This window comes from Dipodomys merriami, unplaced genomic scaffold, assembly GCF_024711535.1.
Source record: "Dipodomys merriami isolate MVZ:Mamm:240054 unplaced genomic scaffold, mDipMer1.0.p SCAF_278, whole genome shotgun sequence".
Taxonomy (NCBI): Eukaryota; Metazoa; Chordata; class Mammalia; order Rodentia; family Heteromyidae; genus Dipodomys; species Dipodomys merriami.
The window spans coordinates 1,388,725-1,460,813 of record NW_027204248.1 but is presented as its reverse complement, the minus strand read 5'-3'; positions in this window follow the sequence as shown (position 1 = coordinate 1,460,813).

The window sequence follows — 72,089 nt, the reverse complement described above, 5'->3', positions numbered from 1 at the left end:
TTTTGTGTTTGTTCATCTATGAAAGCCTTCTTTCTTCTATTGATGATGGCTTTTACTTTCCAGTATACATATCTCCTATATATTTTGTCAAATATTTTCAGCCCAAAGTAGACTTTTTATAATATTGGAGTCAAAATTTCCTTCCATATTTGCTCAACGCAAATGAATGCAATGAAAATGTATACAGATTTGAACTCATTATTGGAAGAGAGTCCCACTTAACACTGTAAGTATTGTGGTATTTGTCCCAATTTACAGAATAGCTTTCTAGGATATCTGATCTGCTATGTCCTAGACCTTTTGTAGCCACCTTATCACCCCATACAGGCATGGCCTGGCTTCCTAGTCACTCTTTTTGCATTTAACAGCTCCCATTATATCCAGTAGGCTCTCTTCTACAGCCCCCTGTCACTCTGCTTCCCCCGCTCCAGAACAGATGTGCACGATTCTTCAGTTTGCAGGTTTAAAAAGAAATATATTTAGGATTCATGAATTCTAGAATATGTCAAAAACATTGTCATTTTAATAAAGTTAGAAAAATAAATAGAATGAACCTTTTACAAAAATCAGAAAAAAAAGAAAAATAAGGATTTTCTTAGGAAGGGGAGAAGGAATCTCAAAATCTAGATTGGCCTCTAAGTTGCCTTCAGGCAGAAATTCTGCCTCAGAGTCTTCAAAGGGATCTACTTCCTCATTAAAGACAGGATTTTCTTCCTGAGTCCAGGGAGGGACAGATTCTAATTTATCAACTGGAAATTGGATCCCTTGCAAGAGGAGAGATTGGTCTTGGTATTCTGTGAGGAAAGATTCCCTTTCCTCAAATGAATCTAGATTTTGGACCTCACTAATTGGTTTTCCTAAACATAGACTGGGGTCATTTTCCATTAGCACACATTTAACCATCATATCAAGAAGTGTTTTTATTTTTTGACTGATTTAGAGCTGATCTAGCTGGATTGTGAACATCAATGGAAGACATTTTGTATCGTCTTCTTCCTTGGTGGTATGTGTAGACACACCTGCATCACATGTGGGGTTCAGAATCAGTGGGATGTCCACAGGACTCAAAACCTACTTGGGCCTTTCTACAAATTGAAAAATACCCTCTACCTTCACAGGATTTCTGGAGATCAGCGATGGCTTGCAATCTCCATCAGTCACCATAGACGACATCACTGATGGGTTCTTTATCTGGAGTTCTGCAGAAGCTTCTCTACGGTGATGCAAACCTGAGAATGAAAATAGGTACAGGAGTCTTTGAGTAGACCCTCGTAGTTAAGGTGTCACTAAACTTCCAAGAGGATCCAATGGGAGAAGCAGTAGGATTTGAGTTGGGACTGAACACTGATGAGGAGGTAGGCTTTTTCTAATGAGTGTCTACTTCCAAGTTCTTTCAAAAGGAGAACAGACATTACCTGGCAAAGAATATCCATAAAAGGAAATTTTGCCAAGCTGGGGAGTACTAAGGGCTCTTGGCCAATCAGGCACATCCCTAGAGACTCAGGTTCCATCCCTACTCACAAGCTCTGAGGCATCTAAACAAGGACTTCTTCCTCTTTTTCTTTGTCTCATGGGTTTCTCCAGCTGGTCCAGAAAAATATGTAAGCGGAAGAGCAGGTCTGAAGAGGCCATGTTGAGCTTGACATTCTGTGTAAGTTCTTTCAGGGTGTCATTGTTCTTGGGCTCATAGAAATCATCAGGGTAGAAGTCTATCCACATAGGGAAGATGAAACAAACAAGACTGTGTGCAAATTGATTTTTGGGAAGTGGAAAGAGACTCCTGCAAGCAGGATGCTCCTCACAACCCACTTCTAGTAATTTCTCAAATATAATCCTCTAAAATTCTCCCTGTAATAGGAAGAGAAATTTGTTTCCCCACTGGATCTGACTTGCTACACACAGCCCTCCCTGTCATCCATGAGATTCCAAAAGCACAACCACAACCACAACTGTGTAATCTGCTATCCACTGAAGTGCCAAGCCTCAACCCCCTGGTGAAAATCACAACTGGTGTGCAAAGAAGAAAGTTGAGTTTGATTCAGAAACCTCAAAGATACCAAATTTTCAAGGATAGAATTCTTTGTGCCAGCGTCCACTTACTTCTTCACTTGTTCATCTTCTTCCCAGTTATGGTAGAAGGATCTGTACCAATGGGAGGAGAGAAGGAAGTTAACTCTATGCTTCTCCTTTTCTGAACTAACAGGACACACATAGGACTCGCTAAGTCCCACATGGTAATGTAAACATGACAGACAAAATTGTTGATATGTCTATACAACATCATGGTAATTCTGTGAAGATGCTTATGTGCATCTGTCCAAATAAATGCACAATGGCTCATGCCTCTAATCCTACTAATCCGGAGGGTGAGATATGTGAATCACAGTTTGAACCCAGTCTGGTTTGTAAAAATCTAAATATACTTATCTTCAATTAACCAGCCAAAGGCCAGAATTGGACCTGGGGCTAAATTGGTAGTGTGTTAGAAATGGGACAGCACTCAAGCCCCCAATTAAAGTAAAAGTTGCCTCCTTACTTCTGTCTATATTCCTTCAAAGGTCTCAAAGATAGTGATTTCCTAGGTGAGCGTGGACGTTGGGTGCCACTTGCTCCTTCCTTAAATCCTAGTCTCTCAGCAAGCAAATTACTAAGGCTCCACTAGCATATGAGGCACATGAAATATTCTGGCAGCCCAGTCCTAAGGAATTAGACAAGGACTGCACTTCTTTGTCTCAAGCCAATCTCCTTTGAGAAGACCCCAGTGAAACTGTCTCAGAGATATACCTAGTATTCCATTATTCTGCCAGGGGGTCTCATCAGCCCTGGGTTTGAAGGAGGAACACTAACTTTTTTTTGTTTGTCATGGGGCTTGAATTCTGGGCTTGGGTGCTATCCATCAGCCCTTCAGCTCAAAGGGAGCACTCTACTGCTTGAGCCACAGCACCACTTCTGGTTTTCTAGTGTTTTTTGGAGAGGAGTATCATGGACTTTCCTGCCAGGGCTGACCTTGAACCGTGAACCACAGATCTCTGTCTCCTGAGTATCTAGGATTACAGGTGTGAGTTACTGGTGCCTGGCTTAGGAACACTCACTTTTTTTGTTTGTCAGGGCTTGAACTCTGGGCCTGGGCCCTGTCCCTCAGCTCTTCAGCTCAATGCTAGCACTCTACCACTTGAGCCACAGCACCACTTCTGGCTTGTTTTCTGCTTATGTGGTGGTCAGGAATCGAACCCAGGTCCTCATGCATACAAGGCAAGCTCTCTATCACTGAGCCACCTTCCCAGCCCAAGAACACTCACTTTCAGAATATCCAGCAACTGCTCCATTGTCCTACACTCTGTGTAGTGGTGGAGGAAGTTTCCCACATAGAAGGGATCAGCTTTCTGGTAGGCAGGGACAAGGTCCATTACCAGAATTTCCAGAAAGCCTGAGTCCAGGCTCCATATATTATAAGGCACATTCAGGGTTTGGATGGACTCATTGTCACACTGAGGTGGTAAAAAAGAATGGATCTATGAAACATGGAAATGAGAGTAGACTTCAAACTGAGTAATTGTAGTAGAGTGGATTGAAAAGTGCACAGCAAATATTTTCTGTCTACACATATAAAAGCACATAAGAAGTTTCTAGTGTGGGCTAGGATGAGATTAAATAGGTTTTCTGTCATAATTATACCTGGCCTGAATTTCCTTGTAATTTCCTTGGTTTCTTCTTATAAAAAGTCCTGAGACATTGGATTCGTGGTTGGGCACTGATCGAATGTCTGCAGCATAGAGTGAGGCACTCACACCTCCCATGCTTGAGACCTGAGTCTCTTGACTTTGAAAACAGTACAGGAACATCTTTCTTGTTCCTGAGCCACAGGCCAAGTGAGCTGGCTTGAGCTAACTGTAGGTTACAGTTGCGTGGCTCTCAGAGTTCTATATTCTATTCCATTGTGAGTGAGGTAGTGTCATCTCTCAGAGCCCAATGATCTAAGCTGCTTGCTCACATAAGACCATCCCAAAGACAAACTGGAGGCTGAAATCTCCCCTCCCACATCACTTTATACACATGTGGACATTGTCAAATCCCAATAGTCTCAGCTAGGCCTAGATACAGGCATGTCTCAGGCTCAAAGAACCCTTCCTAGGTCAGATCCAGGCCTTATTTGTCACTATTCCTCTCATCCTGCACAAATCATTTTGCCTCTCAGGGTCCCCTCGGCCTGCCATGTGCTTCTTGCATCTATTTTTGAAATCAACTTCCTAAGACATTATTAGGTTTTTGTTTCCTAATCTTGCTTGCCTTTGAAGCCCCAGTGTGCTTTCATCTGGAAAAAAAGGCAAGTTCTTAGCGGTGGGAAAATCAAACAAGTATTGGAAAACACATGTATTATTACACATATAGACAGACATTATTACAGGTGTACATTCTTGTAAGATAAAGGAGTATTTTTGAATCTTTTGTCATATTTTATGACAGAGGGGAAGGGGAGAAGGGAAGAGGTGCATTGTCTCATAATTCAATAATTTTTTTTTAAATAGTATAGTTGAAGGAATGTAAGATTTAAAGATAAAAACCGTGCTCCTGTTCTTTTTATAAGCTAGTCATTTATAAAGTATTCCTCACTAAAGTTTTGTCGTCTGTGTCCCATGAACTATCTTCCTCCATCAAAATAATCAAGGAAAAACCTTCACAAATAAGTAGACTGTTGTCCAATGTCTGGATAAGTATTTATGGTACAAATTTGCCTGGTAATTTGTGCGTGTACAAGTGTGTGGGAGTATGTGTGTGTGTGTGTGTGTGTGTGTGTGTGTGTGTGTGTGTGTGTGTGTGTGTGTGTATGAATGTGTGTCTGTGCATATTTGTGTCTTAGGGCTTGAACTCGGGAGCTATATGACAATCCCACGCTTCTTTCCCTTGACCATGTTGCTCTACCAATTGTACTACAGTTCAGCTGCAAGCTTTTTTTTAGTGAACTAGAGAGGAGAGACTCATAAAATTTCCTGCTCAGGCTAAATGTCAAGTATCAACCTCCTGATTAGCTGGAGTTATAATTATGAGCCTCCATAACCTGGTGATAAAGCATTGTTAATGGAGGCAGTGGGATTGCAAGTTTCAGTCCGGCTTCAAGACACTATATCATAAAACAGCAACAGCAAAATCCTATATCAAAATACAATAATAAGATGTAATTACAATACAATTTAGTCATATAGTCTGCTAGCATAACTTTCAGGAAACCTTGGTTTTAATCATTTAGCAACACAAAACCAAACAAAATGAGCTAATTTTAGGAGACTCTACGATTTTTTAAATTCCATCTTAATAATTTCAAGAAACAAGAAAAAATGCATACTTATGAGAATGTAAAAAGATTAAAAGATGGCAGATTATGAAATGAAAATTTCTACACTGCAGGAAAATTATTGTCATGGTGAATATATGGTGGTATTGTTATGGTGAACATATGATAATGTTCTTCAGAGCAGCAAGAGATAAATATATATTTACTACACATAGTCTAACTTGTCTATATCTATCAACATCCAATCTTCTAGTGCACATTATTAATGTATTCATGTTTATGGTATATTCGAAAAAGTGACTAGCAGAGTCAGGAAGTTACCAAAATACATTATCTGCAATGTTTTAGGAGATAAACTTGCTAATTATATTGACTATTCTATATATTAAACATGTAATGTGTTACCATTCTATCTCTAAGTATGTACAAACACTACTTTAAAGTGAAACGGATTACAACAAGGTTTTGAAGGCATATGCCTGTAAAGCCAGCTAGTGGGGACATCATTTCAAGACCAATGAAGTTTTACCTGCAATGATCCCCAACCCCTGGCTGTGCATGATGGAATACTTCTATCACCCTGGTCCATGGGGAGGTGAAAGCAGGAGGATTTCAGTTACATGCCATACAAGGCAAGAACTTCCACATGGCTCCCTCTCAACCAAAGAAGGTTCAACACTGGCTAGCACCTATCTTCCCCACCTAGGTAAAAATAAAAATAAGAGCATTGTAGTATAAGAAACAAACAATATTAAATCATGCCAATGCAAAGCATCATGAACAACACACACTCAGTGTTTGTTTCTCATACCTTTATTCCTAACTATAGCTTGGATTATATATGTGAGCCAGAGACACTAAGCAGTTCATCATTATAAAATGACTGAGTGTCTGCTTTGACTCCAAGGTCTTTGATCCATTTGGAGTTGATTGTGGTTCAGGGTGATATATAAGGGTCTAGCTTTATTTTTCTACAAGTAGTAACCTAATTTTGGCAGCACCATTTACTAAAGAGGCTGTCTTTCTTCCATTCTTTTTTAAGCTACCTTATCGAAGTTTAAATGGCTATATGTCTGTAGGTTCATTTCGGGGATTTCAGTTCTATTCCATTGGTCCTGCGGTCTGTTCTTTTGCCAGTACCAAGCTGTTTGGATTACTATGGATTTGTAGTAGAGTTTGAAATTTGGTATTGATATTCCTCCAGCACTGTTCTTTCCATTAAGGATAATTTTTGCTATTTGAGGTCTTTTATGTTCCATATGAATTTTTGGATTACTTCATCTATTTCCCTGAAGAATGAGGTTGGAATATTGATTGGTACCGCTTTGAAGTTATAGATAGTCGTGGGAAGTATTGCCATTTTCATGATGTTGATCCTTCCAATTCAGGAGAATGGGAGGTTTTTCCATTTTTACATTGTTTTGATTTCCATTAACAGGTTTTTAAAGTTTTCAACATAGAGGTCCTTTACATCTTTGGTTAACTTAATTCCCAGGTATTTTTTGTGGTGCTATTACAAATGGAGTTGCTATCCTAATTTCAGCTACGCTTTTCTCATTGTTGGAATACAGAAAAGCCATTGATTTTTGAGGGTTAATTTTATACCCTGCTGCTTTGCCAAAGGTTTGAATCACCGTGAGTAGTTTAGGAGTGGAGTCCGTGAATAAGAGACTACCTAGGTCTCCTTGGCACACGCCGAAACTTTCTTAAGACACCCAGAAACACAATGAATCAAAGAAAGGTTAGACAAATAGGATTGCATGAAATTGCAGAGCTTCTGCATGGCAAAGGACATAGCTAGCAAGATCAATAGATCAACCACAGATTAGGAGAATATCTTCACTAACCACACAACGGACAAGGGTCTCATATCTAAAATATGCCTGGAACTCAAAAAATTAAAACCCCCAACAACAAACCCTCAAGGAAACAACTGCCCAATAAATAAGTGGGCTAAAGTCTTAAAGACATACTTCTCTGAAGAGGAAAGAAGGATGGCCAATAAACATATGAAGAAATTCTCAACCTCCCTGGCCATGAAAGAAATGCAAATCAAAACAACATTGAGGTACCACCTCACCCCAGATAGAATGGCTATAATCAAGAACTCTAATAACAACAGATGCTGGAGGGGATATGGACAGAAGGGAATCCTACTGCATTGTTGGTGGGTCTGTAAACTTGTATTACGGATGTTCATCAAAAGACAACACATAGAGCTCCCCTATGATCCAGCAATCCCAGTTTTGGGGTTTTACCCAAATGATCACAAGACCATACCAAAGCTACCAGCACAACTATGTTTATTACAACATTATTTACCATAGCTAAATGTGGAACCAACCCAGATGCCCCTTAGTAGATGAAAGAATAAGGGAAAATGTGGTCTATATACACAATGGAATTCTATGCCTCTATCAGAAAGAATGACATTGCCCCATTTGTTAGGAAATGGAAAGACTTGGAAAAAATTATATTAAGTGAAGTAATCCAGGCCCAAAGAAACATAAGTCCCTTGTTTTCCCTTATTTGCAATAACTAGTATATTTCCGAGACATGCAGAAAAGGTCAGATAAGTTGATGTTGGATGAGATATACCCCAAGTGAAAGATTCAAATATTTTTTTTCTTGCGATTGTTTCAAAGATATTCATAAGATGATTTCTTTGTTGTTTTGTATGTCCCTTCCCCACAGTACATCATCCACAGCTTTCACTGTATTTGATGTTGGTATAATTTGTGGAGGGGAAGGAAAAAACATATTTTTAAAAAAGGATACAGTTGGACCCATTGCAGCAATGAAATGTACAAGCCAATATTTTGAAAAACGAACTTTACAACTTTGGCCAGGAGGGGTGAGAAGTGGGGGTGGGCTGAGGAGGTGTGTGGTGGAGATAAGAAGGTATGGGAAGGGGAAACAAAGGACAGGGCACAATGCTTGATAAGAAATTTATTCAATAACGTGTCCATTTAATTGTAACTTCTCTGTATGTTATTTTCACAATAAAAAAAAAGTCTATGTGAAGCCAGGTGCCAGTGGCTCATGCGTGTAATCCCGGCTACTCATGAGCCTGAGACCTGAGTATAGCGTTCAAAGCCAGCCCAGGAAGAAAAGTTCCCATAAGACTCTTATCTACAATTAACAACTCAAAAGCTTGAAGTGGCTCCATGGCTCAATTGACCCAGTGCTAACTAACTTGAGCACAGAGTCTCAGAGTCAGTGCCCAGGCTAGGAATTCAAGCGCCACAACTGACAAAAAAAAAAAAAACAAACAAACATATAAATGTCTGAATTTCTTATGAATTAAAATGACAGCTCTGGTATACAATTCTACAGTCTACTACAGATTTCATTATATTAATGGTTAGAAAAAGTAGCAGCACTTGAATAAAGGACATTTTTTCATAAACTAGGGCAGATTGGTCTCTAATTAGAGGAAATTGCTGGGCTCATACATAAAACTTTTGGTTGGTTTTTGTTTTGTTTTTAGGACAGGATGAGAAATCTTATTTCTACCAATGGCTATTTGGATATGTATGACATCATTCACAGGCCATGCAGAATTAATAGTAAAGACAGGACACAGTAAACTTTCAGTAAACTTATTTGTCTTTATGCAATATTCTGAATGATTTGTTTAGCTTATATTTCCCTATGGCCTATAGTTTCCTATTCCTGCCTTCCTCAAATACAAGCATGTTCCACCAATTCAGATTTGAGCCAGGCAATATGTAGTATTAGTGCCAAGAGGTAAGGAAAATTGTAACACAACCAGGAAAGCATGAAACCAACTCTATATTAGCTGGACACTGGGGACTCAGGCCTAATCCTAGCTACTCAGGAGGCTGATGATCACTGTTCAAAGCCAACTGGAGTGAGAAAATCTGTGAGACTCTTCTTTCCAATTAACAACCAACAACCATAAATGGAGCTGGGGCTCCAGAGGTAGAGTAGCCTTGCTTACAAAAAGTCAGAGGCAGGGGCTGGGAAGATGGCTCAGTGGTAGAGTGCTTGCCATGCATGCATGATGCCCTTTGTTCAATTCCTCAGCACGTCATAAGCAAAAAGAAAAAAACATAAGTGGTGCTGTGACTCAAGTGATAGAGCACTAGCTTTGAGCTGAAGAGCGAGGGACAGTGCCCACGCACAGAGTTCAGGACCCATGAACAGACCCCCCCCCAAAAAAAAAATCAGAGGCAGCACCCAATCTTGAGTTCAAGCAGAAGGTCAGGCACAAAAACAAAAACATTCAACACACAAAAAAAACCCAGAAACTGGAGAAAGCTCAGGAAAGGATGGCCTTGTCTACAAGACAAATGTAAACATTACATGAATTGTGAAATGGTAACCTCACTGTACAATTAGTAACAATTACATTTTTAAAAAATCTGAGAAATCCTGTAGCCATTGGCCTTTATGATGTGCATCTACTTTCTAGGATTTCAAAGTACCATCATCTGAGCTGGCAGCACACAGGTTGTAGCCCGGGGTGATTAGAAAATATGAAACCAGAGATCCTTTCATATTGTCCCGACAACTCTTATTATTTTAAGCAAAAAAAAAAAAAAAAAGGAAAGTAAAGAAAATAGATGTTATGGTTAATTAAGCTGTTATTAAAGATTCCTGGCAGAATTATAATGTTAAATGATGAGTTAATGCATGTGTTTTCTAGATACTGAACTCACATGTGTCACTGAAATATCCATGGATTCAGAACAAGAAATTCTGAAGTGTAAAGCATACTAATTAGTTGAATTTCATTAGGTAACCAATGAAGAGAACACAACACGGTATTAAGCCAGGTAAAGTTGTTTATTTACTGAACTGCTGCCCATGCCATACATGGTGGAAAGGCATGTACAAAAAATAGGGCGACCCAACCTCGGGCCTGGATGTATCTAGGCAAAGGATCGGATGAGGTGTGGCCAGGTAGGTGGAAAGACTAGCAATACTGGATCTGCATGTGACTTCAGGGCCTGGGATTCACCTCCAGTCAGATGGAAAGTGTGATCAGAGGCTGACCAGGTCGTGACTTAGTGGGAGGAGGAGGTGGCTGCCTCCAGGTGTGCCAGATACTTAGATAACACATAAAGGGTGGAAACTTAGCCAAGAAGTGAAAAGGCATCTGCATAGGGTCTGCATGGCCTGGGGCAGACCTAATATAAAATACACGTAGTACTGCCATGTGACTCCAGACTCTAAAAAATTCATTCTCAAACATTTTCTTTCTCTCTTTCTTTTTCTTTCTTTTTTCTTTTTTCTTTCTTCCTTCCTTCTTCCCTTCCTTCCTTCCTTCCTTCTTCCTTCCTTCCCTCCTTCCTTCCCTCTCTGTCTCTCTGTCTCTCTGTCTCTCTGTCTCTCTGTCTCTCTGTCTCTCTGTCTCTCTGTCTCTCTATCTCTCTGTCTCTCTGTCTCTCTGTCTCTCTATCTCTCTGTCTCTCTGTCTCTCTGTCTCTGTCTCTCTCTGTCTCTCTGTCTCTCTCTGTCTCTCTCTGTCTCTCTCTCTCTCTCTCTCTCTCTCTCTCTCTCTCTCTCTCCTTTCTTTCACTCACCCTCTCTCTCTCCTACTTCAGTATTCTCAACTCTCAAATAATGAACACTTGCTGAGTTGAACTCACAGGCTGGGAAGAGTAGCTCAGTTAGTGAATGTGAACTTTAATTTAATGTTCCCTTATACCTCTACCACAGATCACTGGAATCAAATCATGAACACTCAGCAGCATGGCATATTAAGGCATTTAGGGGAGTAAAGCAAGCAAGCTCACTGCATTCTGTGAGGTCCAACCTAGGAAAGTGTGGCAGACTCCTCCCTCCTCTTGAACAATCTCAGCCCAGTTTCTGCATCAGGAGAGTTGACTGGCTCCATGTGAGCCAGTTACCTAAGTGGCACAGGTACTTGGCAGAGACTTAATCTCTTGTTGAGCTTAAATTAATGTCATGTTTCAACATGATCCACTAATTTGTTGAGATTGGGACTTCCTAATTTTTTGGTTAGCCTATGTTCAAATGATGATCTATTTATTTCTGATTTCTAACCACGATTATAGATGTGAACTAACACATCAGACCACTCAAAGTCCTTTATCACACATGGAAGACATGAAGTTGATTTTCCAAAATGACATACAAGTTGACAGACAGCAAAAGTAAGTCCTTAATTTTGGTCGAGATGTGTTTTTAATGTGAAACAAAATTACTTAGCAAAATATCTGACTACTGTGATTATACTTGCAAACTTACCCTACATTTTTATATCAAATCACCTATATTAATCAATGATTAACTCAAATTACCTGTAATCATTTATTTCTGTCATATCTTTTAGAAGTAGGCAGAACTGGAGCTCACATCATAAAATAAAGTGGTAGAATTTGAGAGGATCACAGTTCTGAATCAGTCAAGGAAGGAAAAGAAACCCTCATATCAACCTACTAGGTAGGGATATTGGAATGCAATCATAATCCCTGCTTTGTGGGATGGGTGCAAAAATTGCTACTCTAGGAATAAAGTAACTTAAATGAGAAAGGATTGATGGAGTGGCTCCAGTGGTGGAGTACCTGTCTGGCAAACAGAACATTAAAACTCAAATCAACTTCCTAAAGATAAAATAAGAAAAGGAAAGAAAAAACAATACTGACCATGTGTTCAATGTAAAGATTTACACTAAATTATCATAGTAATAAATGTCATCATTTATTTCTAGGGCCAAACATACTTTCTGTTAAGCCTACATGAAAAAATAGCACACTATATATAAAGCTTTGGTAAAACACAGGTCTAGCTTACAATGATGAACACTTAAGTTTGCATGTGCAGTGGTGTTGCAGGGTTGTTAAGGTTTATGGAAGTCCATCCTTTTGATGAACTTGACATGATGAAATTACCTAACCATACATAACCAGACAGTTTACTGGACAGATACTGCTGATACACACACACACACACACACACGCACACACGCGCACACACACACACACACACACACACACACACACACACACACACACTTGTATGTATTTATATATTAACATGTAAATAAAAATAAAAAATTTGTAATGAATAAATTAATTGAACAGATACCTTTCTCAAAGAATTATTTTATCTGAACCAATTCATGTCTTCAAGTCTCCAATGCTATATCCCATTTACATGGTTGCTGATCGCTTTCAGCTTTTTTAGGATATTGTTTTTTCTTTGTTTTTCAGATGAAAAAAGCCTGCCAATAAACATACTTGTATGACATTCCTTTCTTTAGAAAATGAAAAGCACGTTGTGTTATGTGGCTCTTTATGTCAAAATATTTTTTTATAATTTCAAGTACATATTGTCTTAGACTTAAATCTCATTCATTCTCTTCCAATAGTATTTATGGGAATGAGAAAATGAAAGATCACACTGTTACTTTGGGAGCTTCGGTTATTAATCACTGGAATAAATATTATGAAAATGAAAAAAATTATTTACAGAGATGACTTGAAAGTTATCTTTCTACACACTCATGCTACTCCCTCAACTATATCATAGAACTTAAAATAAGTACCATTTTAGCTGTGTGCCATTGGCTCATTCTTGTAATCCTAGCTACTCAGGAGCTGAAATTTGAGGATGGTAGTTCAAAGCTATCCCTGGCAGGAAATCTATGACACTCTTACGTGCAATTAACCACCAGAAAACCGGAAGTGGCACTGAGCCCAGGGACAACGCCCAGACCCAGAATTCAAGCCCTATGACCAAGAAAAGTTAAAAAAAGGAAAAAAGGAGGAAAAAGTAACATTTTTACAATTAATGTGGACATATAACATATACACAAAAAATTTCTAGAAATAAAACTATAACAGTCCCTGGACTGGCAAAGAAAAAGATATTCAAGTGAAATTGCCTTTAATCATTCATTTAGACAATCTATACTGAGGGCAGGCTACTGGAACTCACATCACTAATTGAAGAGTTAAAACTTGAGAGCATCACAGTTCAGAACCTGTGTGCAAGGAAAGTAATAGTCTCATATCATCCTAAATGCTGGCATGTTGGAATGAATTTGTAATCCCAGCTACTTGGCAGACAGAAATGAGGAACTTAGCCTCTGTTTGGCCCTCAGCATTATTGATAACCTATGAGCAAAGTAACTAAATCAAAAAAGAATATTCTAATGGTAGAATACTTGTTCAGCAAACACAATATCAAAATTCATACTCATTTCCTAAAAGAGGAAAGAAAAATGAAGAAAGAAAGAAAGGAATAAATAAAAGAAAGAAGGAGGAAGAAAGAAAGGGAAAAAGAGAAGTATAAACAAAAACCTCACCATGCATTAGATGTTAATAATGACTTTAAGTAATTTTAGCTATAATTGTCATCATTTAATCCTGGGCAGAGACATTTTGTATCAAGCCTGGATAAGCCATAGCATGCCACATACAAAGCTTTGGTAAAATACTGGTCTGGCTTACACTGTTGGACCAATAGGAATGTAAGTCTAGTGGGTGGGGTCTTCATAATAATTGTGTTATGATCTCAAAATGTGTCTTTATTTCTGGCATTTTACCTGAGTAATCTCACTTCAGTCTTTTCCAAAGGGCACTTTAGTGGAAGGAGGAAAATCATTGATTCTGGTAGACAATTTCTGTTACTAAAAACTCCAGTATATAGTAAGGGAAGCAACTCCAAAATTATTCATTAGAGAGATGAGTTGAAAGTCATCTTTATATACACTAACTCTTTCCTCAACAAAGCCAGATGATTTAAAATAACTAATATTTTTTAAGTTAATGGGCACAAATGTGCATGAATTTTCCAGAAATAAAATGATCACTCATGAAACCTTACTAATACTTCAAAGGATGTTTTCCAATTAGAGGAATCATCTTCATACATTTTCACAAAATGTGTATCTGCTTGATAACAGAACCTCCAACCAGACTAAGGCTTCTAATAAAATTTATGAGATGGTGTAGGGTTACTGTCTGATTCAAAGGAAGAGTTAGTATTGGCACAGTCCCTGTGGTGGAGCAGGGCAGGGCTTTGAGGATGAAGGCCAGTCTGTGTAGGACTTTGAGATAGTAGGGAGGGGACAGGAAGGACTAGACTTGTGGAATAGGTGGGGCTTTAGGATGGAGGCTGGGAGGTAGACGGGTTTTCAGTGGATGAAGACTGGGTCACTGGGGAGGAAGCTGTTTGGGGAAGAGCTTTGAGAAGGAAGAACAAGGCTACAAAGGAGGAGGTTACTTACAGGAAGGGTTCTGGTGGAGCACTGTGAGCTCTAGTAGGATATGTAGGGTGAGGTTTCCCATAAGGCAGGGAATGGAATGGAGGCAAGAGGCTGACAGAAGGTGTGGTTTCTGGTGCAGGAATATGGATCTATGAGGGAGAGGCTTTTCAGGGTCTGGCTTTAAGAGGGCAGGGCAGTGCTAGGAAGAAGTGGGTTAGTAAGAGGCATGGTTTCTGGTGGAGAATGGCAGGGCTTTGGGAAGTGTGTTAGGGAGGAGGTGGGGTTTCTAGCAGAGCAGGATGTATTCACAATGTATAGAGAAGCTTTTCAGGACCAGGGCTTTGTTAAAGCAGGGATAGGATCCAATGGACTAGATTAGTTAAGATGGCTTTCTGGTGTAGCCAGTCACCACTTCAAAAAGAGGAGTAAGGTTGGGTGGGGATTACAGTGTTACAAGGCAGGACAAGGACTTTGGACAGGGTTTCCAGTAGTGCAAGGCAACCTTCAAAAAGAGACTACCGAGGGACAGGGATTTACAGTTGAGCATGGTGAGGCTTCCAGAAGGGGGCCAACTGGTGCAATGGTTTCCAGTTAAGCAATGTGAGTGTCGAGAGATGGGATAGTGTGGTGGGAGATTTTTAGTGGGGGTCTTGTAGAGCAGGTCAGGGCTTTGAGCCATGGGGCTAATTGGAGGAGGGGCTTTGAGAAAGAGTGGAAAGTCTACAAAGGTGTAGTATAATTATGGGTAGGGTATCTGTTGGAGTAGAGTGTGGATCTGAGGGAGCATCCAATAGGGTTGGATTTACCTGGGGAGCAATCCAAGGCATTGAGAGAGTAGGTATGGGAGGTGGAGAGACTTGTTTTGAAGCAGAGCTGGCTTTCCAAGCAGGAGATGGGCTATGTGAGAAGCTTCTGGCCAACCAAAGCTGGGCTTCAAGGGCAGTTATACGGACGGGGAGGGTTTTTGTGTAGCATGATTGGCTTTGTGGGAAGAGGTAGGTTCGGGGCTGTGTTTGACAAGTTAGGCCACTTAGAAGCAGACAGAGAGGGACAGAGTTTCTGATGAAACCAGAAGGGACTGGAGGGAGAAGTCTGGTTGTGGGGTGGGTATGAAAGAGAAGGGAGGAGCTTGGAGGTACTAAGATATGGGATTAATGGGTTTATGAGGAAATAGTGTAGTTAGGCGCTGGGTATCTGGTGGATGAAGTGAGGATTCGAGGGAGAAGCCCGATGTAGGCTGGGTTCTTGGTGAAGCAAGGAGAGACATAGAAGGAGGAGATATGGATATGGCCTGGTTTCTGGTGGTACAGAGCAAGGATTCCAGGAAAGGGTGGAGTTGAAGAAGGCTTTCCCTGTAACAGAGGAGGGCTTTCAGGAAGTAGTCTGGTTGCAGTCAGGCTTTGAAAGTTTACAGCAGGACTACAAGTGGGTAGGTTAGTTAAGGTTGGACTTTTGAATGAGGAGGCTGACTGGAAGTGTGTTTCCAGTGGATCCAGTCATGTTTTATGGGAAGGGGGATAGGAAAGTGGCAAGACTTAGTGAAGAGTTGGGTGACAAAAAATATACAGTTACTCCAAATAGGAACACCATTTTCTGTCAGTATAGAATTGTATTACTTTTATGTATGCGAGAGATATTGAAGAAAGAAACCAAGTAATAATTCCTTTCTAGTGAAAATTTTCTTTATTCCAGTTGAGTGAAAATAAAACCACTGGTCACATCAGGCTCAGAGGCACACAGTAGACTAAGACACATGAAGCACTGGATTTGATTCCCCAGCACAACTTTTAAGAACCACAAATAAAATTTTTTAAATGTCTCACTTAGTAATAATGGACACTCTATTGTCTTAAAATTGTGAATGAATGAAACCTTTACTCTGACCATTTTAGAAATCCTAAAACTATGTAAGCAGTAATAATGTTTTAACTTTTTATAATATTGGAAGGTATACTAAAATTAATTAGGAAAATATAAAATGTACACAGATTGTTCATTCTCCAGCATCAACTTTAATCTAAAAGGATTTAAAACAATAAAATTGCCATATAGTGGGATTGCAGCATGGTTTTTTTTCCAGTCATCAAAATGGTGACTTAAACAATGTGTATTTATCTTTGGATGCATCGCTGTTAAAATGTATCTAAGAATGTAAAGCACTTCTATAGAGACCATGAAGAGACTCAGAAGGATCTGTGAAATGATGTTGGAATAAAATTAATGACTAATTACAGTAGGAATTGATTTTCTCTAGGCCCACAAATAATGTCCAGAAGAAAAGGCTGCATTGAAAAATAAACAAAACAAGGAAAAGGAGGCAGGCAGGCAGACCTTGAAGTAAACATTATCCAATGAACAATATCTATTGAGGCATGATTGCAATCTTCTTTTATTTAAATTACAATTACTGACCTATGTTCTTCCCTAATGCCAAATAATAAAGCCATGAAAACGCAATAATCATTTTCAAGGCCTTATATTTACAAAAAAATATTCGATGAATGTATTGCTAGAAAGTAAAGATAGATGTCTGAGATAAAGTGTGAAGAACATATCCCCAATTTCTGGCTCTTCAAGATGAGAGGGGTACAAACCAAAGCACAAGGGGAATGGACAGAAGTACATTAGTGCATACCTGTAGTTCCCAAGATGCAATAATTAATATAACAGGGGAGAAAATCAACATGACCATCACAGGATTTAACAATGGAGAGAAAAGAGAAGAACAGTGAAAATGAATGGAAAATTACTAAGGATGCCCTTGCATATTTGGCCGAAGAGTGCGTGGCATTGAGGTCTAAACTATGTGGAGGTGTTATAGGAAACTACCTGTGGTCATATGGTGCCACAAGCAGTGAAGAACTTACGATTTTTCAAGACATTGAATAATCATAAATGTCTTGCTTCAGTAGTACAGAGTTAAACCTTGATAAATTCTGTTTGGAAACACCTAACAAACTATAAAACCAAGACCAGAAGATTCAAATTGTATATAAGTAACTTGACTGTTCGCAACAATAGAGTTCAAAAAATCAAATCATATAATGTGGATGCAAAAGCATAACATTATTAAGGTAACCATTACACCTCACACATTTTATGGGAGTAGTCCTTATTATAAAAGATTTGTTTTGCTTACACATTTTGGATGTACAAAACCAACAAAAAACAAAAGCAAAACAAAGAAAAGACAATTGGCAATAGAGCTGGATGCCAGTGCTTCCTCCCTATTCCCAGATAGTCATGAGCCTGAGATTGGAATATCATGGTTCACAGATGGCTGGTGTAGCAATTCATGAGACATTTATGTTCAATTATTCAATCAACGACAGAGTTAAACCTTGGTTCAAATACTACAAACTCAGTCAATCATGAGTGAAAAAAACCAAGCAAGAGTTTGAGGCTCTGAGTCAAGTTTCATTATTGTACGTATGTGTGCGTGTGTGTGTGCACACACACAAATGGAATGAGAGAGGAAGAGGGAGAGAAAACAGGGAATATTAAGAGTTTAAGGACTATCCTAAGCATATATTAATTAATAAAAATGAGGGAAACCATGGAAGCTATGTTTCTTTGAGTCTGGCTTCTTCACGTAATATGATTGGCTTCTAAGTCTTTCCATTTTATTATGAAAGGGGCTGTGTCATTATTTCTGATAGATGCATAAAATTATATTGTTTATATATACCACATTTTCCTGATCCATTCATCTCTTGAGGGGCATCTTGATTGGTTCAAATAATGCTCCCAAAAACATAGTTGTAGATTTAATGGGTTTTAGCTTGAGATCATTTCAACAAATGCCCAGGAGTGGGATTACTGGCTCCAGAGCTACGTATATTTGACCTTACAAAATGAAGCTAATTGAAATGAACTCCAAAACATGGAAAAAACCGTCTTTTTTCAGATGTCAACCTTGCTGTCGGTAGAGTATCTAGATCTTATTTTATTTCATTTTTCTTTTGCCATTGGTTTATCCCTGGCAATCTCTGTCTTGATTCTGGTTCCTTCCATCTTGTATATACATTTATCTGATTTGGAGAAGGAAAGTGAAAAAATATAATGATGAAAGATGTAAAAAGAATAACTCATTGCAACAATGATATTCACAAGATACTATATAACGGAAATGCACTTTACAACTTTGGAGTGGGTGGGAGGTATATGTGGTGGGAAGGGATAGGAGAACAACAATGGAGTGGGTAACAATATTCAACAAGGAATGCAACTTACTCATGTAACTGTAACTACCCTGTATAGTATTTTTGAAATAAAATAAAATTTTAAAATTGAGCCTATCCTAGAAAAAATATTGTTTTCAAAATAATACATCTGTCACAGACCTTGTGAGTGGTCCTAAAGTCAAGCTATTAGACTTGGAAAAGGATAGATTGGGAAGCCATCTCAAACAGCAATCGAAAGGCTGAGAGCTGTGCTCTGTAAAGGCCAAGCAGTCAAGGGAAGACAGGGGTATGATTTATTACCTCAAGAGTATTTAATTTCGAGCTGTTGGACACTAAAAGTTTAAGACTTCGGAGACACAATGGATGTCTGTGTTATGGTTGGAATGACTATTGTTCCCTTCTGCTCCCTAACAATAAGGGATTCAATTGTCACTATGTCTACAAACAATACTTCATGTTAATAGTTGTAACCACAAGCTATATTGATGTCTTTGCGGACATACCTGCAGCCACTGACCACCACCCCCCGGTAGTAGAATGAATATAAAGCATGTCAAGCAGGATTTAGGGATCCAGAATTTGGCAATGACGCTTTGGGTCCTCTGGTGTCTTCTTTCCTATCACTTCCTGTGATTTCTTAGTTCTTTGTCCAGGTTTCCCATCATCTTGGTTGTCCCATGGTTGCAGTTAGTGACAGTACTGGTATTCTGAACACCTCAAAACAAACTATGACAAACACTTCCTCACAGAACATTGACAAATGTATAGGAGCACCTGGAAAGATACCAAACATTAGCAGTCAACCTATGATCCTCTAGCAAGAAAGTACAATTCAGGAGTATCTTTACTTCTGATAATATGAGATAGATAATTGTCCCTAGGTATTTGGTATTGCATACATTTTCAGAAACACATATACATTGTGAAATAATGTCATTTATTTCATAGGTCACAGACCATGTGACTGGAGTGATTACCCTAATATCTTATCTCAGTTTCCTGATTCAGAATTAGATGAGTGTGAATTGCCTAATTATGAGGATTTCTCCAAGAAACTCAAGAACACAAAATGAAGTGTCAGGGGCAGGCCGTTACATACCTGTAAGGATTTTACATATATTACAGTAATATACGCCTACACTGATCAGCATTCATGGCACATTGGTGTGTTATAATGGTCTTCAGATCAGAAATATGCTAAAGCTTAAAGTAGGATGATGGGCAATACATTTTCAACGCAAGAGTGATGATCACCCCCTGCAATTATTCTCAGTGGAGAATCCTTCCTATACATTTTACTGACTTAGCATCTATTCTGGGCTTTACCATTATCAGGCAGGGTCACACTGTATTGAGCTACAATACTGCAGCAACCTTAGCTGCCTTTTAATTTTATCTCCAACATTGATACCAAGGTCAACTCTGCAACTCTAATCACATAGTTAGTGAACTCCTGGACTTTTCAAGCATGGTTAAATATTCAGCTATCACTGCTCATTGCCATTGTTAAAGATTTCACTCCTTTAGATTTATTGTGTATTTTCTTGTATTTCCAGCACTGCCTTAGATGTTGGATTTTGAAATAGAACTTTTAGTTTGCATTTGATTTATGGAGGTGCTAGTGGTGCCAGTTGAACTGCATATATTATAATGTAAGTAATTTGATGTTTTTTTTAATTTAATTTAATTTTATTAGTGAACATACTGTACAGAGGAGTTACAATTACATGGGCAGGATAATGTGTACATTTCTTACCAAGCATTGCAGCCTCCTCCTTTGTTTACCCTTCACATCCCTTCCCAGGCTCCCCACTCCCCCCCATCCCAATCCTATTCCTTCCCCCCCTCCCCTGCACCCCCCGCCCGCACCGAAGTTGTAAAGCTCGTTTTGGACATGACAACTTGTGCTTCTCATTGTAGCAACAGGTCCACCTGTATCCTTATAGAACTGGTTTTTCCCCATCTCCTCCACTAGTGATACTGACATCAAATATAGTGAAAGCAGGGGTTATACTGTGGGGGAGGGACATACAAAGCAACAAAGAGATAATCTTATAAATGTGTTAGAAACACATGCATGAAAGAAAAAAACATTAAAATACACACCTAAGGGTTCATTTTCCTGACATCACATTATCTGACCTTTTGCGCTTGACTCATACATATACTAGATATTACAAATAAGGGAAACCATTGGACCTATGTTTCTTTGGGCCTGGCTTACTTCACTTAATATAATTTTTTCCAAGTTTTTCCATTTCTTAACAAACGGGGCAATGTCATTCTTTCTGATGGAGGCATAGAATTCCATTGTGTATATATACATTTTCTTGATCCATTCATCTACTGAGGGGCTTCTGGGTTGGTTACATATCTTAGCTATGGTAAATAATGCTGCAATAAACATAGATGTGCTGGTAGCTTTAGTGTGGTCTTGTTTGTAAACATTTGAGTAAATGCCCAAAAGTGGGATTGCTGGGTCATAGGGGAGTTCTATGTGAAGTCTTTTGAGGAACCTCCATACTGCTTTCCAAAGTGGTTGAACAAGTTTACATTCCCACAAACAATGAAGTAAAGTTCCTTTCTGTCCACATCCCCTCCAGCATCTGATGTTGTTAGAGTTCTTGATTTTTGCCATTCTAACTGGAGTGAGGTGATATCTCAATGTTGTTTTGATTTGCATTTCTTTTATGGCTAGGGATGTTGAACATTTCTTCATGTGTCTATTGGCCATCCTTCTTTCTTCTTCAGAGAAGTTTCTCTTTAAATCTTTCGCCCAGTTATGTATTGGGCAGTTGTTTCTTTGAGGATTTGTTGTTGGGGGGTTTAATTTTTTGAGTTCCAAATATATTTTAGATATGAGACCCTAGTCTGTTGTATGGCTAGTAAAGATCTTCTCCCAATCCATGGGCTTTCTATTGATCTTGCTAGCTATGTCATTTGCCCTGCAGAAGCTATGCAACTTTAGGCAATCCCATTTGTCCAACCTTTTTTGATTTGTTGTGTTTCCAGGTCTCTATTCAGAAAATTTCGGCCTGAGCCAAGGAGACCTAGGGTTTCTCCTATTCCATCCTGTAATATTTTCAGAGTGTCTGCTTTGAGTTCAAGGTCTTTGATCCATTTGGAGTTGATTCTGGTGCAGGGTGATATATAAGGATCTAGCTTAAGTTTTCTACATGTAGTTAACCAATTTTGCCAGCACCATTTACTGAAGAGGTTGTCTTTCTTCCATTCTATTGTTTTAGCTCCCTTATAGAATATTAGATGGCTATAGGTCTGTAGGTTCATTTCTGGGTTTTCAATTCTATTCCATTGGTCCTGAGGTCTGTTCTTATGCCAATACCAAGCTTTTTTGATTACTATGGCTTTATAGTAGAGTTTGAAGTTTGGTATTGATTTTCCTCCAGCAGTGTTCTTTCCATTGAGGAGCGTTTTTGCTATTCGGGGTCTTTTATTGTTCCATATGAATTTTTGGATTGCCTCTTCTATTTCCTTGAAGAATGAGGTTGGAATTTTGATAGGTATTGCGTTGAATTTGTAGATAACCTTGGGAAGAGTTGCCATTTTCACAATGGTAATCTTTCCAATCCAGGAGCATGGGGGTTTTGCCATTTTTTAAGTTCTGTGTTGATTTCCTTTTTTAAGATTTTAAAGTTTTCATCATAGAGGTCCTTCACTTCTTTAGTTAAGTTAATTCCTAGGTATTTTATTTTTTGTGGGGCTATTACAAATGGAGTTGCTTTCCTAATTTGAGCCACACTTTTCTCATTGTTGGCATACAGAAAAGCCATTGATTTTGGGGGGTTAATTTTATAACCTGCTACTTTGCCAAAATTTTGAATCAGCTTTAGTAATTGGGGAGTGGAGTCTATGGGATTCTTTAAATACATTATCATGTCATCTGCAAAGAGGGAGAGTTTTATTTCTTCTTTCCCTATTTGGATCCCCTTTATGTCTGCATCTTGTCTCATTGCTGTAGCTAGGCATTCTAATACTAGATTGAAGAGAAGTGGAGAGAGTGGGCATCCTTGTCTTGTTCCTGAGTTAAGAGGAAATGGCTTTAGTTTTTCACCATTGAGTATAATGCTGGCTGTAGGTTTGTCATATAAAGCCTTTATTATATTGAGGAATGTTCCATGGATTCCTACTTTTTCCAAAACCTTCATCATAAAGGGGTGTTGAATCTTGTCAAATGCTTTTTCTGCATCTATTGAAATAACCATGTGGTTCTTATTCTTACTCCTGTTTATGTGATGAATAATATTAATTGATTTGCGTACATTGAACCAGCTTTGCATCCCTGAAATGAACCTTGTTTGATCATGGTGTATGATTTTTTGGATGAATTGTTGAAGTCGATTGGCCAAAATTTTGTTGAGAAGTTTTGTATCAATGTTCATCAAAGAAATGGGTCTATAGTTCTCTTTCTTTGATGAGTCCCTGCCTGGTTTTGGGATGACGGTTATGATGGCTTCATAGAATGTGTTCGGTAGTGAGCTTTCTCTTTCAATTTCATTGAAGAGTTGGCGGAGTATTGGTGTGAGCTCTGCTTTGAAGGCCTTGTACAATTCCGCTGTAAAACCATCTGGTCCTGGACTTTTCTTAGCTGGGAGATCTCTTATTGCTGTTTCTATTTCAATGCTTGATATGGGCCTGTTGAGCTGGTTTAACTCATCTTGGTTTAGTTTTGGCATGTCAATATTTGCTAGGAAAAGGTCCATTTCTGTCAAATACTCAAACATATTAGCATAAAGTTTTGAGATGTATTCCCTTGTAATGTTCTGAATCCTGGTTGTATCCGTGGTGATGTTTCCATTCTCATCTCTGAGTTTATTAATTTGTGTGTGTTCTCTCCTTTTTCTGATAAGATTTGCTAAGGGTCTGTCAATTTTGTTAAGTTTTTCGAAGAAACAACTCTTTGTTTTGTTGATCCTTTCTATAGTTTTTTTGGATTCTAATTCATTTAATTCTGATTTAATTTTGATTATTTATTTCCGGCTAGTGGATTGGGTTTTATCTTGTTGATCTTTTTCAAGGAGGTTTAGATTTGTCATTAAATTGCTAGTTTCAGATCTCTCCAATTAGTTGATGTAGGAACTCAGAACTATAAACTTGCCTCTGATTACTACCTTTGTTGTGTCCCAGAGGAGCTGGTAATTTGTGTGTTCATTTCTGTTGAAAAGTATGAATTTTTGAATTTCCTTTCTAATCTCTTCCATGACCCACTCTTGATTCAGCAGTGTGTTTTTCAGCCTAGATGTGATACCGGACTTTCTTTGGTGGCCTTTGGTGTTGAGTTCTAATTTTATTCCCTTTTGCTCAGAGAGAATGCAAGGTACAAATTCAATGTTTCTGAATTTAGACAAGTTTGCTTTGTGTCCTAAAATGTGGTCTATTTTAGAAAACGTTCCATGTGCTGCTGAGAAAAACTTGTATTCTGATTCTGCTGGATGAAATGTTCGGTAGATGTCTGTTAAGTCTAGTTGATCTATGCAGCTGTTTAGATCTGTGGTTTCTCTGTTGCATTTTTGCCGAATTCATCTATCTAGTGGGGAGAGTGGTGTGTTAAAATCCCCAACAATTAATGTCTTTGGATCTATATGGGATTTGAGGGAAAGTAGTGTTTCTTTGATAAATTTGGGTGCTCCATTGTTTGGCGAATAGATATTTAAAATTGTAATATCCTCCTGAAGGAGAGATCCTTTAATTAGTATGTAGCGACCTTCTTTATCTCTTCTCACGATTTTTAATTTGAAGTCTATTTTATCTGATATTAGGATTGCAACTCCCGCCTGTTTATGGGGGCCGTTTGCTTGGTAGATTTTGTTCCATCCTTTAACCTTGAAAATGTGTTTGTTTTTAGGGGCAAGATGTGACTCCTGCAGGCAGCAGATAGAAGGGTCTTGTTTTTTAATCCAACTAGACAGTCTATGTCGCTTACTTGGAGAGTTCAGTCCATTAACGTTAAGAGATAGGACTGAGAGGTATTTGGGAGTTCCTGCCATGTTATCCACCTTCTTGGGGGCTGTGAAAACTGGGTTCTTCCTAAGGTTCTTGGATTCTCAGTTTCTTGGCCTTTGTTGCGGTCTTGTTGGTTTTCTATGTGTAGGACATCTTTAAGAAACGTTTGTAGGGCTGGTTTGGTGGAGATGTATTGTTTCAATTTTTCGTTGCTATGGAAGTTTTTTATTTGGCCTTCAGTTATGAAGGAGAGTTTAGCTGGGTACAGTATTCTTGGTTGATAGTTGTTTGTTTTTAGGGCATGGCATACGTCATTCCAGGCTCTTCTTGCTTTGATTGTCTCTGCTGAGAAATCTGAGGTGATACTAATTGGTTTCCCTTTATAGGTGATTAACCTTTTCTCCTTGACAGCTTTAAGGATCTTTTCCTTGTTCTGAGTTGATCCTGTGTGGATTATAATGTGACGGTGGGATGTCTTATTCTGGTCTGGTCTATTTGGGGTTCTAAAAGCTTCTTGTATCTGAATAGGCCTATCGTTTTGTATGTTTGGGAAGTTCTCTGCTAGGATCCTGTTAAATTTCCTAGATCATTAACTTCTGTTTCTAGGTGCTCCTCTACACCCATTATCCTTAGATTAGGCCTTCTGATGGTGTCTTCCAGGTTTTGGATAGATCTATCATATTTCTTGGACTTGTCTTGGATGGTTGTATGTTCTTTCTCTATAATATCTAGGCTGTCTTCAATCCCTGAGATTCGATCTTCTGCATGGTCTAACCTGCTGTCAAGACTCTCTACTTTGTTTTTTATCTCTTTTCCTTCTAATTGGTCAGCTTTGATGGCTTCAAGTTCTTTGTTGAAGCTCTGTTTTAGGTCTTGTATGAATTTCTTTACTTCCTTAATTTGGTGTTCAGTGTTTGTTCTCAAATCACTTAGTTGATTGGTTATGGTTTCTTTGGACTCCCATTCCTTCTGTTGGGTTCCATTCAGCATTCCCTTTGTGGTCTCCCTGACTTCCTTCAGCTCTTTGTTAATGGATTCCATGAATGCCTTTAGTGATCTTTGTGTATTCTCTACCTGGTCTCTCAATTCCTGAATTACTCTTTGATTAGCTTCCTCCCATCTGTAGGATTCCTGCAGTTCTCTCTCCTCCCGTTCGTGGGATTCCTGCTGTTCTCTTTGAGTGTTCTCAGCCTGCTTACGCCATTCCTCCCTTTCTCTTTGAGTATTCTCAAGTTGTTCACCCAAATCCTGTATCAGTTTTTGAGTAGCTTCCTCACGCTTATGATATTCCTGTATAAACTTTTGGGATGCCTCCTCTCTCTCCTTATCACGCTCATACAGAGACCTTTGTACGTTGTCAAACTTCTCATTGATCATGTTTGCCACCAGTGTTTGTAAGGCTATTTGGGAACTCTCCTCTGGGTTGTTCATTATCTGATCTGACCCCTGATTATCAAGATTGTGAATTGAGATACCCGGATTTGCCATTTTTCTTGTGTTTTTCCGGCTTACTCTGCCCATTTGAGAGGAAAATAGCACCAGTTTTGTGCTAGAACACTATCTTAACGCAACCATCAACCAACGTTTGCATTTATACAGTCAATAGTCTACAGATACAATCTAGTTCAATAGATACATCTATTCAACATCAAACAAGTATATGTTAATGGGTTTCGAACCGCAGAAAAGAATTTGGAAAACCAGAAATTTTTAGGGTTAGGGAGAGATGTGGGTAAAAAATAGGAATAAATTGGTGTGGGGAGGCACAGGGAGAGTTAACTATGTCCTAATCTCAATGCAGGAAATAGGTTGGGTAGGATGCAAGTAGAGAGAGAGAGAAAAGGAAGAAAGGGAAAGGGAAATGAAAAGAGACCAGAAAAAATAGAAACGAAAAAATTAATATTATTATGGAGATTAAAAGACCATCTATTTAGAGAGGAATGTGAGTATATTAATATAATGGTAGGAACATAGAGAAGAAGTGAAAAACTTAAGAAAATGCTTAAAATATCATATAGGTATAAAGAGGTATTACTGCTATTAAGGAATTAAAGTCTCAGAGGTTTTGAATTGAGTAATAAATTTGTGGATTAAGTGTGTACACAATGGGGGATAGGGTCTACTAGTTAACTACGGGTTTATCTGAGGATGTGCAGGACAAGAGTTAAGTCACATACAGAATATCAAAAGAGAGGAAAAGGTGAAAGGGATTAGAAAGGGAGAGAAAAAGATCAGAAGTTTCGTAGAGCTAGACAAAAAAACAAAAAGATAGTTAAGAAAGAACGAAAAAGAGAAAGAAGACAAGAAAATAAAGGAAAACGCACATTCATGTATTCCTAAAATAAAAATTATAAGAGGAAAAAAAGTTACTGGAAAACAATTATTTTTTCAAAAAAGGCAAAAGTTAAAGATTAATAAAATTTTTAGAAAAGGAAACAAATTATATATATATATATATATATATATATATATATATATATATATATATATATATATATATAAGGTACCAAAAAAAAAAAAGAAAAAAAAAGAGAAAAAAAAAAGAGGAAGAGAAGAATAAAAAAAGTTCTTTGATTTTTTTTTTGATTTTTTGGGAGGGGTGGGAAGAATCCTGTATCTCCCTTTTGTCTCTAAACAGCCTCTTGTTGGAGTCTCTGGTCAGGTTGAGGTCTTGTGGCTTGATTGGTTTCTTAAGTCAGTTTGTTCGAACAGGCAGAAAAATGCTCTGCTTTATCCAAGATTTTGAGATCCCCCTCCCAGATTAGTTTACTGGGAGGGTGATCTGCTTTGAGAATCACAAAAGAGGGGGATGCAGTGGTAAGGCTAGGTTCTGGGTAGAGTTGAGGCCTTTCAACAATCAGTAGCTGCTTACTGGGGCTATTTTGTGAAAAACAAACAAACAAACAAACAAACTCACAGAGCCCAGCCTGGAGCCATTCTCAGGGTTTTTGTTTTTCAATTGATTGTTGAGGCTGCTAGAGGGAGGGGCAGCCTCTGGCTCTGGTTAGCCAGTGAGGAAAGCCAGTCCAATGGCTGGTGCCTGAACTGGGTGACTTTTCCCTGGATGGAGCCTAGTCTGGCAGGTCACTTTGCCGCCGTTAAGTTCTTGTGACCTGCTAAATGACTCGTTTTATTCCAAGGCCTGGGTTGGAGCTGGCAGCTCCTCCGAGCTTTGTCGGTATCCAAGATGGAGATCACTGGTGCTGGGGGGGGAGGGATGGCCTTCCCTCCTCTGCTCCCTGAGAAGGAGTGAGGACGTCAGGCTTCTACTCACGTCGAGTCTTGGATCCTGGGTCGTCTCTGGTCTGCGAACTGCAGGATGAATATGTCTGCTCCTTCTCGGTTCTTGCTGGTGTTGGGTAGAATCCTCTTGCCCGCTGCGCCTGGCTCCTTCGTCCCAGACTCTCTGTGTGAGCGCTCAGGTATGGCCGGCTCTGTTCTCCGCAGTGATCCTGCCGCCGCTGCTGTGGCGGCTGCTGGAAGGCGCTCAGATGTGTCTTTTTGCCTTGGCTTCCCCTCTCTTGTCTAACTCTCTGTCCTGTGATGGCACACTTGGTGTTATTCTCTGGCTTAGGACTGTTCACTGGAACTCTAAAACTGCTTTCTATGCGAGAGCTTGTTCAGATTCCAGCTTCTCCTCCGCCATCTTCCCCTCTCTCCTAATTTGATGTTTTGACATATAAATTTAATTTTGCAAATTGAGGAGGGGAATATACATGACTCACGCAAGTTTTTTAGGTGTATTCGTATTGCTATATTGTGAACTTCCTAAAAGCCATCCATGGGAGCACATGTCCCTAATCCCATCACTTCTGTCACTGAGACAAGGCTTGAAAGGTCCAGACTACTTGGCGCTTCATAGTGAGAACCTTTCTACAAAGAAGGGGGAGAGAACAGCGAAAAGAGAAAATGAATCTTCCAACTGTTTTCTTACATATTCTTTACACTTAACCATTGAGACCACCATAATAGTATTGTTTATGACTTCTTTCCTACACTTTTACTGTTCTTTGCTGTTTTATTTATGGGTCTCTAAAAATCATATAAGAAACACATAAGAAATGTATATAAATCATATAAGAAATCATAAAAAATAGTTTGTTAGGGATATATAATCCAAAAAATAATTTTAGGAAAGTAGTAAGCACATAAAATGTAATGCATTGACATTGTTGAAAACTTCAGCAGTTGTATTTTATTTACTCTCATAACAAAGTTTATAAACTAAGTTACAATAGTATTCCAAATGGAAAACAGAACTAGAAACATGAAGGGTAGCACTAAAGAATGCTACTGCTACCACTAATAGAGTAAGAATGAAATTTAGGCAAAATTCCTTCAGAGTAAAAGACACAGGATAGCCGCAACATTACTTTCATTGTTCATATGAAGAAAAGAACTTTTTTGGTAGTAAAGACAAATTTTCACAGATATTAATATCAATTGGGTATATATTTCTTAAGGCTTTCAGGAAGGATGCTGTGACCATTTTGGTGGAAACTGACTTCTTTGAGACCTACTTCACAATGTGAAGACACCATTCCAAGCACTGCACTTGCTTTAGGGTAATTTTAGTGCTCATGTCTGTTCTTCAAGTTAGGAAATGAATTAAGTATTTTATTAAAAACAGAAGTAGGCAAGAAGGCCAAACAAATTTCCCAAGTACCTAAGACTGATCAGTTGTCGACCTGTAATTCAAATCCAGATTTCCACCAGGCATATCTGAGGCTATTCTCTGTAACATTCATTACCTTTAAAGAGTTATGGAGCGGATGAACTCACATTATCTTCCTAATTATGGTTATAAGGGCAATAACAATGCTACAGAATATAAGCATTTTTAAATGAAAAGGGTGTGGATAATGAGAGTGTAAGTGATCTTTATACCAAATAAAGATCGGTTCAATTTCTACAAAAATACCTGATGAACATCACTCACCATCCACTGTTTATTATTCCTGGAGTAATTCCTTAAGGAGAACAAATCCCCTTTTTCTGATGAACACAGGCTTTTATCATTAAGTACCTTGAATACACAGGGAATAGTTTTTATGGATATATAATACAAAAGAAATAATTTTTGTGACTAGTTACTTTCTTGTTGTACTAAAGTAAATCTATTCCCTATTCTAAAACTTATATCAATTTAATGGATATTAGTTTTATCAGTATAAATTAGGTGTGCATAATATATGTAATGTATTCTTTTACATAACATATAAATGATATATTTATAATACATGTATCATTATTGATATTCTATAAATAATATTCTATAAATATTATAAATAATATATGTATAAAACTGATTTTAGTATTATACTGTGAAGGATACAAGGAATGACAACTTTATTTAAATAAATATATTTGTATGTTTTAGTCACATAATTTATTTTTCTGCCAGTATTGATACTTGAACTATGGTCTGGGTCTTGTCCCTGAGCCATTTCACTTAGACTGGCTTCATATAGCTATCTTCAGATCTCAGCCCCTAAGTAGCTGGGATTACAGATATGAATCATGTTATATATTTTTTATTGTGAAAATACTGTACAGAGGGGTTACAATTACATGGGCAAGATAGTGAGTACATTTGTTATCAAGCATTGTAGCCTCCTCCTTTGTTTACCCTTCCGATCCCTTCCCATCCTCCCTCCCCCCATTCCCAATCCTCCCCCCAAAGTTGTAAAGTTCGTTTTTGACATGACAACTTGTACTTCTCATTGTTGCAACAGGTCCTCGTGTTATATTTTTTGAATTCCGTCCTTGGCATGTTCCTACATAATTATTTCTGAATGTTCAATTATGTTATGATATTCCATTTCTAAACCAATTCTGAATAAATAACTACTTATTGGGTAAAACGCTATGTTGCAATCAAACTTGTAAGGACCCTACTTTACTATCAATTTTCAAAGACATTTCTAATTTAATTCCTGGACAGATGAGCAGAGAAATTAAATTATGTATGCATAATATACGTAAAATACTATATTACATAAAATATAAATGTTATATTTATAATAGATGCATAATTAGGGATATTCTATAATTACTATAAATAATATATTATAAAACTGGTTTTAATATTATACTGTTAAGGATACAAGGAATGTCAACAACCCTATCTTAACTGTCTCATTTTCAACAGAATATAAACTATGCCATGAACATATAACTCAAGAAAGCACACCTCTGTAATCACCTATTCACCTTCAAATATTCTCCTCATCATTATGAGGACAAGAAGTGGCACTGTGGTTCAAGTGGTAGAAGGCTCCCCTTGAGCTGAAGAACTCAGTGATATGTTAACACCCAGGTCCTGAAATTAAACCCCAGGACCGACAAAAATAAAATTTGAAGAATTAAAGCATTAGGGCTGGGAAGGAAACTCAGTGGTAGAGTGCTTGTCTTGCATTCATGAAGTCCTGGGTTCAATTCCTCAGCACCACATAAGAAGAAAAAGTGGAAATGGCTTTGTGGCTCAAGTGGTAGAGCACTAGCTTTGAGATGAAAAGCTCATCAAGGACAGTGCCCAGACCCAGAGTTCGGGCCCTCCTACCATCACCACCATCAACTACAAATTAAAGCATCAAACAACCTGAAGTTGTTATCCAGAATAATGAGGGCAGCATTATCCATTTACATGACTTAGTGACTTTAAGCCTAGTTTACCAGGGGAGGTAGTGGACAATTGTGTGTTTACCAAAACCTGCAAAATTATTTTGTACTTTCCCAAGGAGAGAGAAAGGAGGGAATGTGGGGAGGAGGGGAGGTGTTTAGTGACCTTGCCTTTTGGTGCAGTGACTGTTTTCTGGAGTAAATTCAGAGAAATTCTGCTTGCAATCCTAGTTGCATGGGGAATGAAGAAGCCATGCCCTGGAAGTGTTTTTATCCTGTCCTTGGCCTGGTTCCAACCACCACTGTATAATCCAAGTACCACTTCAGGACCAAGAAGCTGTGAAGACTACTGATCCACTGGACAGGTGGACCTAACCACAGCCAGAAAAGGCAAAAAATGCAATGCCCAGGGCAGCACTGGAAATCTACAACAGGGAAAGATTTTTTTATATTTTTTATTGTAAAAATGCTATACAGAGGGTTTACAGTTACATGAGTAAGGTAATGATTACATTTCCTATTGAGCATTGTTACCTCCTTCTGTGTTTTTCCCCTACTACTTCCCTCCCCACCTCTCCAACTCCTTCTTCCTTGACTCCTGCCCGACATTATAAATTCATTTTGGACACAGTGTCCTGTATAACTCATTGTCACAATGCATCCACATTTCAGCATTCTGCTATAACCTTTCTACTCCCCAAATTACAAAAATATATATAAAAGATGCAGTACACTAGAATCAAATACAGTGAAAACAGGAATTATACCATGGGGGTATGAACCTACAAAAGAATCACATAGTGCATTATAAGTATATTAAAAACAAAAGGCAAGAAAGATAAAACCAATTGTGTCTCTGACTTGGGGTATATTTCGCTTAACATCGTCTTATATGGTCATATGTACATAGTCTTTGATCTTTTGTGCTTGTACTAGAAGTGTACTAGTCCTTGCAAACAAGGGAAAACATGGGACCTATGTTTCTTTGGGCCTAGCCTTACTTCACTTAATATAATACTTACCAAGTCTTTCTATTTCCTAAAAAATGGGGCAATTTCATTCTTTCTAATGGAGGCATAGAATTCAATTGTGTGTGTGTGTGTGTGTGTGTGTGTGTGTGTGTGTGTGTGTGTGTATCACTTTTTTTGATCAACTCATGTACTGAGGAGCATCAAGGTTGGGTCCATATCATAGTTTTGGTGAATAATGCTGCAATAAACATCGTGGTGCTTGCAACTTTGGTATGATCTTGTTTGTGATCATTTGGGTAAATGCCTAAATGCCCAAAAGTGGGATTGCTGGGTCATAGGGGAGCTTTACCTGGAGTCCTTTCAAGAACTTCCATACTGCTTTACAAAGTGTTTAAACAAGTTTACACTCCCACCAACAATGCAATAGGAGTCCTTTTAGACACATCCCCTCCAACATCTGTTGCTATTATATTTCTTGATTATACCCATTCTAACTAGGGTAAGGTGCAATCTCAATGTTGTCTTGATTTGCATTCTTTTGTAGCTAGAATAGTTGAGCATTTCTTCATGTGCTTAATGGCCATTTTTATTTCTTCTTCAGAGAACTCTCTAAGTCTTTAGCCCACTTAGTTATCGAGCAGTTGTTTCTTTGAGGATTTGCTGTTGGAGAATTTAAGTTTTTGAGTCCTAAATATATCTTAGATGTGAGACCTTGTCCATTTTATGTCTCATGAAATCTTCTACCAGAACGTGGGCTTTCTATTGATCTTGCTAACTATGACCTTTGCTTTGCAGAAGCTCTGATGTTTCATGTAATCCCATTTGTCCAAATTTTCTTTGATTTCTGTTTTTTGACTATTATAATATGTTTATTGTATACAGACTCCATTAGCACTTGGATTTATAATTCCATCGTATCTTGTAATAGCAAATTACTAGTTTCATAAAGAGATGAATTAAAAAATTAATTTCTTAACTTATCTTTCTTTACTCTTTGTTTCTGGCTCTCTATAAAGCAATTTTCTGCCTGTACTAAAAAGCTCTCGAGTTTATCCTATTCCTTTATTCAATGTTTTCATGGTGTCTTCTTTTATTTTGAGGTCTTTGATCCATTTGGAGTTGATTCTCATGCAGGGTGATATATACGGATCTAGCTTTAGTTTTCTACAGGTGTTTAACCAATTGTGCCAACATCATTTACTCAAAATGCTGTCTTTCTTCCATTCTATTTTTTTGCTCCCTTATCAAACATTCGGTGGCTATAGGTCAGGGGATTCATTTCTGAGTCTTCAGTCCTATTCGGTTGGTCCTCAGGTCTGTTCTTGTGCCAGAACCAAGCTGTTCTTATTACTATGGCTTTTTAGTAGAGTTTGAAATTTGGAACTGATATTGCTCCAGTGCTGTTCTTTCTGCTAAGGATTGACAAACCTAAAGCCATCATTATACTTAATGGTGAAAAGTTAAGGACATTTCTTATAAATTCAGGAATGAGATAAGGATGTCTGCTCTCTCCACTACTCTTCAATTTAGTATTAGAATGCTAGATGGGGCAATAAGACAAGATGCTAACTTACATGGGATCCAAATAGAGAAAGATGAAGTAAAACTATCCATCTTTGCAGATGAGCTGGTCTTGTATTCAAAGAACCCCATGTACTCCACTCCCAAGTTACTTGAGCTGATCAGAAACTTTGGCAAACTAGCCGAGTATAAAATTCACCCTCGGAAATAAATGGCTTTCCTGTATTCCAATAACGATATGAGTGTGGCTGAAATTGGGAAAGCAACCCCGTTTTAATACCCACACAAAAAATAAAATACCTAGGAGTTAACTTAAGAGGTGAAGGACCTTTATGATGGAAATTTAAAAACCTGAAAAAGAAAATGAAAGCATAACTCAGGAAGTGGGCAACCTCACACGCTCATGGATTGGGAGGATTAACATCATGAAAATGGCAATATTGCCAAAGGCTATATCCAAATTCAATATGATACTTATCAATATCCCAATCTCACTCTTCAATGAAATAGAAGAAGCAATCCAAAAAGTCATATGGAACAATAAAAGACCCCGAATAGCAAAGAGGTCTTTGTGATAACCCTGCCTGTAGCTCACAAAACACTTAATTTTTAGGTATGGACGATTGTTCCTAGATAGTGAATTACTTAAGTGTAATTTGAACGCATAAAACATGCATATAAAAATAGCACATTTTCATCTCATGGGAAAACAACCTTTTTTCCATCCCAAATTTATTTCCTGAAAGGCATTTTTAGAGAGAATCTATTTTCATTTTTAGATGAAAGGCTTGTAGGAAACTATATTCATAATCTGGCTCCTCCTCCCTCACCTCAACACCTAAAACACAAATTTCACAACGCATTTACAAGAAACAATAAAAAAAAAACCCTGGGAATGCTCAGATGCTGAACGTTTTTACAAAACCCAGAATAAAACTCTGCTGTCTGAGGGAGGGGCTCTCTGAATAAATTAACAAACAAACTAAAAAAAGCAGCCAGGAGTACAAGATGTGAGTGTCCCTGGCTGCTGCTCCATGGACAAGGAGCATGGAAGGGCTTCCTGAGCCTACTGGAGAGAGCATGGAAGAAGTTTCCTTGCCAGCCTGAGTACAAAAGTTGGCATCACCTCTCCTGGGCCTGTCTTTCTTGTCTTCTCCCCACAACAGAGCAGAATAGTCCTGTGCTCCATGAAGGATAAATATTGTACAAGCTGATCCACAGACTGGCTTCTGTTTAATCTGTACTCTTTCAAAGGTGGGCAGCCCCTGCCCTGTAGTGTATGTGTGCTCCCAGGGGCTGATCCTCAGGGCCCAGGCCCACGGAGCAGGCATGTGCTAGATGTGAGTCAGTGACATTGTGTCATTCACGCAGCAGCTGCTGGGTTGCTTCCCTAGCCCAACAGCAGGTGCACCCTGATCTCCTCCCACCGTCCCAGGAGAGGTGCCCACAAGGGTCCGATATGGTTATGCTGCCACTAGGATCCTACTTCACCAGACAGACCAGCATGCCAGATGAAGTGGCTGCCGCCTGAATTACTAATTATTTTATAGAGCAGTATTAAACAAAGTGATAAACATTACTGTATGATTTGTAATGCTCTATCCTTGAGTCTCTAGTCAAAAATCACTGAACTTTATACTAGCAAGAATGGGTTTTATTGTTTGTATTCATAAGGCCATAATGTAAAATTGAAATAAAAGTACAACAAAACTCTTAACCGTAAACATGTGATTAAATATCAGAATTTGAAAAAAATTGTATGTAAGTAGTACAAATAAAGTTATTCTAGAATAGTAAAATACACACAAAATATATTACATTAGTTGTATTCAAGTGTAAAATAAGTAATTACAGACAGAATTCCTACTGGATAAAAATATTACAATGGTTTAACAAGATGAAGTGATGTAGTTTATATATTTTGTTTTTATAAAACTTATTTATATCTCCCAGTTCTGTTTATCTCAATGAAGGGAACTGTTAGAAAGTAGATATTATATGTGGCACCTCTTGCTTCCAGTACCATCAAGGGGAGTGGCACTTGCTCATGGGAGTCCTGGGATGAAACCCACACCCGGCCCATGTAGACCCATCAGTGGTCCATGTGGTGACCCTAAGGGGGCCCAGGACACTGCATTGCTGCTGCAGCAAGTATAGCACTTGTTGCTGTGGGCTGAAGCCAACAAGGCTCCATTAGTGACCAAACCACGCAACCCAGACTCAGATGTCAAGCCAGGGGGTAAGACAGGGCAGACGCCAAGTCCTGCCTTCCATCAGTGCAGCCTACACTGCCAAGACCAGGCCCATTCCCCTGCTTTGTAGAACAACGAGGGTAGGGGGTGAGCCCATTGCCTCCAAATGGAGTATCCCTGGAATGGTACCCAGAGCTGGCCCCATATGGGCCAGAAGGGTGATGGAGGAGACTACACAGCAATGCCAATGGGGCTTCAGTCCCTCGGTGCTGCAGCTGGTGTGCTGCAAGTCCAGGCTCCTCTGGCACGGATGGGCATATGTTGGGTTGGCCCTGTACCTGACTCCACAGGGTCCAGAAAATGGAAGTCCACAGAGATGCTGAAGGGGCTCCAGGTTGCTGAGCTGCTGCAGCTGTCACAAGCCAGCTGGCAGAAGGGCCAGCACATGGCTCCACTCCCCCGCCCCCCTTAAAGCCTGATGAAGTGAACCAAGGCTAGGCTACCTAGCCCCAAGGAGGCAGACTGCATGCTCAGCCTTCCTTTACCCATGGACTGTGCAGTGTACAAACATGGTGTCCCCCACCCCCCACTCATGGGGACAGGCAGTGACCCCAGAACAGAGTCTCCCTAGGATGGGCCACAAACTCAGGAGCACAGAAGACAAGTACCAGCACAGCTGGAGGAGGAGAGGGCAGTAGTGGCCTCAACTCCAGCCCCATGGTTGCCAGCTGCTGGGTGAAATGGAGCAACTGAGACTGGGAAGTTAGGTGGGATGAGTGGGCGGGCTTCATCTAGCAATTCTGAGGAGCATGCACACACATCCACTCACTGCACATCCACCGTAAGGGAGTTGACCCCACATCTCAACAGGTGACCTAAGAAGACACCCACACCCACAGGGACTACAGAAATGGAGTTTCACATAATGACTTGGAAAGGGCTCCAGGGCAGAGCCTTGGAGCAATGAACAATTGGCAAAAAAGAAAAAAAAAGAAAAACGAAAAATGTCCACGAAAACTATTCATCAATGATAACCTATTACACTTTAAAAAAAGTTTTGCTTTCCTCTTGTCCTATATTTTTGCATGGGGACTTCTGAATTAACCAGAAATCTCCAGGATTTCTTCATGCATAGTAACACTAGTATATATAGCTTCTATTTTTTTTTTAATTAAGGGAAGCTGCATTTAGTCCTTTCCCATGTTTGATTCATGAAAAGAAATCCTGAACTGTATATGTAAAACACCAAACTCAGCATTTCCTCTGAACACCTCACTGAAGAAAGAGAATAAAATGACCAAGCAACAGGTATCACCCATATTGTCACTGTGCTAGCTATTTCTCTGATTAGAAAATAATCCTGCCTGCACATGCAGATCGCTTATGTAAAATGTTTTCCAAAAGCTCTTGTTGTTATCTTACATTTATCTTCCTCTTCCTACCTCTTCTTCTGCTCCTCTTCCCTACTGTCCTGTTTCCGTCTTCCTTCTCTCCTACCTCTACTTTCTCCCTGTCCCATCCTCTTCTCTCTCGTGCTATGACCTTTCTTCACTCTTACCCCTTCCTCCTCCTTTCCTTTCCTCTTTCTTCTACGCTTTCACTTTCTTCAACATCTTTATGGTCCTGGGGGTTGGACACGCACTAAGCAAATTCTCTGCTGCTCGCTACAGGCCTCCAGTCTGGACTTCATTTCAATGACACTCTATTTCTTTGCTACAAACCCAACAAAGTCTTTTGATTCAGGATTTAATTCATTGTACATATTCTACATCATGAATATGTGCTACTTCATACAGTGTGACTAATAGGTTTGGATTATGCTTTGGGCTTCAGTTAAACTCATCAGAAACAATGTCTTTGAAGGCAAACTAATGTGATCCTGTTACTCCCACATTAATGAACTGGTTACTTTGTATCTTGCACAAGTACTTCCATATTGCTCCCAGTTTAAGGAACTGTCACTTTGTGGTAGCACCCACAGTAATACTAACCCAAGGATTGCTGGGGATCAGAAGATTAAGTCCAGACAGGAAAATCCATGAGATATGCATCTCAAATTAACTATTAAAAAGCCAGAAGAAAACTTGTGACTCCGTGGTTTAGTGCCATACTTCCACAGAATAAGCTGACGACAGGACCCAGGCCTGAGTTGAAGACCTGTGGTGGGTGCACACACCCCACACTCACACACACACACGCACGAACGCACACACAATTTCCCAGCTAGAGCAAGTACAATATCTGTTTTCCCAATGACATATCTGAGTTCCAATACTATGTGTTTGGATGTTTTTGAAAGCTGTATCATCAACTTACCTAATTTTAATAAATGACACCCTGCTCACTATTATTTAATCCTGGTTGGAAAATATTTTAAGACACATTTTCATGTAGAAAATTGAGTTTTTTCCCCAAATCGTGACTGTCTTGGTTTATAAGAAAGAAAGAATTGTGCCTTTAATTCATTAGTTCATAAATTAAAAAAGTAACCCTAACCCTAGAACCAGTTGCCTCTGCATTCAAAAAGCCACACAATATATATTAAATTTATACATCCTATCTTTGATTCAACTCATCTTTCATAAAATAATTTCTAGTTTTACTCAATATCTTGTCATTTTTCTAACACGAACCCTAACTGAAATATTCAGGCTAATCCTTACACTAATCATATCCCAATCCTAATATTATAAGCAGTTTCCTATTTCATATTCATCCTAATTCTATCTTGACTTGTTATTCGAAGATTAACTTTCAGTTTGACCCTAAATTTTCCATTTCCCTAATGCTAACACTAAGCCCAGCTGGAACTGAAACCTAACTGTCAACCTAATCATAGTCCAAAATTAATATTAAAAAAATACTCTAGTTTTTATTCATTGGAATGAATATTCCAGTTTTCACTCTGGAAATGAGTTTCAATATGCCCTAATTCCAACAAATTTCCTGACTCTACCTCTGAAGTTATCTTGTTCCCTAACATGAACCATTATATTACTTGTCATCAGATTCTCTTATCAGGGAAAACACTGTAGTTTCCATTGATACTACCTTTTCCTGAACCACTGTATTCTAAAACAATTTCATATTTACTTATCATCTAGTCCATTACTCAATGTTAACTCTCAACCTAAACCTGGCTAGAAAACTCTCATTAATCATTATAAGAATGATCACTGAGAAATATATATATATATATATATATATATATATATATATATATATATATATATATCATGGTAATGCTCTAGTTACTATTCATTCTCACATTTTTGCTTCTACTTGTTAGTGAAAACTCAATTTTATACTAAAACTTTCCTATTCATAACACTAATCATAATCAGAACAAAATACTGACACTGATTTTAATCCAAATTATACGCCAATACTAACACTTACTAGTTAGTGTTACAATAGTTTTCATTCATCCTAACTTGATTCAAATATGCCTTGCAAACATAGGTTTCTATTTTTTTCCAATATCTTAGTCATTTTCTTACCCTAAACTTAATCTTAACTGGAATATTGAGAATAAATATAAGCCTAATTGCAAGTAGATTCTAATATTAATAGCAGTACTCTAGTTCACATTCATTCTAATTCTTACCAGACTTATTCCAAAATTCACCATCAATTTGAGCCTCATTTTTTTTTTCTCCTTCACTCTAACCCTAAACGTGGCTGGAATCCTAACCCTAACCTTAACACTAATGGTATCGCAATTCTAAAATTTATGAAAAATGCTGGTTTTGTGCAATCCTAACTGAAATTCCACTTGTAATTCTTGAAATAAATTGGAAGTTTTCCTAAACCCTACAGATTTTCTCATTCTTATTTCTGAACCTATCCTGTTCCATAAAAGTAATCATTAAACCAATTGATCTCAAATCCTGATATTATGAAATACATTTTACTTCCATTATCCCAGCTTTTCCTGAATTCCTAGAACATAAAATAAGTTCAGATTTAATTAACATTTATCCTATTCCTTTTTTTTTTTCTTTTGGTTGGTTGTGGGATTTCATCTCTGGGCCTGGGCATAATCCCTGAGTTCTAGGCATAGGCATGATCCCTGAGTTCTTTAGCTCAAGGTTTGCACTTTACCACTTGAGCCACAGCACCACTTTCTGATTTTCTGATAGTTAATTGGAGATAAAATTCTCACAGACTTTCCTGCCTGGGATGGCTTTGAACTGCCATCCTCAGAAATTAGCTTCCTGAATAGATAGGATAATAGGCACGAGCCACCAGTTTAATATATTTCTTTACTCAATTCTCAACCCCCTTTAACCAGAAACCTAATCCTAATCACAACCTGAATTAACAACAAATGGTTAATGTAAGGGAAATTGTCTGGATTCTATTCAATCACACATTTTTTTGCTTCTACTTCTTAGTGGAAAACTAAATTTTACCCTAAAGCTTATCCTTCCCTAATCCTAACAAGAACTGTATGAATGTTTAAGATAACATGCACACTTGTTTTCATTCATTCTAACTTTGATGTCATTCATTCTTCTTAAAATATGTGGCAATTTTACACAATATCTTACCTCTTTTTCTTATCCTAACCCCAGCTCTAACTGGAACACCTTGCCTAATCCTAAACCTACATATAACCGAATCATAATGTTAATAGCAAGCCTCTATTTCACAATTATCCTATCTCAGCGTGTAGGTCTAAATTTCACTTGCACTTTGAACCTAAATTTTTAAAATTTTTTTTTTATTTCCTGTCGTTTTATTTTTCATTTTTTAAATTTAATTTTATTGTAATGAGGCTTACATAGGGATAACAGTTACATATGTAAGGTAATGAGTACGTATCTTGTTGAGCATTGTTACCCCCTTCTTTGTTGTTGTCCCACTATCCCTTCCCTCTCCCACCTCCATCACTCTTCTCTCCCCATGGTGTAAAATTCATTTTCAGTACAGTTTTTTTTTGTATTTTTTTTGTTCATGATGATAATCCACTGTATGTCTTGAATTAAGTTGCAGTTTAGCTTAAATCTTCCAAATTACTTTATATGTGCATATATAAAAATATAATTTTATGTGAAAAACAGAAGATCTTCGGAGAAAGGAGTAACAAAAAATAGAGGGAGTAAAATCAAATATTTTTAATAGATTATGGAAAGAGCATAATTAAACTGCCACTTCTGAAAATTAATAACCATTAACAAAATAACTAAAAATAAATAAATAGCACACTGCCTTCCAGTGTTCTTGAAGAGAACCATGATATGTCTTGTGAAAGAAATAATTGTGTTAGATAAAATTTGTTCATGCATAATTTAAATTGTTATTGGCCAATTATTTAACTTAGTGAATAAAAATTTATCAAATAAGATTTCATGACAAAAATATAAATCAGTTGCTTAATAAATGTTTGAGAAATTGTTATAATCATGAGTTTTAAGAAACTAAATTTCTATTTCCCTACAAAGCAATGATTTAGGTTTACTAATCTAGTATTGCTAGTAAGTTTAGAGAACATAATTGGCATGCCCACCTTGTTATTTTAGAAAGAATTGACATCATGAAAAAGAAGAATATTAATCAGGTACTGGGGTAAGAGAATGGAAGTATGTGGGAAAATGTAGAATACTGTATGTGTGTTAGAGATAGAGAGTAATAGGCTCATTTATTGAAAACTTGTCATCCTATATTGAAACTTCAATTTATGTATACAGTTTTCCAGGTACTTTGCTTACCTATCACTTCTGATCACAAATCTTCTTATGAATGTTTATAGTATCTTTGAATAAATCACACAATTTGCAGGTACTTATCATCTTAAGGAAAGACAGTCTGCTTCTGCATTTTTCATTATATGTGACAAACCCTTATTTTTTGTTTCCCTGTTTGCTGAATAAATGTATTACTGGAAACAGAATATTGACAGCAAATCTGAGTGTAATTTTCATTTTGTAAATTTCAAATATAATATAAACTTTGTATTGACTAGTTATTTTTTTAAATGAGTGTTATTTATGAACACAATATTTTGGTGCCTTTAAGTCAATTCAGAATTGCTGTGGTAGTTCTTGTGTCTTTTGACTTAACCATTATGTTATTCATGTATAAACATTACATTGCACTTTTTTATTTTTATATATAAAATAATCCCCAAGGGTTTACTTTAAAGTGATAATGGAGGGAGGTTGTGTTCTTGTTCCAAACTTTATATTTACGTCATTACAATACTAGAAACACATGATGTTTACTGGAGCAATATAAAAGATAAGGACATATTTCTAAAGCGAATGGATTTATTGATTAAAACATAGAATAGAGTAAAATAGTCAGGTTTCTTGTTTGAGACTGCATAAATTTTATATGAATGTAGCTCAAGATAACTTTCAAAGATAAATTCATATTTATATTACTGAGATTTACATCACAATATAAGAAATATAGGTATTTTAAGAAATTGGTCATTCAAAGCCCTAGATACCTAATGGATGAAAAATGGACTTGATAAAAAGCAGAGGAAAACAATTCAACATGCATCTATTATGATTTTATAATACTAATATTAAAGCAATGGAGCTTTTCCCTTTCTGAAGAAGAACGTTTAGGCAGTAATTTTAATGTAAGTTATAAATTGTAATGAGTCTATAGTCTTTTCCTCCAAGATGTCCAAGAGTACTATACTCATCCTTTGAAGAGTAAATTAGTAATTATTTTCATTAGCTTTGCTTAATATGAATTTATTTGTAGTAAATAGGTTAAAATATCTTCTTTCTCCTAAATTTAATAACAAACATTCTGTCTCTTTCTGTTTCTTCATACAAGCCTGAAATCACTACTTCAACGTAATATAAGCAGAAAAACAAAAATAACCTGATACAACAATCGCAAATCCTAAATTATGTGAAAACATCCACAATATAAAAATAAATCTGAGGAAGAGGAAAAACAATAACATAATAACAACAGAAAATTACCCTAGTAATCTCTAATGAACAGAGGTATATAGTCCTAGCAGATACTCCACTTATAGAGGGTCACATTAAATCAGATATAATTATAGATATGCTATAAATATGTCTATAGATATGTCTATAAATATAGACATAATTATAAACATATCATTCATAAGAAGATTTTATACTGTCTTCACAAGAAAATAGAATTCTATGAAAAGGTGCCAGCCAGGTAGTTGAATGCTATGACTGTGTTGACCAACACATTCAAAAGCACATCTGCAGTGTGAAAATAAATGGGCAACATAGAAAAAAGCAGGAACAGAAGCGTACATCAGAGAAAGCCACATCCATACACATAGACAATTCACCATACTACTGGACAGTCCGAACTGTCACTGGAACCACAAATATTAACATCACAACATCTCACCACAACTGTTTTCTATTCCTACACTTAATGGACCTGACAAAAATGCAATTGCAGAAAAACAAATCATAACAGGAGACCAAACAAAGACCTGGCAAATCAACCAAAAACATAGAGAGTCACCTATTAAGATCATAGATTCCCCCAAAAGAAAACCTCCAAATGAACAAAACAAATCAGAAAAATACAAGAAAAGTGATGTCAAGGTAGTATAATTCACACAGTAAATAACCAGGCATTAGAACAGACAATCAAGGACCTAGAAGAGAGTTATCGAAACTTATTACAGATACTGCTGAAAAATGTAATTAATGGAAAGATAGAAAACCTCTACAAGGAAATTTGTGAAAAAATGAGGCCAACCAAAGATTGAAAAATAATTCATGGAGTCTACAAACAGAAAAATAAATGAATTCTGAGAAGTCAAGGGAGTTCAAGAAAAACTGGATGCCTAGTTAAAAGATATGAGAGAAGACACAGCTAAGAAAACAACCCTTGCAAATCTCCCACCCAAAGAAAAAAATGTACGGAGGGCTGAGAAGGTGGCTCAGTGGTAGAGCACTTGTCTTGCCTGCCTGAGGACCTGGGTTCGATTCATCAGCACCACATAAGCAAAAAAAAAAAAAAAAAAGAGAGAGAGAAAGAAAGAAAAATCCAGGAAGTGGTGCTGTGGCTCAAGTGGTAGAGCGCTAGCCTTGAGCTGAAGAGCTGAGGGTCAGTACCCAGGCCCAGAATTCAGGCCCCACGACCGGACCCCAAAAAATGTACAGAAAGTCCATAACAGATCTAAAACAAAGCTTTAATAGAGAGATAGAACTCCTAAAAAATTACCAACTAGAAGACAGGGAAATAAAAAACAAAGTAGAAAGCCTCCACAGCAAATAGATGACATAGAAGATAATCTCAGGGCCAAATACAGAATAGATCTAATAGGAAAGAGGAAAAAATCACTTAGAACAAATCCACGAAATAAGAAATGATCTTGCCAGAAAGTCAAGACTCAGAAGATCAAATTTCGGGGAGATAGGTATCAAGGAGAAGAGCAGGAAACTAAATGGATGGGAAACATATTACAGAATTCTAGCAGAGAACATGCCAAACATCCAAAGAGATAGGCTCATTCAGAGAAGAGAAGCCTTTAGAACAAACACAGAATTCTAGAACTGAACAATCCACTATGACATCATAATCCATTAGAGGATCATTAAGGATCAAGGAAAGGATTCTTAAAGCTGCCATAGAGAAAAGATTATTTATAAAGGATATACAGTCAGAAGAAAAACAGATTTCTTAGCTGATATGGTGAAAAGGAGAGCCTGGAATGATATATGACAAACACTAAAGGTAAACAATACCAACCGTGAATAAGGTCCCACGCCAAACTTTCCTTTACATTTAAAGGATAAATAAACATATTTCATGACAAAGACAACTTGAAACAACGTATCTCCACCAAATCAGCATGATAGAATTTAATCAAATATATTGTACATAGAGAAGATCAAGAAGAAGAGGAACTGGTTATATAAATGTTCCCTACCAGAGTTCAAGGTAAATTTATTAAGAGTAGATCAGGCACAGCTCTTAACAACTGGTGTATAACATATCAGGACTTATCAGATATTTCTGTCAACTCTCAATATCAATGGACTTAAATTTCCAAATAGAAAACATAGATTAGGTTGCATTTAAAAACAAGATGCATCCTTCTAGTATCTATGAGAGACACATTATCAAACACATTCTATGAAGCTAGAATTAGACTCTTCGCCAAATCACATAGGGACTCACCAAAGAAAAAGAAATATGAATTCAACTCTTTGATAAACATTAAAGAAGAACTTCTTAATAAAATTCTCACTAACCAATTTCAGCAACTACCAAAGAAAAATCATATGGTATGATCAAACAGGATTCATCTTAGACACAAGTGGATTTAATATTCTTGTGAATAAACATAAAACACACTATCAGCAGAAGCAGGGACAAGAAACACATGATCGTCTATAGGGATGTAGAAATAGCTTTTAACAAGCTCCAATACCGCTTTATGATTAAAAGGTCTGAGAAGCTAGGAATGCATGGAACATTCCTCAATATAATACTGAGTATGTATATTACACAGATAATTAGCATTTACCTCACGGTGGAAGCCTAAATACATTAACATCAGGAATGAGACAAGGATGTCCACTCTCTCTACCACTCTTCAATATGGTAGTGGAATTTCTTGCAAGAACATTAGACAAGAAAAAAACATAAAGCAGATCCAAATATGGAAGAAGTAAAACTATCCCCTTTTACAGATGAAATGAACCTGTATTTAAAGGACCCTGCGGCTTCCTCCCTCAAGTTAATTCAGGTGATGCTATCCTTCAGCAATGTAGCAGGGTATAAAACCCACAAGAATCATTAGTTTTTCTGTTACCAACAATGGGAAGATGCACGCTGAAATCCAAAATACAACCTCATATGTATTAGCCTCAAAAACAAATCAAATCTAAACAAAACAAAACAACAACAACAAAACTAGGAATTAATTTAGCTAAAATTGTGAAGGACCTATATGTGAAAACTTAAAAAAATATAAAAAGGGAAATTGAAGGAGATTCAAGGAAATAGAAAGCCTTTCAATGTTCCTGGTTGGAAGAATTAACATTTTAAAAATTGCAATACTTCCCCCAAACAATTGGCAATACAATACTCATCAAAATCCCAACAATATTCTTCAGTGCAGTAGAGAAAGCAATCCAACTTTAATATGGAATTACAAAATTACAGATGACACAAAATGCTTAGAAATGAATTCATGGGCCTATAGTCATCTTACACACATACACACACAAACACACACACACACACACACACACACACACACACACACACACACACACACACACAATGGGATTACATTCAACCATCAGAAAGATGACTTTTCACCAGTGGTAAGGAAAATGAAAGGTTTGGGAAAATTATATTAAGAGAAAAGAGAAAGGAATGCAGAAAAAGAGCAATATAGGTTTCATGGATTCATTCATTTATTGAAACTAGAAGGTGCATACAAATCTATAAATAAACAAGACAGATTCTACTTCATCCCAGTTAATATGGCCATTACTAAGAAAACTAACAATAGCAAACGCTGGCCAATTTGGAACTCTATTACACTGTTGGAGGGAAATTAAACTGGTTCAACTATTGTGGAATGCAGTACGGAGTTTCCTGAAATGACTAAACCTATATCTCCCTTAAGCCCCAGTAATTTTCCTCATGGGCAGTAATCCAATCAATAACAAACAGCCTCACATGAAAGCTACCAGTATATCCATGTTCAGGGCCCAGGCCCAGAGTTGAAGGACTGGAAAAAATTTACCACTGCTGGTATTTGTTTCTGCAAATATGAACTGTTTGATATAAGATAACAAATGAATCTATTTTCAATAGCTAGTTTAGGACTTAAAGGTAGTGGGTGATAAAATGGCTCCTTTGTTGAGTGTTAGGAGAAGATGTAGGCAGTCCATGAAATGGGGATATGTTGTTGTTGTTCGAGGTGCTTGAAGTCTGGGCTTGGGCACTGTTCCTGAGCTCTTCAACTCAAGGTGACTGCTCTACCTCTTGAGCAACAGTGCCTCTTCTGGTATTCTGGGGGTTAAATGGAAATAAGAGTCTCAGGGACTTTCTTGCCCAGGCTGTCTTTGAATTGAAGTCCTCAGATCTCAGCTTCTTGAGTAGCTAGGATGACAGATGTGAACCACTGGCACCAGGTAAAAATGGGGAATTTTTAGAAAAGAAAATCACCCTCTTCACCTGAGTCTAAATCTCAGATATTACTATTAGAACACTTCACATTTTACTCATTTCATCAGATATTTGTAAATTTTCTCTTTTCCTTTATGTTGGAATACTGCAGTCAATATCAATTCAGCTGGGGGACTGGATCAATTGTATGGTAATTGCTAGCACCTAATTTAAGAACTTTTACATAAAAAGAAATAAAACCCTCATTTGGAATAATTGTGTTTTCTTTTTATTACAAATCTGTGCTGGATTACTTCCTTATGTGATATTGGACCTTCTAAGAGAATGATGACATTTTCTTTCTCTTCAGCCTCCTCCCACATATGGCCAAATATTTAAGAATTCAAAGATTTGAATTGATAATTGATTAAGCTGACTTCTAAGAAAATGTGAATTTCTGGAATTTGGTCTGCTGTCTTTTTCTTACATGCACAGGCTTTCCATGATTTATTTGTTCTACAAGGAATTCTACTTTCCAATCTTTGTGTGACCAATTTTAGTCTCTCTGATCAGTCTTTCTGACCCTCTCTCTGGAGTCTCATTTGAGTTTGCCTCATAAAAAATATTTTAGTTATCGGCTAAATGACTCTCAGCTTCAGTTTTTTGCCTGACTTCATGTAGGCTGTAATAGCAACCCTGCCTGGCTGTGCTTACTGGAGTGCTTTTTGTGTGTTTGTGTGTGTGTGTGTGTTTTGTTTTAGAGGTCTAGGATTATTATTCAAGTTAGTAGTTTCTCTTGGCCTCTGTGATCCCCTGGCCTAGAGTCAATGGGTTTTTCTAAAACTACAAAGAACAGCTTACTAAATTCCTGTTTTAATTGTCCCACATTGAGGCAATCAGGCATCATTGCAAAGCCATCAATAGTGCTTTGTAACCACTTACAGAAGTTGTCTATCAAGATGGCTTTCCAAGGTTGACTTTGAAAATTGTTCATTTCCAACTAGGCACCATAAAGCACATCACATTCCTGGGATCAAACTTTTGGAAGGAAGATTCCTCTTCCTTCCTTCTCTTATGATAGATCAAACCATAATATTATTCAGTTGTGGAGACTGGAGCACATTTTCTCAAGAATATTCTGTAGTGTAAAAAAGGACCAACTTTCAAAATAAAGGTGAAAATACTTGACTACTACAGACTGATTTATCTTGTTTATATCTGTTGATATTTTCATTACTTCAAACACATGGATAATTTATATTGATATTAGACAAGTGGCAAAGGATTAATGGAATAAGCATTCAGTTTACTTTTGTATATCCAATATAATACATTAGCCCATTATGGAAAATTAACTACAACTGTAGAAAAAATGTCAGGAATATAAAATAAGCCTCAAGATAAGGTGAGGAAGATGGCGGGGGAGAAGCTGGAGGCTAAACAAACTTTAGCATAAAAAGCAGTTTTAGTGTTCCAGTGAACAGTACTAGGCCAGAGAATTACACCAAGTGTCCCATCACAGTACAGAGAGTTTGGCCAGAGAGGGAAAATCAAGGCCAAGAGACAGATCTGAGCACTTGCCAGGAGCTGTGGCAGCGGCAGCAGCTGTCACACCTGCAACAGAGAGGGTCTGGGACAAACGCACCAGATGCAGCAGGCAAGCTGATTCTACACAACACCAGCAAGAACTGACAAGGAGCAGATATCTGCACACTGCAGATAGCAGATCAGAGATAACCCAGGAACCAAGACTCTGGCATCATGAGTAGAAGCCTGACATCCTCAATCCTTCTCATGGATCAGAGGAGGGAAGGCATTCATCCCCCACCCCACTACTGGAGAGCTACATCTTTGATACTGAGAAAGGCTCTGCTGAGCTGCCAGTTCCAATTCAGGCCTTGGGAGATAACAAGACAGCTAGTTCGCAGGTCACAGGAACCTGCCCAGACCTGCCAGGCTCAACTCCACCCAGGAAAATGTCACCCACCCCAGGCAGAGGAAATCTGCCACCTGGGAGTGGCTTTCTTCATTGGGTAAACAGAGCCAGAGGCTGCCCCTCCCTACAGCAGCCTAGTCAATTGAAATTCAGTAAATATAAACTCTGAGAAAGGCTCCAGGCTGTGCTCTGTGAGTGTCTCAGAAGCTAGCCCCTCAGGGAAAAGCTACTGTTTGCTGAAAGGCCTCAACTCAACCCAGAACCTAGCCTCATCAAAGCATCGCCAAACAAGAGAAAACAGACATCTCCCTCTTTTGCAATACTCAAAACAGATCCCTCTCCCACTGAACTAGCCTAAGAGGAGGATCACAAAATCCTCGGTAAAGCAGAGCATTTTCTGCTTGCCCAAACAAACTGCCTTAAGTAACCAATCAAACCGCAGGAAAACCAAACACCACAAGCAGACCAGGGACTCCACCAAGAGGCTGGTTACTGACACAAGGGAAATACAGAATCTTCCCATGTCCCAGCCCACAAAAAAAATCAAAGTACTTTCTTTTTGTTTTTGTACCTTATTTTTATTATTTTTATTTTTTGGTTTTTTAAAATTTTTGTTTTTATTGTTTATTGTTTTCTTCCTCATATAATTTTTATTTTAGGTGAATATATGTGTGTGCTTATTTTTTAATCTCTACTGAACTTTTGATCCTTTTCTTTCTTTCTTTCTTTCTTTCTTTCTTTCTTTCTTTCTTTCTTTCTTTCTTTCTTTCTTTCTTTCTATCTTTTCTCATTCTTTTCACTTCTTCTCTTTCATTCTTTTCTGCATGACTTAATTGCTGTTCTGCTCAACCTCAAATATACCCGTTGTCGATTATTAGATCTTATACTCTATTGTGTACACACTTAATCCAGAAATTTATTACTCAATTCAAAACCTCTTAGACTTAAATTCTTTAATAGCAGTATTACTTCTTTATACCCATATAACATTTTAAAACATTTTGATTTTTCTAGTTTTTCATGTTTCCTTTCTATGCCTCACCTCCTCTAATCCCATCCCCATTCTTCTCTGAATACTGCTTCTTCAAACTTGCAGATTTTAAGGGTTTCAATTTTTAATATAAAATTTTTGTTTTTCCATTTTTTTCTTGTGATTTTTTTCCTTTTTCTTCTTTTTTCTTACTCTTTTTTCTCTCACTGCTATCATTCTGTCCAATCAATTTCCCTCTTTGAGATGAGGACATGGTTAAATCTGCTCTTCCTCACCTTCCCACATCCCTCCAATCCTATTGTTCCCCAAATTTTACCTAAACCTAATAATTTCTGGTTGCCAAATTCTCCTTTGCTGTTCTTAGGCCATTAAGACATAGTTGTTTGATGTTCAATAGATTGTATCTCTTGAACCAGATGGTATCTGCAGACTTCTGACTGTGCAACTACGGACTTTGGTTGATGCTTAACTTAAAATAGTGTTCTAGCACAAAACATGTTATTCTCATCCCAAATGGGCAGAACAAGCCTGAAAAACACAAGAAAAATGGCAAGCCTGGGGTTCTCAACTCCCATTCATGACAATCAGGGGAGAGAAGAGATAAAGAATAATCCAGAGGAGAGTTCCCAAAAAGCTCGGCAAACACTACAGGTAAACAGGGTAAATGAAAAGAGTTAAAACCTGCAAAACTCTCAGTGTGAGCATGATAGGGAGAGAGAGGAGGCAAACCAAAGATCAATACAGGAGACTCATGAGCTTGAGGAAACTACTCAAAGATTGATACAGGAATTTCATGAGCAGATTGAGAACACTCAAAGAAAAATAAAGGAATTGTGTGAACAGGATGAGATCAGACAAAGAGATAGACAGGAATTGTGTGAGTAGGTTGAGATCAGTCAAACAGATAGACAGCAATTATGTGAGCTGGCTGAGAACAGACAAAGAGAAAGTCAGGAATGGCGTGAACAGGCTGAGAACACTCAAAAAGAAATACAGGAAATGTGTAAACATGGGGATCTTAATCAAAGAGAAATACAGGAACTGAGAGATCGGGATGAGAAAGGACAAAGATCAATGGAGGCATTAATGGAATACAGGAACAGAGAGCTGAAAGAAATCAGGGAGACTGTAAAGGGAATGCTCAGTGGAGAACAACAGAAGGAATGGGAGTCCTAAGAAACCATAACAAATCAACTAAGTGATTTGAGAATAAACAATGAAGACCAAATTAAGGAAATAAATAACTTCTTACAAGATCTAGAACAAAGGTCCAACAAAGAATTTGAAGTCATCAAAGTCGACCAATTAGAAGGAGAAGAAATAAAAAACGAAGTAGAAAGTTTTGACAGTAGGTTAGACCATGAAGACGATTGAATCTCAAGGATTCAATACAGCCTAGATACTATAGAGAAAGAACATAAAACCATCCAAGACAAATCCAAGAAATATGATTTATCTATTCCATTCTATTTGGAAAACACCATCAGAAAGCATAATCTGAGGATAACGGGTGTAAAGGAACACCTAGAGTCAGAAGTTAATGGTCTAGGAAATTTGTTTAACAGGATCCTAGCAAAGAACTTCAAACATGCAAAAAAATAGGGCTATTCAAATACAAGAAGCTTTTAGAACTCCAAATAGACCAGACCAGAACAGGACATCCTACTGTCAAATTATTATCCGCACAAGATCAATTCAGACCAAGAAAAAATATCCTTAAAGCTGTCAAGGAGCAAAGATCAATAATCTATAAAGGGAAACCAATTAGAATCACCTCACATTTCTCAGCAGAGACAATTAAAGGAAGAAAAGCCTGGAATGATGTATGCCATGCCCTAAAGACAAGCAACTATCAACCAAGAATACTGTATCCAGCTAAACTCTCATTCATAACTGAAGGTCACATAAAAATCTTCCGTAGCAAAGAAAAATTGAAACAATATATCTCCACCAAACCAGCTCTACAAAGATACCTAAAGATGTCCTACACATAGAAAACCTACAAGACCACAATAAACACCAAGAAACCACACCCAAACTGAGAATCCAAGAACCCTGTTGTGGCAGCCGCAAAGAAGGTGAATAAAAGGGCAAGAACTCCCAAATACCTCTAAGTCCTATGTCATAACATTAATGGACTTAAGGCTCCAATTAAGCGACATATACTGTCTAGTTGGATTAAAAAGGAAGATCTTTCTACCTATTGCCTTCAGGAATCCCACCTTGTCCATTAAAAACTACACATTTTGAATGTAAAAGGCTGGAACAAAATCTATCAAGCAATCGGGTCCAATAAACAGGCAGAAGTTGCAATACTAATATCAGATAAAATAGACTTCAAATTAAAATTAGTTACAGGAGATGAAGAAGGTCTCTTAATACTAATTAAGGGATCTCTACTTCAGGAGAGATTACAATTCTAAATCTCTATTCGCCAAACAATGGAGCATCGAAATTTATCCAAGAAACACTACTTTCTTTCAACTCTCATATAGATCCAAATGCATTAATTGTCAGGGGCTTTAATACACCACTATCTCCACTAGATAGATCAACTTGGCAAAAAATCAACAGAGAAACCGCAGATATAAAAAACTGCATAGATCAACTAGATTTAAAAGACACCTACCAAACATTTCACCCAGCAGCATCAGAATACATGTTCTTCTCAGCAGCACATGGAACATTTTCCAAAATAGACTACATTTTAGGTCACAAAGCAAACATTTTCAAATTCAGGAACACTGAAGTAAAATCTTGCATTCTCTCAGATGACAAAGGAAAAAAATTAGAACTCAACACCAAAAGCAACAAAAGAAAGTCCTGTAACATATGGAGGCTGAACAACACACTATTGAACCACCAGTAGGTCATGGAAGCGATTAGAAACGAAATTCATGTGTTCATGGTATTCAACTAAATTGAGCACACAAACTACTAGCTCCTCTGGGACACAGCAAAGGCTGTACTCAGAGGCAAGTTTATATCTTTGAGTTCTTACATCAACAAATTCGATAGATCTGAAACTAAAAATTTAATGAGACAGCTGAGACTCCTTGAAAAAGAACAAGATAAACCCCAAACCAGTAGATGGAAAGAAATAATTAAAATTAAATCAGAATTAAATGAATTAGAATAAAAAAAGAGAAAGAATCAACAAATCAAAGAGTTGGTTCTTTGAAAAATCAACAAAATAGACAGACCCCCAGCAAATCTTATCAGAAAAATAAGAAAACACACCCAAATAAACAAACTCAGAGATGAGAATGGAAATATCACCACAGAAACAAACAAGATTCAGAAAATTATAAGGGAATGATTCTCAAACCTTTATGCTAATATGTTTGAGAACTTGGCAGAAATGGAACTTTTCCTAGCAAATATCCACAGGCCAAAACTAAATCAAGATGAGTTAAACCATCTTAACAAGCCCATATCAAGCATTGAAATAGAAATAGCAAAAAGAGACCTGCCATCTAAGAAAAGCCCAGGACCAGATGGTTTTACAGCAGAGTTATACAAGGCCTTCAAAGCAGAACTCACACCAATGCTCCTTCAAATTTTTAATGGAATTGAAAGAGAAAGTTTACTACCGAATTCATCCTATGAATCTATAGTAACCCTCATCCCAAAACCAGGCAGGGATTCATCAAAGAAAGAGAACTATAGACCCATTTCTTTGATGAACATTGATGCAAAACTTTTCAACAACATTTTGGCCAATCGACTTCAACAATTTATCCAAAAAATCATAGGTCACAATCAAACAGGACTCATTTCAGGAATGCAAAGCTGGTTCAATATATGCAAACAAGATAACATAATTCACATCAACAAGAGCAAGAATAAGAACCACATGGATATCTCAATAGATGCCGAGAAAACATTTGACAAGATCCAACACCACTTTATGATGAATTTTCTGCAAAGACTAGGAATCCATGGTACCTTCCTCAGTACAATAAAAGCTGTATATTAAAACCTCAAGCCAGTATTATGCTCAATGTTGAAAAATTAACTCCATGTCCTCGAAACTCAGGAACGAGACAAGAATGCCCACTCACTCCATTGTTCTTCAATCTAGTATTAAAATGCCTAACTACAGCAATAATACAAGATGCAAACATCAAGGGGTTCCAAATAGGAAAAGAAGAAGTAAAACTCTCCCTTTTTGCAGATGGCATGATCTTGCATTCAAAGAATCCCATGGACTCTGCTCCCAAATTCTTCAAGATGATTCAAAATTTTGGCAAAGTAGCAGGGTATAAAATTAGCCTTCAAAAATCAATGGCTTTTCTATATGCCAACAATGAGAAAAGTGTGACTGAAATCAGGAAAGCAACTCCATTTGTAATAGCCCCACAAAAAATAAAATACCTAAGAATTAACCAAACAAGTGAAGGACATCTATGATGAAAACTTTGAAAACCTGAAAAACAAAATCAAAACAGAACTTAGAATTTGGCAAAAACTCCCATGCTCCTGGATTGGAAAAATCAACATTGTGAAAATGGCCATACTTCCCAAGGCTATCTACAAATTCAATGTGATACCTATCAATATTCCAATCTTATTCTTCAAGGAAATAGAAGAGGCAATCCAAAAATTCATATAGAACAAGAAAAGACCCTGAATAACCAAAACAATCTTTAACAGAAAGAACAGTGTTGCAGGAATATCAATACCAAATTTCAAACTCTACTACAAAGCCATAGTAATCAAAATAGCTTGGTACTGGCACAAGAACAGACCCCAGGACCAATTGAATAGACTTGAAAACCCACAAATGAACCTAAAGACCTGTAGCCATCTAATCTTCGATAATGGAGCTAAAAAAAAAAACAGAATGGAAGAAAGACAGCCTCTTCAGTAAATGGTGCTGGTAAAATTAGTTAACTACTTCACTTAATATAATTTTTTCCAAACCTTTCCATTTCCTAACAAATGGGGAAATGTCATTCTTTGTGATGGAGGCATAGAATTCCATTGTGTATATATACCACATTTTCTTGATCCATTCATCTACTGAGGGGCTTCTGGGTTGGTTACATATCTTAGCTATGGTAAATAATGCTGCAATAAACATAGTTGTGCTGGTAGCTTTAGTGTGGTCTTGTTTGTAAACATTTGGGTAAATGCCCAAAAGTGGGATTGCTGGATCATAGGGGAGATCTATGTGAAGTCTTTTGAGGAACCTCCATACTGCTTTCCAAAGTGGTTGAACAAGTTTACATTCCCACCAACAATGAAGTAAGGTTCCTTCCTGTCCACATCCCCTCCAGCATCTGTTGTTGTTAGAGTTCTTGATTTTTGCTGTTCTAACTGGAGTGAGGTGATATCTCAATGTTGTTTTGATTTGCATTTCTTTTATGGCTATGGATGTTGAACATTTCTTCATGTATCTATTGGCCATCCTTCTTTCTTCTTCAGAGAAGCTTCTTTTTAAGTCTTTCGCCCACTTATTTATTGGGCAGTTGTTTCTTTGAGGATTTGTTGTTGGGTGGTTTAATTTTTTGAGTTCCAAGTATATTTCAGTGAAGTAAGCCAGGCCCAAAGAAGCATAGGTCCCATGGTTTCCCTTATTTGCAATATCTAGTATAGGTATGAGTCAAGCGGTAAAGGTCAGATAATGTGATGTTAGGAAAATGAACCCTTAAATATGTATTTTAAGGTTTTCGTTTCTTTCAGGCATGTGTTTCTAACGCATTTATAAGATTATTTCTTTGTTGCTTTGTATGTCCCTCCCCCACAGTGTAACCCCCACTTTCACTATATTTGATGTCAGTATAACATGTGGAGGAGATGGGGACAAACAAGTCGTTTAAGGATTCAGGTGGACCTGTTGCAACAATGAGAAGTACAAAATGTCATGTCAAAACCAGCTTTACAATGTCGGTGGGTTGGGGGGAGGGGGGAGGCTTGGAAGGGAGGTGAAGGGTAAACAAAGGAGGAGGCTGCAATGCTTGGTAAGAAATGTATGCATTATCCTGCCCATGTAATTGTAACCCCTCTGTACAGTATGTTCTCAAATAAAATAAAATAAAATTTAAAATTAAAAAAAATTGGTTAACTACTTATGGAAAACTAAAGCTAGAACATTATATATCACCTTGCACCAGAATCAACTCCACATGGATCAATGATCTCGGAGTCACAGCAGACACTCTGAAAACATTACAGAATTGAGTAGGAGAAACCCTAGGTCTCCTTGGCATAGGCCGAAATTTTCTTATTAGAGCCCCAGAAACACAACAAATGAAAGAAAGGTTGGACAAATGGTATTGCATGAAATTGCAGAGCTTCTGCATGGCAAAGGTCATATAGCTTGGAATATCAATAGAAAGCCCACGCATTGGGAGAAGATTTTCACTAGCCATAAAACAGACAAGGGTCTCATATCTAAAATATACCTGGAACTTAAAAAATTAAATCCCTCCAAAACAAATCTTCAAACAACAATTGCCCAATAAATGACTGTGCTAAAGACTTAACGAGAAACTTCTCTGAAGAGGAAAGAAGGAGGGCCAATAGACACATGAAAAAATGCTCAAGTTCTAGCCATCAAAGAAATGCAAATCAAAACAACAATGATATACCACCGCATCCCAGTTAGAATGGTTATAATAAAAAATTCTAATAACAACAGCTGCTGGAGGGCATACAGACAGAAGGGAACTTTACTGCATTGTTGGTGGGAGTGTAAACTTGTTCAACCACTTTGGAAAGCAGTATGGAGATTCCTCAAAAGACTCCACATAGAGTTCCTTTATGAGGCAGCAATCCTACTTTTGGGCATTTACCCAAATGATCACAAACAAGACCAAACTAAAGCTACCGGCACGACTATTTTTATTGCAGCATTATTTACCATAGCTAAGTTATGGAACCAACCCAGATGCCCCTCAGTAGATGAATGGATCAAGACAATGTGGTATATATACCCAATGGAATTCCTTGCCTCCATCAGAAAGAATGCCATTGCCCCGTTTGTTAGGAAATGAAAAGACTTGGAAAAAATTACATTAAGTGAAGTAAGCCAGGCCCAAAGAAACATAGGTCCCATGGTTTCCCTTATTTGTAATAACTAAGTTCAGATAAGTTGATGTTAATGGAATGAACCCCAAGATAAGTATTTAAATGTTTTTTTTTCCTTTTATGCAATTGTTTCTATCATATGTATAAGATTACGTTTGTCTTGAGCCTCCCTCTCTTTTTCGTGTTCTTTGTTTTGTTGAATGTTGCAGATCTGACGGGAGTATTCTTCCGCTGGTGTTCTCGTAGTAGTTCTTGTCCTCAGCTCTCTCATGGAATCTTGTTGTTTCAGACATCTGAGAGCTGTGATGGGAAAGATGGGCTGGCCACATTCCGAGGCTCTGGGAAATCCTCTATTCTCCCACTCAGTGACTAAGAGTTCAATATCCTAACCTACTCCAAAGTTACCTCGAATCTCTTGCTCACCACTCAGCCACCTCTACTTTCCTCAATCCCTGGTAGTGGTGTCAACCAACAGAGGGAATTCTGGTGCTGCAGGGCAACATGGAATGTGGGCCAGCATTCTTGAATCCCATTGGTCAGAAAGAACCAGGAAAGAATGGGTTTGTGGCCGGAATCCTGTGATGCAGTCAGCATGGGCGGTGTAAAAATGACAGCGGCTTCGCCAGACCCTTTCCCAGAGAACTCTGTCCAATTCAGTTGGGTACAAAAGGGTGACCTGCTTTACTTGGATGGTTGCACAAATTGTTGTGTATGGCTGTTTATTGCCAGTCTCAGACCTTGAACTCAGGATCTGGGCACAGTCTGTGAGCTGCATTGGATCAAGGCTAGCGTGAGCCACATGTCTCTTCTTGTGGCTTTGTTGCCACTTAAGTTGGATAGTGGTCTCAAGGACTTTCCTGCCTAGGGTGACTTTGAACATGACCCTCCTTTCACAGCCTTGTAAGTAAGGAGGACTGCTGAGAGCCACTGGTGCCTGCCTAATCATTGGTCTTGCTGATGTTCTTGGACAAACCGGTGAGTTCCCTATCCTCAGGTTTAAGTGGTGGGAGCTGGAACCCACAGTTCGAATCCTGCTCCTCCCACTTTCAAATGGCAGGAGATACTAAGAAACTCATTTATCCATATGAATACCAATGGAATGTGATGTATGTCATGATTGAATGGGCAGTTCTTGAATGATTCCAGTATAAAATTATAAACAATTATATTATAGGACACTGATCGATTTTAGTTAATACTTTATTAAGCATTTCAACAATCACACTCATAAAATGGAGGCCGAATGAAATACCTAAGAATTGGGTGTCATATAGCATAGAGATGCCATTTTTCTTGCCAGGACTGGGATTTGAACTCATGGTCTTGGTAACTCTGTTGCACCGTGTGGGAAGGGGAAGCTTACCTCCTTGAAGTCAAGAAATTCAATCTGTTCCTTAGGCCTGAAATCGATCCTCTGCACTAAATAAAATCCTATTCATGTACATTTTAAGTATATGATTTATATTTACAGACATATGTATGTACATATTGAGTTCAGTATATTTATTCATTTTATTTTCTGTTTTGTTCATGTATTGACTTTATTTTTTTGTCTATTATGGCATAAAGAACAATGATTACATTGATTACATATGATATAGGTGTACATATGTATTCTGCTTCATATCTGACACCCAGGACTTTCCTAGAAAAGGAAAACATGTGCCACCATCAGCTTTTTATTCCATGATTCGTTGTTTGGGAGTTCTGACATCTGATCTCATGGCCTACAGGGACAAATTCATGAATGGGTCACTGTCAGCATGCCATCCTGGGGCAAATTGAGCTGACAGGAAGTTCCCAGGGCCTGAGATTGAGCCCCAGCGGTTGACAAAATAAGAACAGATTGACACTCAGATGGTAGTACGCTAATAAATATATATCTTTATAGAGTGCCAGAGATGTCTATCCATTATTCAGTTATATAGACTACATTCCTAACATTCTTGCGTATTATTATACCTCCATGTAATTAATGTTATTGTTTTTATCCTCAATGAGATGTACAAGTCATTATGTTGAAAACTAATTTTACAACTTTGGTGTGGGGGTGTGGTGAGGAAGGGGGGTTGGGGAGGATTGGGTTGGGAGGCGGGGGAAGGATGTTAATGGATGGGAAAGGGAAACAAAAGAGGAAGCTACAATGCTTGATAAGAAATGTACTCATTATCTTGCCCATGTAATTGTAACCCCTCTGTACATTATTTTCACAATAAAAAATTAAATAAATAAACTCTTAAGTAAATTGGTGTCCTGAAATCATTGCATCCCTGTAATAAAGAGTATTCTTTTAATGTTTCATATTATATAAAATCAACCAGCCGACTAAAACCATGATGTCTAATTTTATACGAGTATCATTCATGAGCAACTCATTCAACAGTGACATTTATAACATTCCACCGTTATTCTTATAGATTGAAATGAGTCTCTTAGGATCTCCCATCTTCCAGAAGTGACATGACTGGGATTCGAATCTAGTCCTATATTGCCCTGCAGGACTATGGCCCAATAGCCCAATAGCCCACCAGCCTTAAGCAATGCAAGGTGAAGTACCCTTTGGAGCTGTGTCATTCAGACCCAGATGGTCATGGTGCAAAATCTAAAAAGGCCATCCCACCACTTATTTTCTGTGCATTCCCCCCCAGCTTGCAAGGCCTGGAGGTCTAGGATCCCAGGATCGTCTGTGGTTCCAGTGGCTGCACCACAGCCTAGGGTGATGGAAGCTGAGGCAGAGTTGCCATGACCTGAGTTCAAGAACTTGCTTGGCAAAAAAATTTCCCTGGCTTGCAATTGGTGCTGTTTTATCTGCCAGGCTTTGGATTTGAACTTAGGGTCTGGGTAACTCTGCAGCACTGTGGATGAAAGGGAAGCTCACCATGCTTGAGGACAAGAAAGTCATGCCTGCTCCCTAGGCCTGAATTCATGCCCGAGCCCTGGGAAACACACTATTTATATACATTGTAAAGATAGGATTTGTACCTACCTATTGATGTTCAGTCCATATCCTATATATCTAGATTTGTAGACATGTTCTCTTTCATGTCTTACACCCAGGACACTCAGAGAAAAGGAAAACAGGTGTTACACTCCACTTCTTACTCCATGATACAAATGTTGGCAGTGCTGGGACCTGAGCTCAGGGCCTACCAGACCCAATTCATGAATGGGTGTGTCAACATGGCAAACTCTAGCCCAGGAAGCTGCCAGGCAGTTCCCAGACCCTGAGATTGAGCCACAGGGGTGGACAAAATAGCCATACATGGATAGGCAGGTGGTAGTATACCAATAAATATGTTTGTATAGAGTGCCAGAGACATCTGCCTAGGATTCAAGTATATCAACTAGGTTCCTACCAACTCTTAGGTAGTTATTATGCCACCATTGAAGAAATAAGATTCTTTTCATGCTTAATAGACTATTCATTAAGATCAATCAGCATCCTAGGATCATTGCATCTAATTTTAGATTAGACTGATTGATGCACTCAGAAACTTCTCATTCAATCATGAGTTTGCTCACATTCCATCGGTATTTCGATGCATAAGAAGGAGTGTATTGGGAATTCCACATATTGGTATGTGTCAGGACCAGGACTCGAAATCAGAGCCTACATTGCTGCATGGGCCTATGGCTTCTCTGATAGCCTGCTATCCTTCACCAATGCAGGGTGAAGTACTCTTTGTAAGCATGTCATTAAGACCCAGGATGGTCACCTGAAAGGAACAAAATGTAAAAATCCATCCCGCGGCTTTCCTCTCTCTCTCTCTCTCTCTCTCTCTCTCTCTCTCTCTCTCTCTCTCTCTCTCTCTCTCTCTCTCTCTCTCTTACTTGGTGTGTGTGTGTGTGTGCATGTGTGTTTTCCTGCAAGACTTCGGGGCCTAGTATCCCAGGATCGGCTATGGGCCCATTGAAGCCCACCACACCTGAGGGGATTGATGCTGAGGCAGAGTTACCACAAACTGAGTTCAAATCCTTTCCTTGGCAATAATAATAATAATAATAATAATAATAATAATAATAATAATAATAATAATGCAACCTGGCTCAGAACTCACACCAGTTTTCTGCTACAGCTGGAATTCCAACTCAGGTCTGGGTAAATCTATAACACTGTGGGGGAAAGGGAAGCTCACCATCCTTGAAGACTACAATATCAGGCCAGGTCACAGGTCCTGAACTGAAGCCCCAGCACTGGAAAAAATAATGTACCCACCTATTTTACACATAGGATCTCTATTTACATATATGTATGAGATGCATCATGAGTTCAGTGTAGTTACTCTTTTTATTGTGTGTCTTAGTCATGGATGCATTTGTGTTTTATTGAGTATAATGACAGGCATAACTGTGCCAACGTGGATAACAACCTATTCCTATGGTTACAGAGTTGCCTATATAGAATTCTCTATCCTCCTTGAGACCCAGGACTTTCACAGGACAGGAAAACAGATGGATCAATGGGCTTCTCATATTAGGATTCATCTTTTGGCAGTACTGGGATTTGAACTCAGAGCTTAGCAGGCCCAATTGACGAAAGGGTCTAGGTGAGGATACCAGCCTGTGAGCAACTAAGGAGCTAGGGGGTTCCCAAGACCTTAGATTGAGCCCCGGGGTTGGGGTGGGGCACAATATTCATCCATTCATAAGCTGAAGCTAGTATGCTAATAAATACCTATTTGGATAGAGTAGGAGATGGGGCTAGCTGTGTTGGAATCCCATCTACCATGTTGTCAGGTTTTCGTTCATCTCACAAAAGACAGACAGAGTCCTAGGAAAGGTAAGTGCAGCCACTCGCCTGTTCCCCAGCCTCCCTTATCCCGGGAGACAATCAGACACAGCAGGGAGTCAACTCAAGCAGGAAAACTCCTTTATTAACACAGAGCAAGCCATTTTTAAAGCAAGAAAGAGTGGGTGGCATGGGAGGGGAGGAAGAGGAACCAATTATTTCAAGGTCACACCCTATCATGCACCTAAGCTTCCAAGGTCTGGTTACATACTGTAAAGCAAATTGGGCTCTGCCCACTCAACTCCCTATCAGCACCATTTTTGCTGCCCATGTGCTCTATAGATTCTCTCTTTTTTGTTTTAATGGCAGACCCACTTCCAAGTTAGTTATCTTTTTCCCTCCTCTGTAAAGGTTATTTTAAAAGGATTCCATTGGTAAGGATAGCATTGGCCATGCAGGGGGTTTGAGGCAAGTCTGGGTGGTGAGATTCGCCAGACAAGGATAGGGTGGGCCCTTGTGCATGATCCAAGAGCCCGTCCCAGTTACCTCACATCCCCACCTAGCACAATAATAATCATCACTCCCACCACAGTTAGAAATGTCCGAAGCAGTTCAATTAATTCCTGGGCATATATAAAAGTCAGTATCTCATAAGGTCATCCTCTTCAGAACCTGGGAGCAGCCTGGGTATTGGTAGTTCTACACATGCGGCATGGTGCATCCTCGTGGGCCCCCATACTCAGGCCATTCTACTATAGTCCAGAAAAACAAGGAAATTTTAAAACAAACTGTAGACTTAGCAAAGCAATCCTGGGCACCTGGTGTCTTTTAAGTAAGCCAGTTCCTTGTACATGCCTTTAAGCGAGCACAGGGGTCAAGATGACTTTGAGCTTTACTTTAAGCTCGAAATGGCTCCCAACAGCTCCCCAGTCTTTGTTTAAAGAAGTGAACCTGCCTTTCTTAGGTTGGGTGGATCGTCTTTTCTGCCTGACCCATCATCGGGAACTTCTTCAGAGCAAAGCTGAAGGCCCTGTCTTAGGTTGGCCAGACTGATACCCCCTCTTACCCGTCTCTGGCTGCGATTCCTCTCAGGGAAATTTATTCACTTGGATCTTGATCTTATGTAACTGCCTGGATAAGCTCATAAGCGTTTTGTAGTGCACATATAATGCAAGTAAGGCATAGAAAAACCATCAGCAAAAGCATTTCCATGCCAAGCAATGCCATTACTAGTCCTTTAACATTTGTCAAGGATGGAATAGCAGTCTTTGCCACTTCAGAGTCCAGAGGTGGGGCTTGTTCTAATCCAGCTACTTGGCTCTGGGGCTGAAAAAGATCTAAACTGGAAGCATAACAAAAGGTGGTTGTTTAACAATAAGTATGGATTCAATAATGCCGCTATACAAACAACTATTAAAAGAACAATTAGAGCAGGTGACATTAAAATAATTAGCTCCAACATAAATATTAAATGGTCTATACATAATGACATAGGGTGTGATCAAAATGAATGTCAGGCCACCAGGTCAAAGGGACAACTTCTCTTGTGGTGCTATTGATGATTTCTGCATTGCCAGCACTGATCACTGCCCAGGTCACTCGTCGAAGTTGATGCAGGTTCCATAGGGCCATTGTCAGGACTGGGAGGGTCAGGACAGCCAACAGCTGGAGTATCACCATCTGCAATTGTTAGAGAACACAAGAGCTTCTCAAGGGTTGGTTGCCGTTGGGGATGGTTAATAATTATCTTTCGGCTTTTCTCTTTTAAACACAAGCCTAGGCCACCATAGCCATTTTTCTTCCTTGTTGGTTAGCTTATCCTTGGATATCCTCCTGTATAGAGGAGATAGGTAAAAACTTAAGATTCCTGGCAGGAATCCAAATGGGGGCTGTCTCCCCTATGGGAAAAACGCATCCAAATCCCCTGCCCATGGAAACTAGGGGGTCAGGTCCTCTTCATTGTTGTGTCAGGGAGTCCTTCCACCTGACTTTTATTTGGGGCTTAGGGAATAGTTGTCCCCAGTGCTTCTGAAATCTGGATTCAGTTGCCCCTTTTGAAAATTTTAAAATGTTAATGGTAAACAAAGCTATCTGTAACTGTATATGGGGATTAACTCAGAATACAAACTAAAGGGTTTTTGAATGTCCTGAAGGGCCATAATTATGGCCAGCACTTCTTTATATTGTGCTGACCATTGACAAGGTGGGAATCTTTGTTGTCTGGCACTTCAAAGGCTGCATACACAGAGCCTGCTTTACCTCCATCAGTAAAAACATGGAGGACGCCAGGAATAGGCGTAGCAGAAAATAGAGATGGCATTTTGAGGGGAAGTCACCATCACATGACAGTCTATTTGAATGGCCCATAATGGCAGTCAATTTGGCCTAGAAACCCCTCTAAGAAGAGAGCAAGATGAGCATTGGCTCGAGTGAGCCATTCAACGTCTGCCATCGGAAAAGGAAAAATAATGGAGTGAGGGTCAAGGCAATAATGCCTTTGGGCTTGGGTCCTTCCCTTGACCATAGCATGTGCAAGTTGGTCTGCTTGAGAGTACACCCAAGGTGTGCCCCCCAGGGGAGTGTGAACCCACTCTAATGGCTCCCCCTTTTGAATTAAAACTGCAGAAATCAATGTAACACCTGCAAACAACCAAAGGAAAATGGGCTCAAAAATAGAATACCCCTTCAGGTAAACTTCATTCAGGGCTTTTTGGAACTGCAAAAATATTGCCCAATGGCTGTCTGAAATTATCGTAACGTCCTGGGGCATTCTGTCTTTTTTTTGTAGAGCAAATAAGGAGGAAGAGGAGCCAATCACTGTCAAGGTCACACCCTCTCATGCACCTAAGTTTCCACGGTTTGGTTATGCACTGAACATAAAGCAAATCAGGCTCTGCCCACTCAACTCCCTATCAGCACCATCTTTGCTGCCCATGTGCTCTACAACATGTGAGTACTGATTCTTGGATCTTTCCCATTTCCTCCAATTCCTCAATGTTATTCTAATTGTCACACTTCATGAACTCTTAATTAAAAATTTTTGTTGTGACATACGTCTTGCCTATCATTTCCTATGAGAATCATGCATGAACTAAACTCTTCCCTAGGGCTGAATTCAAGCACCTCATAACATTTATAGACATGTTAAATATACGATTTATACTACATCTATATATTCAGTCTATATTGTGTTTGTTGGAGCGATTCATTATGTTTTATTATTGATTTATTGGTTTAGCATTTATTTTACGGACTGTGAGTGCACCCATAACATTTATTACATTTATTCCAATCTATTCCATAGCATGTAACTTTGCAGACATATTATGAACTTGCACAGAAAAGGAAAACAGATGTCACACTTGAAATCTTACACCAGGAAGAAATTTTTGGCAATGATGGGACCTGATCTGAAAGCCTGAGTGGCCCAATTCTTGAATGGGTGAGTGTCACCACCACAGCCTCTAGCCCATTCAGCTGCCAAGTCGATCCCAAAACCTGGGATCAATCCCCTGTTTGGCCAAAATCGCAGTAACTTTCTATGACTATAGTGGTACATAAATAAATATAAATTTAGATATTTAGGTACTGCTAGAGGTGTCTATCTAATATTCAGTGACATATACTACGTTCCTAACAATTCTCATGTATTTAGTGAGGATTCCATTTAATCAATAATAATTTTAATGCATAATAAACTATGAATTAAAATCAATCTGTGTCCTGTGATTATTGGGTCTAATTTTATGCTAGACTCATTTTGAGGGACTACTTATCCAACCATGACATTGATCACATTTCTCTGGTATTCCTATGGACAGGCAATAGTTTCTTAGGCTCTCTAGCCCCTTTTAAGTGGCATGATCTGGATTCGAACTCAGGGTCTAGCGTCTAGGTTGGCCTATGGCTTCACTGACAGCCCGCCAGCCTTCAGCAATGCCAGGTGACCTACAGGTTGCAGCCATGTCATTCAGACCCAGGATGGTCACCGTGCAAGAAAGAAAGATAGAAACTGCTGACCTTCTGCGGTTTGTGGCTTTTTATTGGTGGTGTTTTCATTTTGTTTTCCTGGTAGTCACCGAGGCCTAGGACCCAGGATGGGCTGTGGATGGGGCCTGAACTCTGGTCATGTGAACTCTCCCTCAGCTTTTCAGCTCAGGGCTAGTGCTGTACCATTTGAAATACAGCACCATTCCCGGCTTTTTCTGATCCTGTGGTGCTGAGGAATAGAACCCAGGGCTCATGCATGCAAGGGTGATGGAAACTGAGGCAGGATTGCCACGACCTGAGTTAAAGCCCCGTGCATGGCAAAAACTAAATTAATTAATTAATAATTTTACTGAAGCTCCCTGTCTTGGATTTTGTGCCATTTTGTTGTTTGCCAGGCAGGGATGCATCTTGAGATCTGGGTAACTCTGATGCACTGAGGGGGATAGAGGAAAAGAAAGCTCTCCTCCCTTGAAGACAAGCAATTCAGGCCTGTTCCCTAGGACTGAATTCAAGCCCCAGCCCTGGAGAACATAACATTTATAGACATGTTTATTATATGATTTATACTTACATCCATATATTCAGTTTATATCGTGTTTGATGGAATGATTCATTATATTTTATTATTTATTTATTTACTTACCATTTATTTATGGACTGACTGTGAGTGCACCTATAATATTTATTACATTCATTCAAATCTATTCCATAGCATGGAGCTTTGCAGAAATATTATATACATAATACTTGACACCCAGCACTTGCACAGAAAAGGAAAACAGGTATCACCCTTGGAATCTTTCTCTAGGAAGATATTTTTAGCAATGCTGGGGCCTGAACTGAGGAACTAGCAGGCACAATTCATGATTGGGTGAATGTCAGCATGGCAGCCTCTAGCACATTCAGATGCCAGGTGGAACCCAGGACCTGGGATCGAGACTCAGGTTTGGCCAAAATAGCAATACTTTTCTATGCAGACGGTGGTATAAAAATAAATATATATTTAGAAATTTAGATACTTCCAATGATATCTACCTAGTAGTATTCAATGACATATACTACCTTCCTAGTGATTCACAGGTATGTAGTGAGAATTCTATTTAATCAATAGTATTCTTTTAGGGGCTGGGAAAGTGGCTCACTGAGAGAGTGCTTGTCTTGCATGCATGAGCCCTGGGTTCAATTCCTCAGCACCACAGGATCAGAAAAACCCGGGAATGGTGCTGTATTTCAAATGGTACAGCACTAGCCCTGAGCTGAAAAGCTGAGGGAGAGTTCCCATGACCAGAGTTCAGGCCCCACTACTGACAAAACACACACACACACACACACACACATACACACACACACACACACACACACACACGTATTCTTTTAATGCATAATGCATAATGTGAATTAAATTCAATCCACATCTTGTGAATACTGGGTTTAATTTTATGTTAGACTGATTGACAAACTACTCATCCAACCATGACATTGATGACATTCCTCTGGGGTTCCTATGAACAGGCAATAGTTTATTAGGCTCTGCAGCCCTTTCTAAGTGCCATGACTGGGATTCAAACACCTAGGTGTCCAGATTGGCCTATGGGTTCGCTGGCAGCCTGCCAGCCTTCAGCAATGCCAGGTGACCTACAGGTTGTAGCTGTGTCATTTGGACCCGTTATGGTCACCATGCAAGGAAAGAAAACAGAGAAACCACCAACTCTCTGCAATTAATGCCTATTTTTCAGTGCTGTTTTCAATTTGTTTTCCTGTCAGCCCCTGAAGCCTCAGATCCCAGGATGGTCTGTGGGCCCTGAAGCTTCAACATCCCAGCTTAGGGTGATGGAGGCTGAGGCAGAGTTGCTAGGACCTAAGTTCAAGCCCCATGCCTGGCAAAATAAATGAATAAATAAATAAAATATAATAAATTTTAATAAAGTATATAAAAAATAAAATACATCTTTTTAAAATTCAAAAATATCAAAAATACTAAAGGAGATCCCTGGCTTGGAATTTGTGTCCGTTTTTTTCTGCCAGGCCTGGGATTTGAACTCAGAGTCTGGGAATCTCTAATGCACTGTGGAGAATGGGGAAACTCACCCTCTTTGAATACAAGCAATTCAGGCCTGTTCCCTAGGTCTGAATTCAATCCCCAGCCCTGTTAAGTAATATTCATCCACACTTGAAAAAAATGATTAATATCTACATACTTATGTTTACTGTATATTGCTTTGAGGGTATTTAGTTTTGTATTAGTCATTCATTATATTTATTGACTATTACTACACTTATAACACGTATTAAATTTATTACGTATTATTAGAACCATACAGATTTGCATATGTATTATATATCTTACTTCAGACCCAGGACATTCACCGAAATTCTATATTAGATGATCCCATGCTTAGAAAAACAGAAAGAATACACCAAGCAAAGTCTAATTTATTCCTAGGTACACCATTGGCTCACATCTGTAATCCTAGCTACTCAGAAGGCTGAGAAATGGACGATGAAATTTCAAAGCCAATGAAGGCAGAAAAGCCTGGGAGAAATCATCTCCAATTAACTGGCAAAAACCCCGGCTACAGGTATGGCTGAAGTGGTAGAAAATCAGCTATGAACAACCAAGCCAAGAAAGAGCAAGCTGAGTTCAAGTTCATGGAGTGGGAGAGGGGGATAAAAGGGAGAGAAATCCTCCAAAAACAGAACAAAACAACAATAGAAAAATCCCACATAATTTATGGTACCAACCAAACTGGAAAAAAATAATGAAGCTTGTGCAGTTGCATAACTTTACATGAGCACATATGCTCTTAGGTACACTTCAAATCTACGTTTTTAATAATATATGTATATATATTAATAACAGATATATATATATATAAATAAACTTTAAATAAACTAAAAAGCAGCCAATGAATAAATACTTCTGAATTAGTGCCTTAAACATGGCATTATAAATTATTTATACTAAAAGTATATTCCAGGTTTCTTTTCTAAGAATCAATCTTTAAGAAGTTTGTTCACGTGCCTGACACGGTGGCTCATGCCGATAATCCTAGCTAATCAGGAGGCTGAGATTTGAGGATGGTGGTTCAAAGCCAGCCTGGACAGGAAAGTCTGTGAAACTCTTATCTACAATAAACCACTAGAAAACCGGAAGTAGCTTACTTCACTTAATATAATTTTTTCCAAGCCTTTCCATTTCCTAACAAATGGGGAAATGTCATTCTTTGTGATGGAGGCATAGAATTCCATTGTGTATATATACCACATTTTCTTGATCCATTCATCTACTGAGGGGCTTCTGGGTTGGTTACATATCTTAGCTATGGTAAATAATGCTGCAATAAACATAGTTGTGCTGGTAGCTTTAGTGTGGTCTTGTTTGTATACATTTGGGTAAATGCCCAAAAGTGAGATTGCTGGATCATAGGGGAGATCTATGTGAAGTCTTTTGAGGAACCTCCATACTGCTTTCCAAAGTGGTTGAACAAGTTTACATTCCCACCAACAATGAAGTAAGGTTCCTTTCTGTCCACATCCCCTCCAGGATCTGTTGTTGTTAGAGTTCTTGATTTTTGCTGTTCTAACTGGAGTGAGGTGATATCTCAATGTTGTTTTGATTTGCATTTCTTTTATGGCTATGGATGTTGAACATTTCTTCATGTGTCTATTGGCCATCCTTCTTTCTTCTTCAGAGAAGCTTCTCTTTAAGTCTTTCGCCCACTTATTTATTGGGCAGTTGTTTCTTTGAGGATTTGTTGTTGGGTGGTTTAATTTTTTGAGTTCCAAGTATATTTCAGTGAAGTAAGCCAGGCCCAAAGAAACATAGGTCCCATGGTTTCCCTTATTTGCAATATCTAGTATAGGTATGAGTAAAGCGGAAAAGGTCAGATAATGTGATGTTAGGAAAACGAACCCTCAAATATGTATTTTAATGTTTTCGTTTCTTTCATGCATGTGTTTCTAACGCATTTATAAGATTATTTCTTTGTTGCTTTGTATGTCCCTCCCCCACAGTGTAACCCCCGCTTTCACTTTATTTGATGTCAGTATAACATGTGGAGGAGATGGGGACAACCAAGTCGTTTATGGATTCAGGTGGACCTGTTACAACAAGGAGAATTACAAAATGTCATGTCAAAACCAGCTTTACAATGTCTGTGTGTGGGGGGGAGGGGGGTATGATTGGGTGGGGGGGAGGGGGGAGGCTTGGAAGGGAGGTGAAGGGTAAACAAAGGAGGAGGCTGCAATGCTTGGTAAGAAATATATGCATTATCCTGCCAATGTAATTTTAACCCCTCTGTACAGTATGCTCTCAAATAAAATAAAATTAAATTAAAAAAAATACCTCACATTTTTTAGTTATTCACCATAGAACTTGAATTAAATAATAAGAACATTCTGTGGTGTTTAGTTCTTTTTTGAATTGGGGATTATATGTTATAAGGTTATGTACATGTAATATTAGACACTGTAAAAATAAATCTTTGGCACTCAAAAAAAAACCGGTAGTAGCATTGTGACTTAAGCAATAGATTAATCATATTGAGCTGAAGAGTACAGGGATAACCCCTGAGTACAGGCTCACGACCAAAAAAAAATTTTTGTTTATACAGATCATAAAATTCTAACACTTTGAGCTTTAGGAAACATTTATTCCAGAGTCTTATGCTCTTCAGGCAAATACTCCACTACTGATTACATCCAACTCCCAATGGTTTTGTTTTTCATTTTACAATCTACTTTATTCCCAAAATGCTTACAAGTACCTGCTGTCCTCACAAAAGTGAGTTTTTATTCAGAAACCCAACTTTTTGTGCTATGACTCCTCTAGTGTATTTTGTTGTAGGCACTGAGGCAAACTAAAATTACACAAATGTAGAGAGTTTATAATTATAGAAATAACTCTAAATATAAATAAAATCAACTGTCCCAACCTTCTAGGGAGAAATGGTGTTCTTATTTTCATGTTCACTCTTCATGGAAGATGGTCAAAATAGAAACACCAATGTGCTATGCTGAAATGTAAAAGTTTAAACCCCTTTTTTGAAAAAGTCTAGTGTTATAAAATCAAAATGTATCAAATAAAGGCGAAGTGAACTTAAAAAATATTTAAAATGAGAATGAAGCTCCCTTGCTTGGAATGTGTGGCATTTTTTTTGTCTGCAAGGCCTGGGATTTGAACACCGGGTCTGGGTAACTCTGTTGCACTCTGAGGGAAGGGGAAGCTCATCGTGCTTGAAGACCAGAAAGTCAGGCCTGTTCCATAGGCCTGAATTCAAGGCCTATCCCGGGAAAGCATACTTCTTACATACATTTTAAAGATAGGATTGAACTTCCATACAGATGTCAGATTATATTATGTTTGGGGTGGTTATTCATTGAATTTTTTTGTTTTATTCATTTATTTACCGTTTATTTTATTGACTGTGATGACACCTAACAATGTATTATATTGTTTGCATGCTATCACATCGCATGTAGATTTGTAGATGTCTTCTCAATCATGCCTGACACCCAGGACTCTCCCGGAAATGGAAAACAGATTGCCTTCTTAATCCAAGATTAAATTTTTGGCAGTGCTAGGATCTGTACTCAGGGACATGCAGTCCCAATTCATGAATGGGTGAGTGTGAGCACGGCAGCCTCTAGCCAATGAAGCTGTCAAGTGCTTCCCAGGTGATGAGATCTTGCCCCAGGATTGTACAAAACAGCTATACATGGATAGGCAGACAGTGGTTTACAAATAAATATATAATGGTAAAAAGATCCATAGCCGCCTATCTATGATTGAATGACATATACTACGTTCCTACTAACTCTTAGGTATTTATTATACCACAATTAAGGGAATAGCATTCTTTTTCATGATTAATAAAGTATTAATTGAGATCGATCAGTGTCCTGGGATTATTGCATCCAATTTTAGACTCGACCGATGCACAAACTTCTCTTTCAATAGGTATTCCTATCATAGGAATGAGTCTCTTTTTTTTTTTTTTTTTTTTTTTTTGGTCAGTCGTGGGGCCTGAAGTCTGGGCTTGGGCGCTTTCCCTAAGCTCTTCAGCTCACTTGAGCTACAGCACCACTTCCGGTTTTCTGGTGGTCTATTGGAGATAGGAGTCTCATGGTCTCTCTTGCCCGGGCTGGCTTTGAACCGAGATCCTCAGATCTCAGCCTCCTGAGCAGCTAAGATTACAGGTGTCAGCCACCAGCACCCGGCAGGAATGAGTCTCTTGTGATCTCCAGCCATTGGTAGGTGTCATGACCGTGATTTGAAGCCAGGGCCTATGTTGACAGGTTGTCCTACGGTTTCCTTGATAGCACGCCAGCCTTCAGATATGGCAGGTCAGATCCATTTTGCAGCCG